The sequence below is a fragment of the Schistocerca serialis genome, chromosome 11, assembly GCF_023864345.2.
Source record: "Schistocerca serialis cubense isolate TAMUIC-IGC-003099 chromosome 11, iqSchSeri2.2, whole genome shotgun sequence".
In the NCBI taxonomy this organism is placed as follows: Eukaryota; Metazoa; Arthropoda; class Insecta; order Orthoptera; family Acrididae; genus Schistocerca; species Schistocerca serialis.
This window is the reverse complement of record NC_064648.1, coordinates 189,448,224-189,520,312: the sequence shown is the minus strand read 5'-3', so window position 1 is coordinate 189,520,312 and position 72,089 is coordinate 189,448,224. Positions and strand designations below refer to the sequence as shown.

The 72,089-nt window shown below is 40.4% G+C and overlaps 2 protein-coding genes across 2 annotated transcripts; both read left to right on the top strand.

The window, feature by feature from the left end:
- The first annotated feature begins 36,336 nt into the window (after window positions 1-36,336).
- Window positions 36,337-39,342, top strand: LOC126426632 (uncharacterized). The gene is made up of 5 exons (XM_050088520.1): window positions 36,337-36,513; window positions 37,713-37,799; window positions 38,218-38,338; window positions 38,934-39,277; window positions 39,331-39,342. Exons 1-5 carry the CDS (start codon window positions 36,337-36,339, stop codon window positions 39,340-39,342), a joined length of 741 nt encoding a protein of 246 aa, XP_049944477.1.
- Window positions 39,343-40,048: 706 nt separating this feature from the next.
- Window positions 40,049-42,430, top strand: LOC126427042 (uncharacterized). Its single transcript, XM_050089215.1, has 2 exons — window positions 40,049-40,531; window positions 40,646-42,430. The coding sequence occupies exons 1-2, from the start codon at window positions 40,151-40,153 to the stop codon at window positions 41,162-41,164; spliced, it is 900 nt and encodes a 299-aa protein (XP_049945172.1). The 5' UTR covers window positions 40,049-40,150; the 3' UTR covers window positions 41,165-42,430.
- Window positions 42,431-72,089: the final 29,659 nt, after the last annotated feature.

The window sequence follows — 72,089 nt, the reverse complement described above, 5'->3', positions numbered from 1 at the left end:
ACTGATTCGTACCACGAAATTAACTATGTATAAATCACTTATACGACCAGTGCTTACATATGCCTCTGAAGCCTGGACATTAACAGCTAAAGATATTGAAACACTGGATGCATTTGAAAGAAAGGTACTTAGACGAATTATGGGCCCAATCTGTGAAAGAGGAAGATGGAGGAGGAGATACAACCATGAGCTGTATACCATATACAAAGACCAGCCCATCAGAAGGGTAGTGAAATTGTCCAGACTGAGGTGGGCGGGACATGTGGCTCGCTTGAATGATACAGAAGTAGCAAAAAGAAGGAAAGCCAGGAGGGCAGAGAGGACGTGGTCGGCTAAGAGCCAGATGGGAAGTTGGAGTAATCGAAGATCTTAGGAAGATGGGCTATAGAAACTGGAGAGTATTGGCAAAGAGAGATGGAAGGAAATTGTAGAAGAAGCCAAGGCTCATCACGAGCTGTAGAGCCAAGAATGAAGAAAGACATGTCAAATTAGAAAAGAATTAACAATGCAGTGATCAGTAACATGTATTTTGTACATAGATTGGCTTGATTACAACACTCTGTCATCAATGAGGTGCAAATCAATCACAAAAGAAGTACCTAGAAGTAAAAACTTCTACTTTTGAGCACATATCAAGTTGTCAAATGGTGAAACATATAATCAGCTAATCTGATAATGTATTGCATTCACATTGCAAGTGGGCAGCTGAAAATAGTGATGCTGCAGATTTATCGACAGTCATTATATAGGTACATGTTCAAGGCATTAAGCATTCTAACAGCACCTTCACATTGTATACATTTACTAATGTGGCTTGATATAAATAAACCATCACAATTTCAAAAGAATAGAGACTACTTCTACTCATTCATCACATTCTGTACATCCCATAATGAAGGTGAACCTACAAGGCCAAGGAACATGGGAGGGTTCACAGTAAAAAAAGACAACCAAACATTGGTTAAACTGTACACTATATTAACAAGAAACTATCACAATACTGCTTACTATTAGTTCTGTTTTTGTGCCAGTTAAATGTTTTCTAGTGAATTAGAAAGAAAGCTGCTGCTACTTTAGTTATATTAGGAAGCTGCAGGCTGTCTTATCGCGAACTTAATATTTACTTCATTAATCAATTAATTTTTCAAAGAAAACAGTAACCTAAATAAGTAATTACACAGGACACTTTACAACACAGTACTTGCGACCCATCTAAAGAAGGAGTCAAATTCTTGCACTAAGATAATCAGTAGAAGCAGTCACTAATGAGATATGTTTTAAATTTTCCATTGAATTGGCTGAGATAATTAATTACTTACTGTATGTTAGATGTGAACTGCTCAAATATCTTCATACCATACTACATAACTTTGTTAAATCCTAGGTAAGGATGCAATGTTTACACAAAAGTTATTTTTGTGTCTTGTATTTATAGTGCAGATCACAGTTCAGCTTGAACTGATTTTTCACAGCCACACTACACCTTGACTAAAATAACTCTGTGATTGTGGCAGTGGCTGGGAGTCAGCCAACTGCAGTTCTTTCTTGACACCTATGTGCCTGCTATAATGACTAATTTTTTAGGCACCACACAGCTTTCCCTTGCACAGTACAATGCCTATCCACCTTCCCCACTGATGTACTTCCCACTGCTGCTGACAGCGACAACAATAAAAGTAATCTGAACATACGTTTTGTTCTATTTGCATTGCATGTGCAGCTCTTGCTCATTCTAAGTATGTGGAATGATGTATATAATAAACAACCCAGTGTCACCATAGCTGTCTGTCAACCAAGAGATTATTTTAACCAAACTTAGAAGAAAACATAATAATCGTTTATCACTAAGTGGGCCAAAGGTGCACGAAAACGTTCAACACCAAATTTTTCTATTATTTTCCCACTAATATGATCTGACTGGTGCCAAAAATTTTTTTAAACTTTTCAGAAATTACTGCTATCAGCCACCTTTTGTATTATTTTTCAATCTTTATTTGCCAAGACTAGTTTTGAATCACTATCAGCAGATGGTACATATTTATTGGATGTTTGCAGCATTGTTGGAATTGTGCAGCTGTGGCCAGGCATGAACTGTTATCTTGCCATATCTACATGAGCCACAAGAATGCTGCAGATATGCAATAAATATGTCCCATCTGATGACACATCACTTGTCAATTGAAAATCGGTTGTGGTAAATAGAAACTGAAGAATAAAACTGAAGGCAACTGGCTACTGTAAACCTTTACACAAACTTAAATCTGAACTCAAATTGCTTCTTCTGGCGGCAACTTCTGCTCTAAATGTGGATATTTAACAAAAAGCTTGTGGTGTAAAAGACTACAATTATTGCTTGTGCAATTTAGAAGTAGATCTAAACATTCTGTAACAGTAACATGAACAGTGACAGAGTCCAATGTGTTCATTATCATTACTTTTCAGGAAATAAGCTGGCTGGTAATCTGTAAATAGCCAGTATGTAGCCATAAACACAAAAAAGACAAAGAGTGTAAAACCAATGTAATCTACGTCATTTTGACAGCAGCAGACCGATGATCCTTGGAACATAGCATTATTTCTAATTAATCAAAATGCACACAAACTATATCTGAAGAACAAAATCAGTTTATATAAAGTAATCTACTTCTCTATTATAAAATGTAGAGTGGTGCAAAGTCATGACTCCACCTGGCTATTTTGACTAATAATGCCATCGACGTGGTGTACACTATTTCAAGCACATACAACATGGCGACCATGACATCAATCATTACACTGTGAACGTGAACATAATGAATCTAAACGGACAACCAAATGAAGAGGGAAAGCTTAGTAAATTGTAGTAAGAATAATGACATCACTGCAAAACAAATATTCATCTAAAAATCAAGCACATGAAATCCTCACAATTTAACACAAAAAAGGAAACTTTTGGTTTTGTAAATTTTGTGTGATGTTTATATCTGAAATGAAGTACTCAGTACCAGTAACCCATACAGAACTCAAAAACTCAACACAATTTTCACTTGACCTACATAGCTCCAACAAAGTCGTGAAATTTCATTTCACCCACATAGCTCAAGCAAAGCCCTAGATACCACACTTTCACTTTCTCTATCTAAACCAAAGTTCTCAGTACAATACACCAAACCATGTTCACATGACTAATATCAGAAATGTATCCTAACCAATGATGGTACGTCAGTAGCCATGATACCCGCCAATAACAATCCAACAATTGCCAAATCCTAACAAGGAAATCCCCAAAATTCAAGAAATCTTTCATCACCATTGATATCAATATACACAAACAACTTTGCCCATTGCAACAAGCAATGAGCTACTCATAAATACCTGTATCTTCTTCACAATTAAAGGAAAGAGAAAAATATTATATCTCCAACCACAAGAAACACACGTCACTAATATTTCCAAACATAAAAATGAATCCATTACCCAAAATATGCAAATTCAAAGTACCTCACCAGAAATCCAGCGCAAATTCTTTCATTAGCAACCTGAAACATTCAATTCATGTCAAACAACTCACTGCCAGAGATCCAGCACAAGACAGCGCCACAAAATACTACAACACACAATCTACAAATACAAAGACTCAAAAACATCAAGGCTCATGGGCCAAAGCAGATGGGTGTAACATCAGCACCTGACCTTGTGCGAATAACATCACGTTAGGTAGGAAATAGTGTTGAGACAATGACTGCCAGTTGGCAAGAAAACAGAACTAAATTGACAGAATGAAGCTTAATTACTGTAGGACATTTGTTCAGAGTTTGCATCTTTTCGGTACTACCCAAAAAGGCCAATACTGCCTGCTTTGCACTTAGGGGATCTTTCTCACTATACTGGCCCACAAACAGGACTGACAGCATATGTTTATTCCATCTGTCCTACAGCATTTTCTTTCTAAGCAGTGCAGCTAACATCTAAAAATAGTCCATTCTAACACTGAAGCTCTAATACTTACATCCAAAACCATTTACTCCCTAATGGTATATGTGTTTAATAATAAATTTACTAGTCACTGATTTGATTTACGAATTTTCTGAATGTCCGGCGAGACATTCATATAAATCCTTCTCTGCTATTTCTGCATCTTGTTTTGCAAATGCAAATTTTCCACAGTATCTCCAGTTTTGCTGCATTCTCTTCCTGTTTTTAGCGAGTTTCATTGCTATATACTTGAGAGACTAAAAATAAATTTCAACTCAATTTCTTAACGTCTCAAGATGTTTAAATGAGGGTTACTTTTGAAGAACCCTTCCAACAGCCACTACAACAGTACTAAGTTGCATACAACACAGCTATTAAACTAAGTCTGTCATTTATAACGTGCATGAGTACAACACTACATGTGCAGTTTGAGTACATACATCACAGCATTAAATAATGCCTATACATTTATATTCTATGGGAAAATACGTTACGCTAACTAAAATCATTTTAACTGATAAACTTACTTGCCTCCCAGAAATGCGAATGCATATTACGTTTCCTGTTTTCTCTCCAACAATTTTGCGTTCCATTTTTCATCTCTTACAACCCACAATAGCACAAAGCCTATTACTCAGTTATAACAACAATTCCATGCAGCATCTGCCACCTTGACGAAAACAATAACAAACACAGACCTTTCTGTCAAGTGTCAACCCAAAATTTTGTCTTCAAAGTTATTAGTCGCAACGACATTAACTGGATGTGGTAACTTCTGTTAACTATGTCAATTCCGGTGTTTTGCTGTCGCTAGAGTCTTCCAGTTGAAGGCGTTGCGAGTATTAAATTTGAAGACGAAATTTTTGGCGGACTGTTGGATCTGTGTTTGTTGTTGTTTTCGTCGAGGTGGTAAATGTTGCGTGGAACTGTTGTAGTAACTCAGGGAAATACGGAAGCGTCCGATCCCACCCATCTGCTTTGACCCATGACATCACAAATATGGTAGAAACGACCATATACTACGATTCCAATATGGCATATATAAATTCGTTACGTACACATTATAAAGACAAAAATACATCGAAAAACAAACACACACACACGTTCCAAAAAAAGCCTAGTGACACTAACGAAACACGCGCGTGAAATTGGGGGGGGGGGGAGGACAAACGTAATATAAAGAAAATTAGACACCCACCCCCATACAAAACCATGCAAAACGGCCAAAAAAACCGACATCACAAATCTCCCCAAATTCCAATAAACACGATATCAACTGGAATCAGCCACTACCCTTGACCTATATAGCTTAACAGCAGCTCCCGATACCATAAATTGGGATCAAACACTTCCCTTGACCCATATAGCTCAAAAATATCCCTCCACCCGCTCACAAACACTCTAACACGAAACAAACCACCCACCTCACCCTGAGCAGCAGCCACCCAACCACCCACCCAACCGCCCACCCAAACCACCCTCACTAACCACTTTCGGCCTATACATTTTACTAACAGCCCTTAAAAAAACGCAAAATACACAATAGCCCTCAGGGACACTCTTCCGCCAACAGTACTCATCTAAATGAGACTGAAGGTTGGAAGAGCGCCGCTTCCCCCTCCCAAGAACTGACTTAACAGCCCCACCCCCCCCACATCCCCTCTATTGTATTTGTACAAGCCCGTGTCTCATAATTTTTGAACTCTAAGCTATGGTTAATGACTAATTGATTAAATCCCCTCTCACCCAACCACCTATATGAAGAAAATGCATCTGAAACTACTGTGGACCCCGGTTCTATGTACTCCTCAATTATCCCCCCTAATTCCACCTTAGACCGCCCCTCCACAATCCTAAAAACACATTCAGAACACCCACTCCCTGGAACAACAGCCCCCCATACCCAGACACCAACCACAGACTTACCCCTCCCATACTTCCTTTTCCCAAACTGCAACTCGTCCACCTCCACAACAACCCCATGCCCCCCCCCCCCCCAACTTACCCCTGTACTTAATAAACTCAGAATACACTTCATGGCAAAAAGAAAACCAATCAAACACACTCCTCTCACGCACACCAGTCTAATGCACACAAAAACTGTGTGGGGATCTATAACAAAAATAATGTCACCAGTACAATCTTGTACATGCCCAACTTAGACTTCTCGAACCAGGAACTATGCCGTATGGAACGCCAAATGTCATCCTTTCGACAACACCACATATAACAACCGTCCCTGGTTCAAGATGCCAGAAATTTAGCCAACTTCATTTCTTCGCCGCAAATAGAGGACTTCACGATCTCGGCAATTACACCAAACAGCTGCAAAAACTTTATCAGTTCCAAAGCGGAGTTTCCCATCATTTCCCGCAGACGCGCACTATTAATTTTATCCTTCATATCCATTCTTGAACAAAAACAACAACCGATTAATTTACTAAAATTATCACACGACCTACAGTGAACAATACTAAATCGACCTTCACACAAAACCAGTAAATTGTTGACTCACTGAAACGAATTCCACTACAAACACAGCCAGCACTGGAACAATTCTGTATAATGAGCAAGATCAAACTGAGTCCATTACACCACACAAACAAAAGCCTTGAACATACCACCAAAGAGCACAACAAACCACAACACGCTGACATTTACAAACACGCCATACTCACAAACCAAACTCTGCGCCGTCATGACATCACATAACACAACACTCTTATGTCATGGGTCAAAGCCGACGCCTGGGATTGGATGCTTCTGTCGACCCTAACTCAGTAATAGGCTTTGTGCTATTGTGATTTCTAAGAGATGAAAAGTGGAGAGAAAACAGGAAATGTAATATACAATCGTATTCTGGGAGGCAAGTAAGTTTATCGGTTAAAATGATTGTGGTTAGCATTTCGTATTTTCCAGTAGAATATAAATGTACAGGATTTATTTGATACTGTGACGTATGTACTCAAACTGCACGTGTAGTGTTATACTCATGAACGTTATAAACGGCAGATTCAGTTTCAAAGCCGTGTTGTATGCAACTTAGTACTGTTGTGGCTGTTGGAAGGCTTCTTCAAACGTAACTCTCGTTTAAGCATATCGATATGTTAAGTAATGGAGTAGTTGAACTTTATTTTTACTCACTGAAGTATGTAGTGATGAAACTCGATAAAAACAGGAAGAGAAATGTAACAAAACTGCAATACTGTGGTAAATATGCATTTGCAAAACAAGGTGCACAAATAGCAGGTAACGATTCATATGAATGTGTCGCCAGACATTCAGAAAATTCATAAATCAAATCAGTGTCTAGTACATTCACTCTTTATTATTATTCATAAGTACTATTAGGGAGTAAATGGCTTAGGATTTAAGTATTAGAATTTCAGTGTTAGAATGGACTATTTTTAGATCTTAGCTGCGCTGGTTAGAAAGAAAATGCTGTAGGGCAGATGGAATAAAAGTATGCTGTCAGTCCTGTTTGTGAGGTAGTATGGTGAGAACGATCTAAGTGCAAAGCAGGCAGTACTGGCCTTTTTGGGTGGTACCAAAAAGATGCAAACTCTGAACAATTGGCAGCCATTGCCTCATCACTATTTCCTACCTGAGGCTAAGATGAGGCTATTCGCACAAGCTAAGGTGTTACACCCATCTGCTTTGACCCATAATGTCATGGTGAGCCTTGATGTTTTTGAGTCTTTGTATTTGTAGATTGTGTGTTGTAGTATTTGGTGGTGCTCTCTTGTGCTGGAGGTTTGTTAGTGAGTTGTTTAAAATGTATTGAATGTTTCAGGTTGCTATTAAAAGAATTTGTGCTGGCTTTCTGATGAATTACTTTGAATTTGCATATTTTGGCTGATGGATTCTTTTCTATGTTCGGAAATATTAGTGCTGTCTGTATCTTGTGGTCAGAGATTTTATATTTTTCTCTTTCCTTCAGTTGTGAAGAAGATACAGGTATTTATGAGTAGCTCATTGCTTGTTGCAATGGGAAAAGTTGTTTGTGTATGTTGACATCGATGGTGATGAAAGTTTTCACGAATTTTCGGGATTTCCTTGTTAGAGTTTTGTAATTGTTGGTTTGTTATTGGTAGGTATCATGGGTACTGTTGTATTCTCATTGATTAGGATATATTTCTGATATTAATCATGTGTAAGTGAAAGTGTGGTATCTTGGGCTTTGCTTGAGCTATGTGGGTGACGTGAAATTTGCAATACCATGTTTTAGAGTAGTTGGTTCCTGGTATTGAGAGCTACTAGTATTCCCAGTCTGAGATATGTAGGTCACACGAAAATTATGACACCAATAGTTTTCATTTTTGTAATTATTTGTTAAATTTTGAGGATTTTGTGTGCTTGATTTTGGGTGAATTTTTGTTTTGCAGTGAGTGTTAGAAATCGCTATTCTTTTGAAATTTTGATTGTTTATTTATGTCACACCACATTAGTAAATGTTTATATTGTGTAGGTGCTGTGATGAGAATGCTTAATGCCTTGAAGATGCATCTACAAAAATCACTGTTGTTAAACACCAGCGCCACTATCTCCAGCTTCCCATTTGCAGTGTGATGTAATATGTGATCAGATTAGCTGGATATGTTCTTCAGCATTTGAGAACTTAATATTTTTTCAAGTGCAGGAATTTTTACTCATAGGTACTTCATTTGAGGTTGTTTTGGATCACATTGGCAACAGAGTGTGTACTCTACATACAAAATTGATGTTACTAATCACAACATACATAATTTTTTTCTAATTTGACATGTAGTGATAATATTCTACTTATGTTTGTTCTTTTCATTACTGCCATGTTCCATCAAAAATATTCATTATTTCATTCAGTATAACTTTGATATATTTTCAGAAACATATCACAAATCCAGTACCACGCCAGAACTACAGGATTGTACAAACAAACGTTCTCTGACACCACCCTATATTTTCTAGGATGGTTACTAGGGATAGGCCATGGCGAATACCCAAGATCATTATTTTATATTTTACCACTTGTGAAAATTAATGAGTCTGGCATTATTTTAATGTTATGGGACCGTCAGTAGTAGTGTCATAGATACACATTAAGAAAATGAAATGGTTTACATTCCACTGTGAAAACCCACTGTCATAAAATGTTTATTGAAGTGGATGACACTTGTATCTCTTATATTGGAGTTACTGTTGCAATGAATGTGATTTTTTAGTATGAAATCTGAAAAACAACTGCAGTAAAATAAATTAGTTTATTGGAAAAGGAGTTATGTCTCTTACATATGTTATATTGGCCCATTTTATATGTGTGTTGTTCACAATCCCTGCTCCCATCCCTGACCAGAGAAAGCAATTACAGAATCATTGCATAATGTTACATCATGTGTGTGTGTGAGTGTGTCTTGGAAGGGTGGAGTAGTGCACGCACTTTTGGGAAGAGTTTATTGGTCGATCCACTAATGATTATAGGTCCAAGGATAATATTTTTTGATGGAGTAGCTTACATTTCTTCATAACATTGTCATTATTACATAATGGATATTTGCGTGAAGATTAGTGTTTAATGTCCCATTAACCACAGTAATAAGGACAGACTATCAGGTTTCTAACAACAGACAGTACATGCAATGGATATCTTGCCAAGAGTGGTGCTTACCTCTTACTCTGTGGTCTCCATGAAGATGGACATAATCTCCCTCAAGGCTTTTTGCTTCAGATCTGTGGCCGACTTTCAGCCAACTGAATGTTGCCTCAAATCGAATTAGTGATAAGTAAAAATAAATAAACAGAAAGGAAATTTGTTCAGGGCATAAACTTGAAACTGATATTAAATTGACAGATTCTTTGACCAAAAGTTGACTTACACTGCACAAAGCATTTTTGCAGTAGAAGTTTTCTTCATAACTGAACTTCATAACAGTTTCTCTTCATAAGTATTTTTGGGAATCATTTCCATACTAAAAATATATATAAAAAGATTTTAGTGCCAACTGAAATATAGTAAGTTTGATTTCTTGGCTATTATTTATTTCCGTTTATCTGCTTTCCTTTCCTGATTTTCTTCAGCTGGCATACGTGGCACAGCTGTTTGTGCCAGAATGATGGATTTTCATTTCCTTAAAATGCAACTGAAGGTGGAAAAAAATACTGTTGTCGCCAAACAAGGTAAAAAGTAGGAAATTCCATGTAACTGCAAAAGAATTGTAGTGTCGCAGAATAGTAAAGAGGCGGAAACGTGGAATATTGTCAAAGTTTTGTTGTCTATGCCGAGAGCCAGAAGCAGTAGGTTAGCCAAGAGGTAAGAGAATTGCACACATATTGGAATGTGTCGGCACACAGGGGCAGTGACCCGGTTACACACAACAGGCGAGAGAGAATTGCTTAGCATGTGAGTTTGTGTTAGGCGGAGACTTTCGTAGAGTGTAAGACAGAGGTATAGCGTCAGCTGTACTGTATTTAACAACTTCACGTAAGTCTGCTGTAACAACATGTAACTCTATCACAAGAACACCTAAGGGGCGAGTACGACAGATAAACCAGGAGTATAAGTGGAATGAATGCATTCATTACAAACGAGCATGACGTCAGGACGTCGCTCGTGCTTCCTTTAAATACGCCAGCTTTGACAGCAACAAGGCACTCACAGTTAGACTTGCAGTTAGATGTGTACTGGGTCACTGCGTAGCACTCAGCTAGGTGATCGACATGTTAATCTTTATTAAGGAGATGTTGCAGAAAGGACGGTCCATCCAGCAGCAGACGTGAGGGGACAGTACCAGCTCTCTTCTGCTGCCGCTGTCAATCGTCGACCCAGGATTAGCAGACATCACACAACAGACTCACTCACCGCCAATGCTGATCACATCAGTGAGCTGTCGTCGAGATCGTGCAAGGCCTAGGCCCTGTGCATCCGCCGACACGACCGGGTGAGCCGGCGACGCTGGGGGACTGCAGCCTGTTCCGCCCTTCCACCATGGACGAGCCACCAGGAGGATCAGGGAAGAAGATGGGGTGGGATAGAGTACACTCTGCACTACGAGAATGCCTCTCGTGCCGACAGTGCCGGGACTCCAACCCGGAGCCTCTTACATGCAGCGGCTTGCTGTCCGCAGCCAAGCCAGCTGGCCAGTTGGGTGGCACCAGCTACGCACAGCTGAAGTACGATGTAAGGACATTTCGCCGCTACGTCAGAGTGCGCGGCACTGCGCTAGCAAGACTGGTGCGGTCCGGAGCTGGTGTCATCACTACGAGTCAGCGAGGACTCGGGAAAGGTCGTTGATATCACACAAACTCAGCCAGCCTGTGTTAAGCGGGCCACATTGTACTCGGCAGGAATAAAGGGGTTATGAATTAATAATGTTTCTTTAGCGTTTCTGACGCGTCCACAGTCATTTCCTAGCATCCTGACAACTGGAGAGGTCACCACTCGGCTTCCAGTCCACCATTGGCGACCGGGACCACCAGAGCGCCTACAGAATGAGATACTGCGTAATTGGAGCTTCAGTAGTTACATGAGTCTATTTATTTGTATGGAGACTGAGAAGCTGGAAGACTGCAGCAAAGTGCACTAAGGCTTGCAGAGAATCAACAATTGGTGGAGCAGCTGCCACTGTGAATAACTGTCAAGACAGATCTCCACATTGCTGCACCACATCCTCGTGAGCAACAGTTTGACATTGAAGAGATCACTCCAGTTTCTGTCAGCTGAAGTTTTGGTACAAGAACTGCCGTCCACAGAACGATGACCTGTGCTTGTGCACATTTTTGCATTTGTGCAAAAGCACAGTCAGTTACGTTGCATTTGTTTCTTCAGTGGCTGCACGTCTGTAGGTAATAAGCTTCCAGTAACATTACAGTGAGAGAGATACAGAAGATGAAATGGGTTGTGGCCAAGACTGTGAATTCGTTTGTTTTTCAGGTGCATAGTACGATCATGTAAATTCTTTATCAGTGGTCATCAACTTATTTGGACATAAACCTACAAGAATGAAGTCACTTCTTTTGTATTGGATGATTACAGTTTTAAATAATATAACATATCATACGGCTATGTTACTTACCTGGTTTATGCTTCAGGATCAAAGGTTGTGAGAATTTCAGGTCTTCTGATGCAATAACTCCATCATTTTAGGATGATCTGGGCAATAATTCACTTATTTCTGCAAACATGTTTGGGAAAAATAACTTCTTAATAGAGACTCTGCTTCTGTGTATTTAACAAGATAATATTAATGACAAGATTTCTGTGATTGAAATGGAAATGTCTAGTTGGAGGCATTGATTTGATTGTGTAACTTAAGCCATAGCTATTGTAAATGTAAATGATGTGGTTGAGAGATGGTTATGACAATTCATTTCATGATGTATGGTTTGTGAGTGCCATGTCTAGACATTTGTGAGGGAGGGGGGGGGGGGGGGAGGAGGTTGTGTGAAAGTTTACACTGTCATTTCATATCTGTAACTGAGTAAGCTGATGACCAAACAAAAAGATGTAGTTTCTTTGTCACGGTAAACATGATGGTGCTACAGTTTCGATGTCTGTCTGATGTCTTTCCTGCTGTGCAATGCTGTGATGGGAAACCTTAGCAACGTCTTTTGACATGCATCTGGCTGGTGTTAGGCACTTTTCCAGATGACTGAACCCCACTCACAAGACTTTCACTAAGATATTGATGGCAATGATACAATTAACTCTGAAACACACACTGCCTGAGAAAGCAGAGAAATGTGCTTATGATTTTTGCAGAAAAGTTGCTGAAAATATCAACAATGTTTTCTGTTCAGTAGCTGCAGAAGACTGTTATCATCAAGACTGCTATGCTAAAGTAGTGTCAAACCCCTCAACTGTTTGAAATGGGGGGTGGGGGCACAGTATTGGTACCAAGTTTGATACTGCTTTGCAGGAAGTGTGCAATTTTCTAGGTTCCTCAGAGAAATCCCAATTTTCACTGTAGGATTTATTGCAGGATGTCAATGAATGACTCTTAGACTGAGATACAATTACTATGAGAATGCTTAGAATGCAAACTGACCAAACATTACAGTCATGGAGTCATTCCCCAATTATTCAATGATCCATCTCCCAACCCCCCAGTCTTGTTAAGGTTTGTTGATGGTACATCTTAACAATCTGGACTCAGGGCCAAGGCAACCTATCCACATTCCTTCAGAACCTCAACATCCTTTCTCCTATGTGCTTCACCTGGTACTCCTCTACACAATGTGCCACCTTCCTGGAAGTTGACCTCCACCTCTCTGATGGCTCCATCCACAAATCAATCAACATCAAACTCACTAACCACCAACATTTTGACAGCTGCCATCCCTTCCACACAAAAAAAAAATCCCTCCACCTACAGCTTAGCCACCTGTGGAGGACATATCTGCTCTGAGAACTCTCTTGCCCCGTACGCTGAAGGGCTCACAACGGCCTTCGCAGACAGCAACATTCCCCCAGTCTAGTCCACAAATAAATTTCCAATGCCGTATCCTCACACACCCCCAATCCTTCCACCATCCCCAAGAAGCATCTAAAAGGAGTGTCCCCTCATCACCCAATATCACTCTGGAGTGGAACAGGTGAACCATATTGTTCACCAGGGCTTCATTTCTCTTCCCGCCCTGAAAAGGGGCATCCTACCCAAGAACCTTTGCACCCCTCCTGAAGTGGTGTTTCGCTGGACACCCAACCTACACATCATCCTAGTGTATCTCTGTGCCACGCCCACACTCATCTGCTTATCACAAAGATCTTATACATGGGGCAGACCAAAGTACAAGATCTGCCTAACCCACACACTCAGCACCTACTACACTAGTTGTGTCACTGGCTTATCCTACCCCATTAGAGGCTGGGCCACCTGCGAAAGCAGAAATCATATACCAGCTCTGTTGCAATCACTGCACAGCCTTCTGTTTTGTATGACTACCAACCAGCTGTCTACCAGGATGAATGGGCACCCCCAAACTGTGGCCAAAAACAAAGTAGACCATTCTTGTGGCACAACTTGCAGCTGAATATAAAATGAATGATTTTAATGGCTGGTTCACAACCCAGATTATATAGATCCTCCCCTCCACCATTAGCTTTTCTGAACCACACAGACCAGAGTTACCCTTAAAGCATTTTCTCTGTTTCTGAAATTATCCCGGCCTCAACCTACATTAACCTGCTGTCCCTAAATCCTCAACCTAATTTCTGTCCTCTCTGTCCTGTCACCCCTCCCAAGTTAAGTTGCTTTCGGCATGTGCCCCTTCCCACTGGCCACTACAATTGTGCCAGCCCATATATCAGCCACCCCTCCTTCCCACATTCCTAGCAGGCAAACTGGCCCTCTATGTCCAAGCTGCTAGCTACCCATTACCAGCTCATCTCGCTGCCTCCCACCTCCTTTCCCTTGAGCCACCCCACTTGACACTACCCCGCCACAATCAGCCCACCTGCCACAAAATCAAAATATCACCGACATGTCAGTCTAGCTGGCAGCATGGAGACAGAGATAGAGAGAGAGAGAGAGAGAGAGAGAGAGAGAGAGAGAGAGAGAGAGAGTAAGTTTGTTTTTGTTAGTCTAGCTTGTCAAAGGATAAGTCTTAAAGCTAGCAAGTTTTTTTTCTTTTGTTTGTGTCTATCAGCAACTCAATACTTCTGTTTTCCAGTGAGTGGTCTCCTGTAATCCTCAACTTGTTTGTCTTGTTTAAAACATGCATATGAACTTCTTTGAGCAGAATTTCACTAGAAATATTTTTCATTGTAATAGACGTCTTTGAATGATGAACTGTTTTACACAAAAACAGAAAAATAAAGTTCAAAAAATTGAATTAAAGGGCAGTGGAGGCAGACGCTCACCCACAAGGAGAGGGAACTTTTCTGTTTCTCATTACTAAATCCAGTATGAGTATTTTCCTAAAGTTTCAAAAGCTCATAAATTATTTCGCCTATTTCTCTTAATTTGGCAGGGGGCATGAGAAAGGCGACTAGCTGCAGGTTGTCCATTGATTAGCCTAAACTTTTTTTTTTAAGTTACCTGAAAGAAATAACACAGATAAATAACTATCAGCTATATTCCCTGAGTAACACATATTTAGAACCATGGGTATGGCATGTCATTAACAACATGACTTAACACTGTATCTTATTTTTATTAATGTTAGCTGATGCAAACTGCTCCATTGGTATCCAAGCCTGCCCTCCATCCCCCACCCCCACCCCCAAAAAAATTAAAGGTAAGGTTATCATCCTCCCCCCTCCCCCCTCCCCTGCCCCTAGTCTCCTCCATCAGGGGAAGAGCAGGCTGTTTGAGTGCATGCTAACTACCCTTTCCAGCCATAGGTATTAACAACTTTTATTGCATTTATACCCCCTTTTCTTGCAAAAAGCAGATAATTTCTTTTGTTCGATCTTACCATTTTAAACTATTTCTTTAAACTGCTGTTACAAATTTGACACAGAAATAATACACATAGCTAAAGAAAAGACAAGAACTTTCAATTTATATGTGGTACTCGTATAGCTAAGGGATATATTATAAGAAAATGACAAGTAAATAATGTTATGCATTGGGGTTTTTTTCCTCAAGTTCCAGCTTTAGCTGGGACTAATCTTTTCCTTTCCAATATGGTAGCCAAAATGGTCTGCCATGGTGTCTCATAGACGACTCAGTCTTCGGTGTCTTTAATCTTCTTCAATGTTGCTGATATTATGATTCAGTTCTTCCTGCTGTGCCAGCCACCCTTTGTAGTGTCTTACTCCATCAGCTATCGTTGTTTGGGCAATCTTCACTGTTCGAGTTGATCTGACACTATCCTCTCAGGTAGCCTCTGTCATTCGTGTTGCGCAGTTGGCCAACATCACCTTTTTGCCTTTCATCTCAGGGTGATCACTGTGGATGTCCATCAGGGGTGTCAGTGTCTTTCGTGTTGTTGAGAGTGATCTTTAATTTGGGAGGCTGTTATACACCCATTTGCGCACTGACCTGCATCAATCACAGCTCAGCTTGTGCTCGCCTGTGGTGGGCTGCTCAGTAGGTGGTAGGCTTCCTTCAGTAGGGGTCAGGCTGCTTCCAACTGAACAGATTGTATGCTCCTTGCAACGAAATTATAAAGGATTACCAATGAAGTACGTCAATGATTGTGACGATTCTCGTTGTAAATAGGTCAAATCCATGTTCACCTATAGTAAATTCTTTAACGAACTAGAAATGTGCAATTTAAAGAGGTGTCTTATTGTAACTATGATTCGACAGAACTTTATAAAATCAACACAAGACCATTCCCACATCAAAACATGGGAAGTAACATTGTTCACAGAAGATACAGCATCCGCTTGAACTACTGTGTATTGTCTTAACGCTCTCAGACTACGCCCAAATACTGATGCTGCATGCTTGAGGAATGTGCATGAAGTACAGCACCGTTAAGTGCTTCAAGAATGACTACAGGTTTTTGGCTTATTTCTACATTAGTCATAAACATGCTAATGAACAATGATTAATGTATTGTCTATTCTTGTTAGCAAATAACAGTACTCACTCTAATCGGTACAGTATTGATAGTATATTTAAACGCTGTACTGTGATTTTTGCAATTACATTTTTACAGATTTATTATTCAGTTGTGGCAAAGGAAATGCACTGAAAGTAAAAATGAGCAAAATGTGTAATTGTAACTGTATTAAACATTACAGTATTCATTGAGGTTTTATTACACGGGTATTCATTGTCTAATATTCCAGGTTCAACTTGGTTTTCAGGGAACAAGGGCATAAGTTATATTGCATTATTAACACCACTGACAAAGTATTACCAACAGACATGAATTTTACCTTGAGGGAGTATCCTGTAAGCTTGCTTCCTGTGTTGAAATACGTATCTAATACTCTTTATTTGTGGGGAAGCAATTTGCAAGTAGCCATTAATATCGCAAACATACAAATCTCCTAGGGGTGAAAATATTACACAGAATACCTAAATATTTGGTGCCCATAATGATTAAAAATTATTTTGTATTTAATGTTTTTTGTGTAAACATGCTGAAGTTTGTGTGTTACATATTACACCAAGGAACATGCGCAAGTCAATTGCACCTTAGTTTCCTGTGGTCACAACACAATAAAAAAGGAAACCAATATTTTTCTTGGCCAATGGTCTTGCCACAGTGGTAACATCAGTTCCCGTCAGATCACCGATACTAAGAGCCATTGGGATCGGCTAGCACTCGGATGGGTCACCATCGGGGTCTGCGCAGTGCTGTTGGCAAGCGAGGTGCACTCAGTTCTTGTGAGGCCTATTGAGAGCTGCTTAACTGAGAAGTAGCGACACTGGTCACGAAAGCTGACAGCGGCTGGGAGAGTTGTGTGCTGACCACACGCCCCTCTGCATCCACACCCGGTGATGACTAAGGCTGAGGATGACACAGCAGCCAGTCAGTACCGTTGGTCCTTCAAGGGCTGTTCAGATGGAGTTTTTTCTTGTAAACTTTCTTCAACATGCTGGATCATATTATAAATGCATTATAAATACATCTACATTCACTGACTATTATATCAAATGTTTGTTGATAGTAAGTATTTGAAATGAGAATAGTTAATTGAAAATAAAAGTGATACAGACTTGTATTTGATACCCCTGACAATTTGTACTGATGCACAAATCCATGAGGATATCACACTTAAAAGCATGGGCTGTAACTGTAATTAATTTATTCAGGTAACTTGGATACATTTTGTTATAAGGCACAGCTTACATTACATTTTATTATAAAGAAAAACTTACATCCATTTGAACCTGCATACCATAGTCAGACCTAGGTGCACCTCTGTAATTTTTACCCCACCCACTTCCCTTTAGTACCAAATTTACTTGACTATTCCTTCATGTCTCAAGATGTGTCCTAACAGGCAGTCCCATTTTTCAGTTGTGCCATTAAATTATCACCTTATAATAATATAAGTAATACATTATTTGGTCATCTTTTCATATTTACTGTTGATGCTACAAATGCATAGACAAATCCATGAAAAAGGAAACAATTACTTTCCTTTCATTGGACAGTATTACAAATGTTCAATTATATTAGTACGACACTGCATAAAACAAATACACAGAATTTTGTATGAAAAGAAAGAAGTCATTGTATGAGAGACTGCCAGAACAAGAAAGGAACTGTGATTTTTATGTGGGTGGTTCTGAGCAAATTACTTTGCCGGGGGCATCTGCATTCAATGCAATCAAGGAGCTATCTGCTGTTGTGTGTATGCAATCTCCTCTTAACAGAAGACTGTGTATAAAGTGAAGACAATGACGTGCTACTGCCTAAGAATCCACATTTACCATTTTGTGGTGATGACTCATGATTATTCTTATACATAAATGTCAGGTCATTAAAAAATAAAATTGGTAATCTTAGTAGTCTATTAGGTGTAAACAAGAAGACTACATTGTGTGTTAATAAACACTGGCTCAGTGAAGATAAGCTACAACTGAACATATCACAGGGGATGGTCATGGCATACTGTGGCAGATCAAGCTGGCATCCGTCACCTGCTGTAATTATACCGCAACTACTACCAATAATTTTTTCTCTCTTTTCTATCTCTGGCTGTTTTGGTTCTGATTTTCAGTAATATTTGTGTGTGATGTAGGCATAAATCTGCTCATTGGTTATTTAGGTCAGATTTCATTGTTACTGTTGTGACAGTGCCACGACATTTAACAGTGCCGCCACAACAGTACGTGCAAACGGCAATAGAGGCGCTCCGTAACTCAGCTGAGCGCGGGAGCGCCACCTAGCTACGAACGGCGCCAACCGCATGCCACGGCACGGCAGTCGAATAAGAGATACTGAGTCGTTATCATGTAACCAGCTATTGTTTCTAAGTGAGTGTGTTTGAATATCCACGCAATTATTGGTGATTAAAGGTTATAACACTTTTTGGTGACGAGGTCGGATATTTTCACTGCGTTGTGGATTTGTGTGTTCGTGACGGAGCAGACATGGAACAGCTTATGCAAGCGCTCATTGAACAACAAACACAGTTGACGGCTGCTATTCAGGCGTTGTCTACATCGCTTACTCATCGTCTGTCTTCCTCTTCTCCGCCTCCATTCCCTCCTTTCGACGAGGCCGCTGAAGACTGGGAGGATTATGAGAAGCGTTTGCGGCAACGCTTCTTGGCTTTCGGCATTGTCGACGCTCCTATGTGTAAGTCGTTATTTCTATCTTGGATTTCCCCACGGATCTATCAGCTGCTATGTCAGTTAGCCCCTCTGCGGGAACCTGCCTCTCTGTCCTTCCAAGAAATGGGTGACTTATTGTCTAACTATTACCGAAAAAACACCCACGTCATTGCCGCCCGCGTGGCATTCTACCAGTGTCGTAAACAGCCCCATCAATCTTACCGGGCTTGGGCGGCAGAACTACACGGTCTGAGTAGGAAATATGAGTTTGTCACAGACACTCATCATGAGTCTTATGCTGATTCAATGGTTAGGGATGCTATTCTATGGCTTGCTCCTGATAAAGAAGTTCGGCAACGTGCCCTACAACAGCCAAACCCGTCGTTGTCGGAAGTTCTAAGCATCGCTCAATCCTTTGAAGTGTCTTACGCTGCTGGCGCGCAAATAGACGCGTGTTGTGATGTAGGCGCTGTACAGTCAACTTTCGACACGGACAATTTGCCTGTTTCACAGGAGAACGAAGCTGTGGCGGCGGTTCACTCACGTACACAACGTCGCGGTGGACCGCAACGCTTGCAGCGACAACAGCACCCACAGAAGCAAGTTCGTTCTGCACTTCCTTCTTGTCCACGTTGTTTTTTACAGCATGACAGGCCGCGTGTCCAAAACGTTGGGCCACGTGTAATTCATGTAGGAAAAAAGGCCACATTGCTTCTGTGTGTCAGTCCTCTAAAGTTCCTGTCGACGAGGACGAGGCATCGGACATGGATGTTAACTGTGTGCTTTCTCAAACAAATAAGTTGTTTGTTACTGTTCGTGTTCTGGATAAAGACATTCACATGGAAGTGGACACTGGCCCTGCAGTAACTCCCATTAATTCTCGCACGTATTTGGAGTTGGGCTCGCCTCCCTTGTCTCCAGTTACGCGAAATCTGAGAACTTATAACAAACAGAAAATTCCTATCATTGTCCAGTGTGATGCTTCCACTGCCTACAAGTCTGTTGTTAGGCCCCTCACGTTTTATGTGGTGGATCATGCGGGCACTGAAAACCTGTTCGGTTATGATGCTTTCCAGTTGTTCGGGTTCTCCATTGATGATGATGTGCACCTCATATCTGAGGACATTCCGTATCAACAGCTGGATGGCTTGTGTTCTGAATTTTCGTCCGTGTTCTATGCTGGTCTGGGTCGTGCCAAGGATTTTGAAGCCCACATTACTCTTAAACCTACAGCTCGCCCTAAGTTTTTCCTGGCACGCCCCATTCCGGTAGCGTTGCGTGCACCTGTCAAGGCTGAGATAGACAGGTTAACAGCTTCAGGGATTCTCCTTCCTGTTACCTCCAGCGAATGGGCATCGCCAATCGTAGTGGTTTCTAAACCAAACGGGAGTCTGCGATTGTGTGGTGATTTTAAAGCCACTGTGAACACTCAGAGCCTCATTGACACTTGTCCTCTTCCCCGTCCTGAGGAGTTATTTACCAACCTCGCTAGGGGCCAGTTCTTTTCCATACTTGACTTATCGGAGGCGTACCATCAATTGCCGTTGGATGCTTCTTCCAAGGAATTTCTCATCTTCAACACTCCTTGTGGGTTGTAGCAGTACCAGCGGTTACCATTTGGCGTCGCTAGCGCGCCGGCCATTTTTCAGCGGTTTTTGGAACAGCTCACGGCTTCCTTTCCCGGCTGCCCCCGTGACATTGTTGTCACGGGGGCCTCCACTGAGTAGCACCTTCGCAATTTGCGTTCACTGTTTCGGGTTTTGCATTCGGCTGGGTTAAGGTGCAATCTGGACAACTCATAGTTCTTCGAACCCTCCATTGTATCTTGGTTTCCACTTGTCCCGTGAGGGTATACGTCCTCTACGTCAGCACGTTGCGGCCATTAACGCTCTACCCCAGCCGTCTACGGTCAAAGAACTTCAGGTGTTTCTAGGCAAGATTGCTTATTATCACAAATTCATTCCATCCGCGGCGGCGGTAGCTCATCCTCTGCGTCAGCTGTTACGAAAAAACGTCCCTTTCTGTTGGTCCGACGAGTGTGAGCAGGCTTTTGTCCGCCTGAAGGCTCAATTGCAGTCGGCGCCTTGTCTTGCCACATTCCGTCCGGGTCAGCAGTTGGTTCTGGCGACTGACGCGTCACAGTATGGCCCAGGGGCTATTCTCGCCCATCAGTATGAGGATGGGTCGGAACGACCCATCGCCTATGCTTCCAAGACCCTCAACGATGCGCAACGGCGTTACTCTCAAATCGAAAAGGAGGCGCTCTCTATCATTTATGCTCTAATAAAGTTCAGAATTTTTTTGCATTGTTCTAAGTTTCGCCTCATCACCGACCACAAGCCACTGGTCTCTCTGTTCAGCCCATCGGCGTCACTTCCGGATAAGGCAGCTCACCGCCTGCAACGTTGGGCCTTATACTTGTCTCGTTTTCACTATGATATTCACTATCGCCCAACGGCATGAAGGCCATTGGGGGATTTCTCAAACTAAGTCCCTGGCCCGCAGGCACGTTTATTGGCCTGGTATTGATTTGGACATCGCCCACATGGTTGCTGCGTGTGGTCAGTGTGCTCAACAACTGGCTGCACCTCGTCCAATGCCCTCTCCGTGGCCTGATCAGGCGCAGCCATGGGAATGGGTGCATGCTGACTTTGCCGGCCCCTTCCTCGGTACTTATTTGCTAGTTGATTGACTCCTTCTCGAAGTTTCCGTTTGTTGTTCGATGTCCGTCGCCCACCACTGCGGCGACGACGCTGGCTTTGTCCAAAATCTTTGCGCTAGAAGGCCTTCCATCCACGATCGTCACGGACAATGGCCCTCAGTTCTCTTCGCAGGCCTTCCGTAATTTTTGTACTGGACAAGGGATTCATCATGTTACAGCACCGCCCTTCCATCCGCAATCAAATGGGGAGGTCGAGCGCCTCGTCCGCACTTTCAAAAGCCAGATGAAAAAATTCCTTAGTTATTTTTCCACAGATGACGCTCTGCTGCAACTTCTGAGTTCTTATCGCTTCACGCCTCTGGGTGATCGCAGCCCTGCTGAACTCTTGCATGGCCGCCAACCGCGCACTCCACTGCACCTGCTTCACTCTGTCAGGCCTTGTGCTGTGTCCCCTAGTGCAGGAAAATACTCGGTGGGCGCCGACGTGTGGTCACGAGGGTATGGATCTCGCCCTAAATGGATTTCAGGGGTGGTCAAGCCTCTTCGCAGCCGCCGACTTTGTGAAATACGTACGGACGACGGCACGGTTGTTCGCTATTACGACCAGATGCGCCCACGAGTGGTGGCCACGCCGGTGCCACCGCCCCCTCCTTCGCCTCCACCAGCCCGAGAAGCCAGTCCTGTCGCTGCTGTCGATCTACCGTACGTGTTGATGCAGCCGACGTCGCTACCACTTCCGAGTACGCCGGAACCGGCCCCAGTCGAACGCCGCCTTCCCCGGAACCCATCTCGCTGGAGAACACCCCCAGGTCCACGACACCTATGGATGCTCCTCCGGAGTTTTCACCCATCATCTCGTCCAGGAGGCACGTTCCACGCACGAGCTTCCGTCCTGGACGTTTTCGACCATACTCTCGTGTCTCTCTGCGGGATCTTCTCAGTGCCTCACAAGAGGCCACGAATGTCTCCACACTGTCCGTGTCTCCAAGGAAGTGAGGGGAAAGGATGGGGAAAGTGTTGTGACAGTGCCACGAGATTTAACAGTGCCGCCACGACAGTACGCGCAAACGACAATAGAGGCGCTCTGCAACTCGGCTGAGCGCGGGAGCGCCACCTAGCTACGAACGGCGCCGGCCGCATGTCACGGCACGGCAGTCGAATGAGAGGTACTGAGTTGTTATCATGTAACCAGCTATTGTTTCTAAGTGAGTGTGTTTGAATATCCATGCAATTATTGGTGATTAAAGGTTATAACAGGTGTACTGTCCAGTTTGTAAGATATTGAATGCCTTGGCCAGGCTGCTATTGGGAGCATTAGTTTCAGCATCTTATTCGTGAGGTCAGGGTCATCTGCCTTCCTTGCATTGAGGTGGTTGGAGTCATCACTCTTTCTGCAGTGATTTCTTCAGTGTGGCAGTTTTTGTCCTGTCTCGCCATGAATATTTGTAGCTGTCCCACTGCTTCTGGAACGTGGTCTCGGTTGGTAGGTTCATTGATGCGGATAAAGTCATTGGTGAAGACTTCTACGAGAGTGTCTGCCTTTGCGTCTGGGTCAATTCTGCATTTTTTTTTTTTCAGTAGGTGAGGAGTACAGTAGGCACTTGCAGCTCACATGCCCACCTGCGGGCTACCTGATGCCCACAGACTCTGTATGAGTGAAGGCAACCTGCCTGTAGCATACGTGACCATGCTGCCGGGTGTCCAGGTGCTAACCCATATTTCGAATTCGTGCCTATAGTAACTGCACTTATCTCAGAGTGAGCTGACAGGTTCCCATGTAGCACCAGGAATCTCCAGCAGGAGGACTGCGCAGACTAAACTGCGGAAGTTAAGAAGAGAGAAACAGAATTAACTGTAGAGGATATGCAGATACAGTTTGTGATGAAAAGTATCCGGACACCCCAAACGTTTTTCATCTTAGGTGCACTGTGCTGCACCTACTGCCAGGTACTCCATATCAGCGTCCTCAGTAGTCATTAGACATCGTCAGAGAGCAGAATTGGGCGCTCCACACAACTCAAGGACCTCGAATGTGGCCAGGTGATTGGGTGTCACTTGCGTCATACATCTCAATGCGAGATTTCCACGCTCCTAAACATCACTAGGTCCACTGTTTTCGATGTGATAGTGAAGTGGAAACGTGGAGGGACATGTACAGTGCAAAAGCGTAGAGGTTGACCTCGACTGTTGACTGACAGAGACCGCAGACAGCTGAAGAGGGTCGTAATGTGTAATAGGCAGACATCTATCCAGAACATCACACTGGAATTCCAAACTGCATCAGGATCCACTGCAAGTTCTATGACAGTTGGGTGAGAGGTGAGTGAACATGGATTTCATGGTCGAGCGACTGCTCGTAAGCCACACATCACGCCGGTAAATGCCAAACGATGCATCACTTGGTGTAAGGAGCGTAAACATTGGACGATCGAACAGTGGTAAAACATTGTGTGGAGTGACGAAACATGGTACACACTGTGGCGATTCAATGGCAGGGTGTGGGTATGGCAAATGCCCGGTGAACGTCATCTGACAGCGTGTGTAGTGCCAATAGTGAAACTCAGAGGCGGTGGAGTTAGGGTGTGCTATGGTCGCAGGTTCGAATCCTGCCTCGGGCATGGATGTGTGTGATGTCCGTAGGTTAGTTAGGTTTAAGTAGTTCTAAGTTCTAGGGGACTGATGACCACAGATGTTAAGTCCCATAGTGCTCAGAGCCATTTGAACCATTTTTTGTTAGGGTGTGGTCGTCTTTTCAATGGAGGAAGCTTCCAGCCTTTGTTGTTTTGCGTGGCACTATCACAGCACAACCCTACATTGATGTTTTATGCACCTTCTTGCTTCCCACTGTTGGAGAGCCATTTGGGGATAGCGGTTGCATCTTTCAACACGATGGAGCACCTGTTCACAATTCACGGCCTGTGGCGGAGTGGTTACACGACAATAACATCCCTGTAATGGACTGACCTGCACAGAGTCCTGACCTGAATCCTATGGAACACATTTGGGATGTTTTGGAATGCCGAGTTTGTGCCAGGCCTCACCAACCAGCGTCAATACCACTCCTCAGTGCATCACTCCGTGAAGAATGGGCTGCCATTCCCCAAGAAACCTCCAAGCACGTGATTGAACGTATGCTTGCGAGAGTGGAAGCTGCCATCAAGGCTAAGGGTGGGCCAACACCATATCGAATTGCAGCATTACCGATGGAGGGCGCCACGAACTTGTAAGTCATTTTCAGCCAGGTGTCCGGATACTTTTGATCGCATAGTGTATGTAAATACTGTAAAGTAAGAAGCAAGGGGGAATTACCGCTGTATAATTAGCTGGTACTTCTTCCTGAAGCCCTTATCTAATACAACATACTATCTGCTCACCATTTGGTCTGACTTCTGGTGTTTGAGACTCCAGATGAGAAATAGGCAGAGTAGATGCCATTTTTATTGATGACACGGGTGTTAGAAGTCGTTTCAGATCACAAAGGTTTAAACTGCATTTAAATTACAGCTACACTTACGAGATACTTGGTCATAGACTTAACAAGAGACGTTGGACCAGCAACATATTAAACATGTTGGCGTTTGTCACATACTTTTAATTTTGTATGAAACATGTTAGAAAAGCTACATTAATAAACAGAACTTTGTCTAACCTCATGTTATTGCGGAATTTTCACACTTTTGGTGAATCTGTCGTAACATGAGGTGCTTCTGAAAAGTTCGCTGAATGGTCTCTGAAAATAAAGGAAACAAAAGTTGCTAGCAAAGTTCCTTTACTGGCCTGCAGAGCAATCACCATTAAATACAAGAAACTTCTGACACTGGTTGTAAAACTATTCGAACCTATCAACAAGTGCTTCTTGTGAAATCTGTACGTACAGTGGTCTCACGTTGTTGGATATTTACGAAGTTTGCGAATATTTGTGAATAAAGTACACACATCAAAAAATGTTTTGCATCTCCTTAGTTCCGAGAGTTCGGGAACCTGTACAGAAAATTGAAATAGGGATGAACATAAACATTATTTCCGCCCTTTTTATTGCTCATGGAAACCACAAATTGCATGTTGTATCACCAACATAGCGAGACCTTCAGAGGTGGTGGTCCAGATTGTTGTACACACTGGTACCTCTAATACGCCCTCTTGCATTGATGCATATCTGTATTCGTCGTGGCATACTGTCCACAAGTTCATCAAGGCACTGGTGGTCCAGATTGACAAACTCCGCAATGGAGATTCGGCCTAGATCCCTCAGAGTGGTCGTCCATAAACAGCCCTTTTCAATCTATCCCAGGCATTTTTGATAGGGTCCATGTCTAGAGAACATGCTGGCCACTCGAATCGACCGATGGTGTTATCCTGAAGGAAGTCGTTCACAAGATGCCCACGATGGGGGCGCGAATTGTCGCCCACGAACACGAATGCCTCGCCAGTATGCTACCAATATGCTTGCACTATCAGTTGGACGATGGCATTCACGTATCGTACATCTGTTACAGCGCCTTCTCTGACTACCAGCGGCGTACGTCGGCAGCACATAATTCCACCCCGAAACAGCAGGGAACCTCCGCCTTGCTGCACTCACTGGACAGTGTGTCTAAGGCGTTCAGCCTGACAGGGATTCCTCCATGCACGTCTCCGACGATTGTCTGGTTGAAGGCATATGCGGCACTCGTCAGTGAATAATGGTCCATTCAGCATGTTGTTGGGCCTATCTGTACCGCCCAGCATATTGACATGGTTGTAAAGATGGACCTTGCCATAGACGTCCGTGGTGAAGTTACCCATCGTGCAGCCTATTGCGCACAGTTTGTCGTCACAGGACGTCCTGTCTACTCGAAAAGCATTATTCGACATGGTGGCGTTGCGCCAGGGTTGGCCCGAGCCAAAATTCATAGATAGCGGTCATCCACTGCAGTAGTAGCCCTTGGGCCGGCTGAGCGAGATATGTCATCGACTGTTGCAGTCACTCTGTATCTCCTCATGTCCAAACACAATCGGTTTAGTTCTCTCCAAGACACCTGGACACTTTCCTTGTTGAGAGCTCTTCCTGGCCCAAAGTAACAATGTGGATGCAATCAAACCGCGGTACTGACCGTCTATGCACAGTTGAACTACAGACGACACGAGCCATGTACCTCCTTCCTGGTGGAATGACTGGAACTGATCGGCTGTCCGACCCCCTCCATCTAATATGTGCTGCTCATGCGTGGTTGTTTACATCTTTCGGCAGGTTTAGTGACATCTCTGAACAGCCAAAGCGACTGTGTCTGTGGCACAATATTCAGCCATCATCTATCTTCAGGAGTTCTGGGAACTGGGGTGATACAGAATTTTTTTTTGATGTGTGTGTTTACTGTCTTAGCTTATTTTCAACTCCTCTGTTCTCATTGTTAAAGTTCGTTGCATAATGAATTCCCTTGAGACAGAAGTTGCTGTCCATGCATCAGCACGGCTGTAGAAAGCATCGCTCCTGCGAAACGCAACTCGCCCTTCTTTCACATAATGTCTTGCGAACCATGGATGAAGGGTATCAGACGGATGCCATATTTCTCGACTTCTGGAAAGTGTTTGATTCGGTGCCCCACTGCAGACTCCTAACTAAGGTACGGGCATATGGGATTGGTTCCCAAGTGTGTCAGTGGCTCGAAGACTTCTTAAGTAATAGAACCCAGTACGTTGTCCTCGATGGTGAGTGTTCATCGGAGGTGAGGGTATCATCTGGAGTGCCCCAGGGAAGTGTGGTAGGTCCGTTGTTGTTTTCTATCTACATAAATTATCTTTTGGATAGGGTGGATAGCAATGTGCAGCTGTTTGCTGATGATGCTGTGATGTACGGGACGGTGTCGTCGTTGAGTGACTGTAGGAGGATACGAGATGACTTGGACAGGATTTGTGATTGGTGTAAAGAATGGCAGCTAACTCTAAATATAGATGAATATAAATTAATACAGATGAATAGGAAACAGAATCCCGTAATGTTTGATTACTCCATTAGTAGTGTAGCGCTTGACACAGTCACGTCGATTAAATAGTTGAGCGTAACATTGCAGAGCGATATGAAGTGGGACAAGCATGTAATGGCAGTTGTGGGGAAGGCGGATAGTCGTCTTTGGTTCATTGTTAGAATTTGGGGAAGATGTGGTTCATCTGTAAAGGAGACCGCTTATAAAACACTAATACGACCTATTCTCGAGTACTGCTCGAGCGTTTGGGATCCCTATCAGGACGGACTGAGGGAGGACGTAGAAGCAATTCAGAGGCGGGCTGCTAGATTTGATCATAACGCGAGTGTTACAGAAATGCTTCAGGAACTCGGGTGGGAGTCTCTAGAGGAAAGGAGGCGTTCTTTTCGTGAATCGCTACTGAGGAAATTTAGAGAACCAGCATATGAGGCTGACTGCAGGACAATTTATTGCCGCCAACTTATATTTCGCGGAAAGACCACAAAGATGAGAGATATTAGGGCTCGTACAGAGACATATAGGTAATCATTTTTCCCTCGTTCTGTTTGGGAGTGGAACAGGAAGAGAAGATGCTAGTTGTGGTGCGAGGTACCCTCTGCCACGCACCGTATGGTGGATTGCGGAGTATGCATGTAGATGTAGATGTAGATATAGACGTACAGTCGTGGACAAAACGAGCGAGACCCCTCGCCTTTTCGTTACGCTGATCCGCACAGCTTTAAAGTCTGCTACACAGCATAACAGACAAGGCGACGAAGTGCTACCAACATAATAGGCACAGGCGTGAAATTGAAAAACTATCCGAAATTTGTCAGACGGTTTTCAATCATGTGTAAGACTATATTAATACTGATTAGTGTGTTAACCACAACACCTAAATATAAGATATAAATGAAAGAATAAACGCTAATTAGCACGAACTGTACTAACAAATATGAATTTCAGCTTACCGAGATAACATAACTGTTCTAGTAAGACTAAGTACCCCAGATCGTTACGAATTAGCAAAATATTATGCGCATTCTTTCCCAAAATGATCCGTGTCAACGTTCAGACCAGTCATACTGGTTTACCGTTGCTGACCTACCATGAAAGTGTGCAAATTTAGCAATGCGTGAAGATTCATAACGAAATTCAGTTAAAAATCATTCAGTTATTGACAGAAGCGGAAAAAGTAGGCAGTAACAAGTATGAAATTCTACAAGAATTTCACATCGATATCCACAGGGCGCCAGTACAGAATAAAGGTAGCAATAAAACCTATTGGGGGCGGGAGAATTTCTTAAAATTCCTTTACTGATAGTCTATCTGCCTCCATCGAATAGAAAACAAACCAGACCTCCCTTGCAGTAGCAAACACCTTTCACTACGCTAGCAGACAACCCAGGCAAACAGCCCTCTATTATTACCCTAGACATGAATAAGCCAGCAATTTCGCAATGAAAATGGCAAAATGATCTGCATTTCGTGTTAGATGAAGTTTTCTGGACTCAAAAACATGAATCGTCTACCTGTATGTCACCGCTTATGTGACAATCATTCGGGATGTTTATCGAAATAACAAAAAATTGTTATTAGCGAGTAAATTTAGTAAGATAATTCTGCACCCCCTCCCCCCCCCCCCCAGCAAATAAACGGCGACGCAGCTGCCAAACGTATTCTAAAATGTTTCGAATTCTCCATTCTGTCACAGCCAGAAAACGTTTATTAGCCGACGTGTTCCTTAAGGTAGCTAGTAATGGGAATGCTCGCACATTTAAAACGCGGTTGCATTAATAGTGGGATCTGAACTACCACGTGTATAGGCAAACTGATTTTATTTGCATTCCTTTATACGTGATTTGGATCCTAAGCGTAGCTACGATTAGTATGCTGACTGCAACAGAAACATTTCGAATAAAGAGTAGCGGAAATTCTTATGCGGCCCTCATATTCAGTAACTGTGGTAATTATTTTCGATGTTAGGATTTTGTCACGTAAATCGGTAAAAACTCGTATCACTTTTTTGACCGTCTGTCTGTCTACCTAACCCTTAAAACACGTTTACCTCGAGTAGGGGTGGACATAATAAGTGGAAATGTATCGCACTTTCTGCGGTATACGGTCCCTTGGTGGTGTAAAAAAGTGAGCTATGTCGACGCAATCTAAAAATACGGCCGTTTATGTAAAGAAAATTTACGCGAATGGTCAAAAGATGGCTCTAAGAACTAAGCCAACAAACTGCTTAGGTCATCAGTCCCCTGGATCTAGAACTACTTCAACCTACCTAACCTAACACCGAAACAAGGCCCCCAGAGTAGACAACATTCCATTAGAACTAGTGACAGCCTTGGGAGAGCCAGTCCTGACAAAACTCTACCATCTGGTGAGCAAGATGTATGAAACAGACGAAATACCCTCAGACTTCAAGAAGAATATTATAATCCCAATCCCAAAGTAAACAGGTGTTGACAGATGTGAAAATTACCGAACTATCAGTTTAATAAGTCACGGCTGCAAAATACTAACGCAAATTCTGTACAGACGAATGGAAAAACTGATAGAAGCCGACCTCGGGGAAGATCAGTTTGGATTCCGTATAAATGTTGGAACACGTGAGGCAATACTGACCCTACGACTTATCTTCGAAGAAAGATTAAGGAAAGGCAAAAATTCTGAAGGTGGCAGGAGTAAAATACAGGGAAAGAAAGGTTATTTACAATTTGTACAGAAACAAGACGGCAGTTATAAGAGTCGAGGGGTATGAAAGGGAAGCAGTGGTTGGGAAGGGAGTGAGACAGGGTTGTAGTCTGTCCCCGATGCTATTCAATCTGTATATTGAGCAAGCAGTAAAGGAAACAAAAGAAAAGTTCGTAGTAGGTATTAAAATCCTTGGAGAAGAAATAAAAACTTTGAGGTTCGCTGATGACATTGTAATTCTGTCAGAGACAGCAAAGGACTTGGAAGAGCGGTTGAACGGAATGGATAGTGTCTTGAAAGGAGGATATATGATGAACATCAACAAAAGCAAAACGAGGATTATGGAATGTAGTCGAATTAAGTCGGGTGATGCTGAGGGAATTAGATTAGGAAATGAGGCACTTAGAAACAGGAGTTTTGCTATTTGGGGAGCAAAATAACTGATGATGGTCGCAGTAGGGAGGATATAAAATGTAGACTGGCAATGGCAAGGAAAGCATTTCTGAAGAAGAAAAATTTGTTAACATCGAGTATAGATTTAAATGTCAGGAAGTCGTTTCTGAAAATATTTGTATGGAGTGTAGCCATGTATGGAAGTGAAACATGGATGATAAATAGCTTAGACAAGAAGAGAATAGAAGCTTTCGAAATGTGGTGCTACAGAAGAATGCTGAAGATTAGATGGGTAGATCACATAACTAATGAGGAGTTATTGAATACAATTGGGGAGGAGTTTGTGGCACAACTTGACTAGAAGAAGGGATCGGTTATAGGACATGTTCTGAGACATCGAGGGATCACCAATTTAGTATAGGAGGGCAGCGTGGAAGGTAAAAATCGTAGAGGGAGACCAAGAGATCAATACACTAAGCAGATTCAGAAGGATGTAGGCTGCGGTAGGTACTGGGAGATGAAGCAGCTTGCACAGGATAGAGTAGCATGGAGAGCTGCATCAAACCAGTCTGAGGACTGAAGGCAACAACAACAACAACAACAACAACAACAACCTAACAGATATCAATGCCCAGGGAAGGATTCGAACTGACGGTACAAGGAGCAAGTCGGGCTGCAATATGACGCCGTTGAGCGCACGGCTAACCCGCGCCGGCAAGCTGTTAATATCATCTCGTGTTACTAAAAAGTTACTCACTTCTGGTGAATTATTTTCTGCGCAGTTCATTTAAAAAAGAATAACTAAAATATATTTGATGTTACAGAAGAGGTTGGACGCTTAATTCATTTCCCCTTGTCTTTATTCATGATGTTAGATTCGCAATCTGAGCATACGTACTATCCATAACCACACTTTAGATACAAGTCATAGTCACATATATGCAAATACAACACGTTGGCTTGTACTTGAGGTATTTCGTTTCCCACGAAGTGGTGGCAGAGGATGCTGTTTCTCCAGTGCTAGCTATCTCAGCAATCAGCTGACAAGGAGACGGCACGACCGTGGGGTCGGGGATTTGTCTGAAATTTTGTGTGGTGAAAGAGGACCCCTAACACCTCGTGTGGTTAAAATATTTGGACGCACTACCCGGAAAATCCCGTGAAAAATCGATCTAAAGTTTCTTAGGTGCCTTACGAACATAAAATGTTAGCCCACTGACCAGCCACCGTGTGGCCTGGATGTTTAGGGCGCGGAGTGTTATGCCAGAGGTCTAGGGTTCGATTCCTCCTCCAGCACAATATTTTCTGTTCTGTTTCATTTTCTTTGGTTATTCCACCAATTATTCAGAAAGCTTCCCAAACCTACATTATCTTTAACAAATTAGTTACATTATTGAATAAAAAGTATTTTCTTTTTGTCCAACAACACAATTCATGGCGGTGGGTTTTCCATTTTTCATTGTAAAGTAGATGAGGAGCAACATTGAGTTTTTAATCAGAATAACAAAGTCGATTGAGAAACATTCAATTATTTTTATGCATATAATAATTATAAACAAGAATCGCAGTGGTAATTATCGTAAAAACAAACAAAGCAATAATTTTTGCAACATCTTGCGCAGCACATAAAAGCGGATTTTTTACAATCACAGGGCGTTTGCAATAAATCGGTACAAAAACATGCCCCATTAACATTTACGAAAATGTTTTGAGTTTCTGATAATTTTGAGGCAAACTGGGCTTATTTAATCATGTCTCGGGATATTGGTGACGATAATTGAGGGTGAATTATAGATCTTCCCAGGAATTAATTTCACGATTCTCCTGTAACAATGCGCTGTAATTTTGCAAGCAACAGAAGAAAAAAAAGTACCAGAGGAGGAATCGAAGCCGAGACCTCTGGCGTAAGAGTCCGAGCTCTAACCATGTAGGTTAGACAGCAGTTTGGCAATGGACTAATATTTTATACTCATAAGGCATCTAAGAAACTTTGGATCGATTTTTCTCAGGATTTTCCGAGTAGTGGGTCCTACTATTTTAACCACGTGAGATGTTAGGGGTCGTGTTTCACCACACAATTTCGGACAAATCCCCGACCCCACGGTCGTGCCATCTCCTTGTGAGTAAACTTGCATATTATGATGGTAGCACTTCGTCGCCTTCTCTGTTATGCTGTGTAGCACACATTAAAACTGTGCGGATCAGCATAACGAAAAGGCGAGGGGTCTCGCTCGTATGGTCCAGGACCATACGTCTATATCTACATCTACATACACACTCCGCAATCCACCATACGGTGCGTGGCGGAGGTACCTCGTACCACAACTACCATCTTATCTCCCTGTTCCACTCCCAAACAGAACGAGGGAAAAATGACTGCCTATATGCCTCTGTACGAGCCCTAATCTCTCTTATCTTATCTTTGTGGTCTTTCGGCGAAATGTAAGTTGGCGGCAGTAAAATTGTACTGCAGTCAGCCTCAAATGCTGGTTCTCTAAATTTCCTCAGTAGCGATTCACGAAAAGAACGCCTCCTTTCCTCTAGAGACTCCCACCAGAGTTCCTGAAGCATTTCCGTAACACTCGTGTGATGATCAAACCTACCAGTAACAAATCTAGCAGCCCGCCTCTGAATTGCTTCTATGTCCTCCCTCAATCCGACCTGATAGGGATCCCAAACGCTCGAGCAGTACTCGAGAATATTTTGTATTAGTGTTTTATAAGCGGTCTCCTTTACAAATGAACCACATCTTCCCCAAATTCTACCAATGAACCGAAGACGACTATCTGCCTTCCCCACGACTGCCATTACATGCTTGTCCCACCTCATATCGCTAAATGATTTTTAACTGAATTTCGTTATGAATCTTAACGCATTGCTAAATTTGCACACTTTCATGGTAGGTCAGCAACGGTAAACCAGTATGACTGGGCTGAACGTTGACACAGATCATTTCGGGAAAGAATGCGCATAATATTTTGCTAATTTGTAACTATCTGGGGTACTTAGTCTTACTAAAACAGTTATGTTATCTCGATAAGCTGAAATTCATTTTCATTAGTTACAATTCATGCTAATTCATCTACATCTACATCCATACTCCGCAAACCACCCGAGTGTGTGTGGTGGAGGGTACCTTGAGTACCTCTACCGGTTCTCCCTTCTATTCCATTCTCGTATTGTTCGTGGAAAGAAGGATTGTCGGTATGCTTCTGTGTGGGCTCTAATCTCTCTGATTTTATCCTCATGGTCTCTTCACGAGATATACGTAGGAGGGAGCAATATACTGCTTGACTCTTCGGTGAAGGTATGTTCTCGAAACTTTAACAAAAGCCCGTACCGAGCTACTGAGAGTCTCTCCTGCAGAGTCTTCCACTGGAGATTATCTATCATTTCCGTAACGCTTTCGCGATTACTAAATTATCCTGTAACGAAGTGCGCTGCTCTCCGTTGGGTCTTCTCTCTCTCTTCTATCGACCCTATCTGGTACGGATCCCACACTGCTGAGCAGTACTCAAGCAGTGGGCGAACAAGCATACTGTAACCTACTTCCTTTGTTTTCGGATTGCATTTCGTTAGGATTCTTCCAATGAATCTCAGTCTGGCATATGCTTTACCAACGATTAACGTTATATGATCATTCCATTATAAATCACACCTAATGCGACCTCCCAGATAATTTATGGAATTAACTGCTTCCAGTTGCCGATCTGCTATTTTGTAGGTAAATGATAAGGGATCTATCTTTCTATGCATTCGCAGCACATTACACTTGTCTACATTGAGATTCAGTGGCCATTCCCTGCACCATGTGTCAATTCGCTGCAGATCCTCCTACATTTCAGTACAATTTTCCATTGTTACATCATCTCGATAGACCACAGCATCATCTGCAAAAATCCTCAGTGAACTTCCGATGTCATCCACAAGGTCATTCATGTATATTGTGAATAGCAACGGTCCTACGACACTCCCCTGCGGCACACCAGAAATCGCTCTTACTTCGGAAGACTTCTCTCCATTGAGAATGACATGCTGCATTCTGTTATCTAGGAACTCTTCAATCCCATCACACAATTGGTCTGATGGTCCATATGCTCTTACTTTGTTCGGTAAACGACTGTGGGGGAACTGTATCGAACGCCTTGCGGAAGTCAAGAAACACGGCATCTACCTGGGAACCCGTGTCTATGGCCCTCTGAGTCTCGTGGACGAATAGCGCGAACTGGGTTTCACACCATCGTCTTTTCGAAACCCATGCTGATTCCTACAGAGTAGATTTCTAGTCTCCAGAAAAGTCATTATACTCGAACATAATACGTGTTCCAAAATTCTACAACTCATCGACGTTAGAGATATAGGTCTATAGTTGTGCACATCTGTTCGACGTCCCTTCTTGAAGACGGGGATGACCTGTGCCCTTTCCCAATCCTTTGGAACGCTACGCTCTTCTAGAGACCTACCTAGCGTTTATTCTTTCATTTCTACCTTATATTTAGGTGTTGTGGTTAACACACTAATAAGTATTAACATAGAATGAGATTTTCACTCTGCAGCGGAGTGTGCGCTGTAATGAAACTTCCTGGCAAATTAAAACTGTGTGCCCAACCGAGACTCGAACTCGGGACCTTCGCCTTTCGCCGGCAAGTGCTCTACCATCTGAGCAACCGAAGCACGACTCACGCCCACTACTCACAGCCTTACTTCTGTCAGTATCTCGTCTCCTACCTTCCAAACTTTACAATAGCTCTCCTGCAAACCTTGCAGAACTAGCACTCCTGAAAGAAAAGATATTGCGGAGACACGGCTTAGCCACAGCCTGGGGGATGTTTCCAGAATGAGATTTTCACTATGCAGCGGAGTGTGCGCTGATATGAAACTTCCTGGCAGATTAAAACTGTGTGCCCGACCGAGACTCGAACTCGGGATCTTTGCCTTTGGCGGGGAAGTGCTCTACCATCTGAGCTACCGAAGCACGACTCACGCCCGGTACTCACAGCTTTACTTCTGCCAAGTTTGGAAGGTAGGAGACGAGATACTGGCAGAAGTAAAGCTGTGAGTACCGGGCGTGAGTCGTGATTCGGTAGCTCAGATAGTAGAGCACTTGCCGGCGAGAGGCAAAGGTCCCGAGTTCGAGTCTCGGTCGGGCACACAGTTTTAATCTGCCAGGAAGTTTCAGTATTAATATAGTCTTACACATGATTGAAAACAGTCTGACAAATTTCGGATAGTTTTTCAATTTCACGCCTGTGAATAGTAAGTTGGTAGCACTTCGTCACCTTGCCTGTTAAGCTGTGTAGCAGACTTTAAAGCTGTGCGTATCAGCATAACGAAAAGGCGAGGGGTCTCGCTCGTTTTGCCCACGACTGTACATTTTACCCCCTGCTTCGATACTGCAGCCCTGCATTGGTATTCGATGAATTTCGGTCGCTTCATTCCCTAATTTGAAGCACAACTTCATGTTAATGCGTGGCTCCATTTTGTGCTTTTGACCGCGTATGCCTTTGTCGGCTGTGGTGTGCGTATGAGCACGAGCATATTGACAGCCGTGGCCGGTGCACGGCTTTTGCAGTACCTGGAGATGCGCTTCGGCGTGGCGGCCCAGCTGTGCGCCGGCATTGCCTTCTCGCTGCAGATGGTGCTCTACATGGGCATAGTGCTGTACGCGCCCGTGCTAGCCATCCGCGCCACCACAGGACTTGTAGTGTTTCCTTTTCCTTCGGGGTTCTGCCGTGAAAATATAAAATAGAAAATCTGATTGGGTTTTGAATTTTGGTAGTTTCAGTTACGGATAAGGCGGACTTCGTATTATTGATGAGATCGTGCTGTAATTTGACCGTGCATGGCAGACCGGGTCGGCAACACTACCAAAAAGCGACTGTACGGAAATAGCATCAGAAACTAATTGAAATTTACCTTATAATCTTGTTAAATACGCAGTATTAATTACAATATAGTCTTCATGGCTGTCCTCCTAATTTCTCTTGTAGGACGACCTGTCTTTCACTTTTCTCCGTTTGTTGAAAACTTCTTCAAGTTGTCACTGTCATGATCAATTTACAAATTTGGCGATAACCACCTCGAATCACTATTGAAACAACCTCGCTTTGTAATATAATTTTAATTTCCACCCAAAAGCGCATTCAACACATCGCCGAAAAATACACGTCTATCGTGTAAGACAAGAGAGAGAGTGTCATCAATTAGTTGTTAAAAACAAAAACCTACGTAAAAAGTAAAGAGACGAACAAAATTATTTATAAAAATCGGTCGCTGGTGCAGCGCTCTTCTGCGTGCGCGATCGTAAATTATATCTTTGTATTGGCGGAGGCGCGGTAGTCAAAGTACCATTACAATGCCTCCTCTACTGACACGCTCCGCAAGCGAGCGTGGCAGTATAGAAAATTTACATAGATACATATATATATATGAGAAAATAAGAAATTTACATATTACAAAAAATATTTCTGAGCACAATGCTCTATGCTTATCAGTCTTTATATACAGTCCTTTCGGTGTGTATCTCCTTTAGCAGTCGTAACATTAATGTCTTTGAATTGCAGCGTATTATCATTGCTTAGCACAGCGACAGGCGTCGAAAGCACGAGGCATTATACGTAGCTATTTCAACTGGCACCGATATCTCATTGGTTGGCGGTAAGAGCCAATGAGACGTACCTGCTTGTAGGTAGATCTTTGAACGCTTCGTATGATTTTCGCGAGACCCATCTTGGTGTGTGGTGCTTTTATGAATTCATCGTCGCAAGGTACACTATGGATAATGTTGAACGGACTCGTGGTGTGGCAGGCTTGTGTGAAGTGCGTGGAACAAATTTTAATACAAGAAAAAGCTTGTACCGACATATGAGGATGAAGCATCGCAAGAATATTTATGTACAGCCTAGGAAAGAAATATGTAATATCTGCGACAAGTTGGTAACAGACGTAAACAAACACATGAAGAGACACAATTTCGCGTCTGGAAAGGTAGGAGGCAAGTTGGTTACCTCTCTGTCACCATATGAGTGCTGCGTGAATCTTAATGCAACTGCAAGCAAATGGCTGGTTCATAGTGAAGCGTGCTATATTGGCGAAGTGTGCTATATTGGCGAAAACGTTATGGAGATATCACCAGTGTGATATCGGGGATGCGGCCTTTCCTCTAAATTTTTAAAGTAGTTTCATGAAGCAAAAAAAACTTATTTTAGATATTTAAGTAATGCAGGGCCTAGTTTCTCACCGCGGCTTCACTGTGTTGTTCCACATCCCTGAAGATTCTCCTTCATAATTGGCAGTATGAAACATGATGGACAAATAAGTGCATTAATTGTGCTTACACGTTCTTTTTCCGTTGCAGTACGCTATTAAGATATTAAGCAAAAACCTGTTTTTTTTTTTTATTTAGATGACATGTACCGAGTGCAATACATTTAGATGCTCTCGGAGGCAAGAACTGATACACCATTTGGAGTGTGTTCACCAACAGAAAATGGAGTGCAAGGAAATGACATTTAATTCTGTGGAAGGTGAGGAAACAAAAGTATAGTTTATTATTTGTATTTGCCAGATAACTGATGTTGTACATTGTTTGTATATGTAGGACTTTCCAGTGAGTTTATGATATGATTTAGTATTTATTAGTGTTGATGTTGGGTGTCATTTATGTAAATATAGGTAACAAAGTATCATAGGGTAATCAATGATTGGCAATATATCTTCAGTGTATAACTTAAAACTACTCTAAACTGTTGGACTTGTTAAGTTGTTAATCTGGATTTGCCCCAGCATGCTACATGTTTCTAAATCTTGGTGGTGGTGACAGGCTGATCTGTAGTGTAGCCCTAGGCTTAGTTTGGAATGTTGGCATAAAGCAGTCTGACATTGATTGTATGTACATACCACAACCATTTTTAGATTCTTATGACACATGAGTAGGAGAGACTGTCTCCATTACCATTATTTCACAGGCACCTTGCTTATAATAATTATTAGAGAGCTGCTAATATGTTTTGATCTTACTCAGTGTTATCTTGTGTATTTCAACTAAATTATTTCCTCAGAATAACACACAAATGCTGTACTTAAGTTTGTATTACTTATGCATTGTAATTTTATTTTCAGAGTTCTTTCTGTGGAAGGAACAGATGGAAGCTGAAGAGAAGGTTTCCTTCATAAGACCAAGGGGAAAACAGAAATGTGATTATTTTGTTTGCCACCGTTCTGGATATGTTGACAAAACAGCTTCAGGCAGAAGGTTAAGGGAACCTTCAATCAAAATTGGCAGCACGTGCCCTGCCTGTTTGGTAGTAAAAAATGTGTCATCTAACATGGTTAATGTCAAGTTCTACAGGACACACACAGGACACAGTCTCTCTGTGGGTAGCCTACATCTGACCACAGCTGACAGGGCAATGGTTGCTGAATTAATTGCACAAGGTGTTCCTGATACTACAATTTTGAAGAAAGTGAGAGAGAGCATTCAAGTTGGACTCTTCAGAAGAGTTCATCTTTTAAGCAGACAAGATATTAGAAATATTAGGAAAGAATACAAGCTGGACGATAGTAGTGCACACCAAGATGATGCAACCAGTGTTGATCTGTGGGTGAGACAACAAGAGCGCCTAGGGAAAGATTCCCCGGTGATTTATTACAAAGCCCAAGGCACTGAGGATAATGGAAACAAATTATCAGAAAGTGACTTTATGATAGTCCTTATGACTGAGTATCAGCAGAAAATGGCAAAAAAATTCTGTGCGGAAAAAGTTTTGATAGACAGCACACATGGCACTAATAAGTATAAATTTTATCTGACCACACTGTTGACTGTGGATGAATTTGGTGCTGGATGTCCAGTTTCTTATTGCCTCAGTACACATACTGACACAAGGTCCATGCAAGTTTTCTTTGAGCAGATTAAAAAATGTATTGGAAACATCAAAACAAAGGTAAGAAGACAGTTTCGTTAGAGAATGTTTGATCCACTGCTTGCTGAAAATAACTATAGCATTAACATGTGTGTTTGATTTTTATAGGTATTCATGTCTGATGACTGTGACTGCTACTACAGTGCCTGGAGTGTAGTTATGGGCCATAGTGAACATAGGTTGTTATGTACCTGGCACGTTGATCGGGCATGGAGATGGAATATATGTGCAAAAGTAAATGGGAATGCAATGCTGAAAAGTACTGTATACAAAGCTCTGAAAACTTTGCACTTACAGACAGATAGAGAGAAATTCTCAGAGCTGCTGGATGGCTTTCTTACTTGGTGTGCAGAGGAGGAAGGAACTGAGGAGTTTGGCAAGTACTTTAAAGATAGATATTCATGGAGGGCACATATGTGGGCATACAGCTACAGAATTGGACTTGGCCTTAATACAAATATGTTCTTAGAAGCAAACCATAAAACTCTTAAATACTCATACTTACTGAAGAAAATAAATAACAGAGTAGATAAATGTATCCAGGCCCTGTTGCACAGAACGAGGGACTCACTTTTTCAAAGATTAATAAGGCTTTGTAAGGGGACAGAGAGAACTGCACGCAGTGCTGAAATAAGTAAGAGTCACAGAAGAGGTTGTGGTATCAATAAGGAACTGATACACTGTGTTGAAGATGGCACATGGCATGTATACACCGTTTCTGATCGGCCCCCATATACTGTCACCTATACAGAGAACTCTTGCACTGCATGCCCATTGTCCTGTACTGAGTGCAAGGTATGTACACTTATTTTCAACAGTTAAATTCCTAGGTGTAACAACCATTTGTGCCAATTTAAGAGATGTTAATCCACATGTGTGTATTATGTATTATTTTGTATTTCTTTTCAGATCTGTGTGCACAGTTGTGTGTGTTCTTGCACAGACAATTTGATCAAGGGTAACCTCTGTGAACACATTCATGCAGTGGAAATCAGCAAAGGAACTGTAAAGCTCCCTATGCAAGACAGGTTCTGCAGAGAGTCATCTGTGCAGGAGTTAACACAAATAGTTGCTCAGCAGACTTCAGGTGCTGGCAGCACTGTTGACTACCGAGCTGCTTTGGAAGACAGGCTGACTATTGTGCAACAATTAGCAAGAAGTGCTAACAGTGAAACTGCTGGCTCTCTCCTTGTGTCATTTGATAAATTAATTAAAGAAATGAGGGCAGGCATTGCATCGCAAAAAGAACTCGTTGGTCCACATTTTCCAGTAACTTCAGCTCCACCAAATGAGACATGCAGGATTCAGAGACAGTTCCAATCAGTAAGGAAGACATGTGAAAAGAAGGAACATTCATTTGCAACACCATCCTGTGCAGAAATTGAGACGACTATACAAGACCTCTTGGGAAGTGGAAACAGTAGCTGAGACCATGTATATGCAAAAGACAAGTAAGGAAACCATCCAGTAGCTCTGAGATTTTTTTTTTGTGCGCTTGGATGTGCAGGTTTTTCAGCACAGTGTACACAGTACTCTTCAACATTGAATTGCCATTTATGTTTTGCGCATGTCCTCTGACTCCACTTCTGGCCAGCATGCAAGGCACACAACCTGTGGTCAGTATAAACCACAACTACACTCTCCTGGAATTGTAGTAGCTGTCACAATCACCAAACTGTATTGATAAAAGCTTTGATGATGAGACTGTCGTCTTGTGTTTGGTGTTTCTAGTAAACTTTTGTATCTGATCTAAGAGAAACCTGCATAGACGACGCTTAGTGTGTGTGTAGTGAGGCAGTAAATAACGGGATCTTGCACCTGATTCATCCACAGTCAACAGTGGTGTTACACAGCACATTTGCACTAATAGGTATAATTTCTTCTCAAGATTGTAGCATTAGAACACCATATGCAATTAACTCGGGAACATTTGCTCTTTCAGCTGTAGGCTACCAAGAGAGAGATTGTGCTTTGTGCATGCTATATAGAACTTTACACTAACCATGCCATATTACATCCTGTAAAACTATGAAAGAGGCACCACAGCTGTGACCATATTCCGAATGGGATTGCCCTTTACCTTTTGACTGAGCTGCTCATTACATTACATTAAATTAATACTTATTCCATAGTTCATGAATACTACATTTAATAGTGGAATGTTATTGTTACACAGTATTTTTTACAATTACTACTTCATATGCAAAAATCATAACTAAAAATTCAAATGTTGTTTGGCTATCAGACTTTTAATGCTATTAGGTAAATGAACAAAGATTTTTGTGGCAGTGTAATTCACCCCTTTTCATCCCAAAGTCAGATATAACCCACAATAGTGAAGATCATACTTTATTTTACTGTTATAGCTATGCACTTTGCTGTTATTTTTGAATTGGGATGACTTATTAACAACAAAAAAGTTCATAAGTGAATATTTGTTTAGTGAAGGTTCTGTAAATATCCTGAGTTCCTTAAATAAAGGTCTGCAAGCTGATCTTAGATGGATTGCAGGCATTATTCTGATTTGCACTTATGTGCGATGAATACTTTCTCTCTTAATGATGAATTACCGCAAAATGTGACAGCATATGAAAGCAGTGAATGAAAATAGGCATAGTAAGCTAATTTACTGGTATGCTTACCACCAAAATTTGCAATAACCCTAATAGCATAAGTTCGTAGCCTAAAAACGAGTTACCCCCCGCAAGTTTGTGCCTGCCCCCCCCCCCCCCCCCTCAAGATTTTGCTTTTCACCCCTTTGCTATTCAGATGCTGGCCATGCCTTGTAAAGTCCCACCTACCAATGCATCAACAGGAACGAAACCTATGCCTGACTAAGTAGTTGCCTGAAGCAGATGATCTAGCTGTGTATTGACCCTCCTGACGGAGCTGTTCAGTTGGGCCATCATACTGCATATAAGCAGGAACCAAGTCAACATTAGTATCATTCATTGCAGATGGTATTGGTACCTGTCATCTAATTTTTCCACAAGGTCTGGCCCATGCCTCTCCCATAGCTGCTAGTTAGCAGGACTTTCCTCCTATGTTCTACTATTTTTATTTATTTATTTTTGAAACAGTTGGTTTCCTGGTGAAAGTGTTGATATCTCCTCTGTCCAGATTTATTTGTAAGGATTTCTGTTAACTATGTAATTTTATTATGAAATATAAAAAAAACAGTTTCTTAACTGATTATTCTTGTTGTATTGGGATTGGCTGACAGTAAAGCTTTTGTTTTTCATAATGAGTTACAGAGAAAGAATGATGATGTATAGCATCTCATAAGATAAATCACTAAGTAATCCTGTCACATAAGTAGAATAGTGTTTAACTTAAGGAATGTAAATGTCACCTAGAAGCATTGTCATATCCTTTATTTCCAGTTGAGTACAAAGATAAATTACCCACTATTTCCAAATGTTACACATCTTTTTGTTGAATTGTACATATGTCCTTGTCTTGTTGTATATGTCTGTTCAAGGTTTTTCCTTTAGCTGGTGTCTGTCTATAATAATGTGGGTTCATGTACAACATGATGGTTGTCATATATTTATACTCTTTTTGATTTTTGGTAATGACTGGTGTAATGTTTCCCTCTGTTTCTTAAGATATGTTTTCTTATGTTTATGAAAGATTTCAAGCATTTTTGTTACTTCTGTATGTAATGGAAATGTGTCCTGAAGAGACTTAATAATCAAATAAAATATTTTTTATATCATTTAATGTGTTTTATTGATACTTGGATGATAAGATTGTTACCTTAGTGATAGCAGCATAGTTGCAGATCGGTGATGTGAACCAAGTAGACTATAATCTCAATGTTGGTATGGACTATCTTTGGTGCCAGTAAGTAAATTCTTTCAGAACTTAGTTTAATACAGGTGCTAAGTGTTCAACTTCTACTCCTGTGTTTCAAACCTTAACTAACTGTGTCAATGTTTATTTCATTCACCTGCACATGAACACAAAATGGAAGATAAACTGTTAAGAACTGAGCAACTGAAATGTAACGGAGTTTTGTTAAGTGGTGATTTACAGCTATTCAGAACTTTCTGAACAACATTTCTTGCACACAGCTGTATCGATTTTGGTCACTTCAGACCACCTTCAAGATTATGTACATCTGATCATGTTATTCAGATGCATCTGTAACATTCACTGACAGGAAATGGAATCAGTTGTAATTAGTTATACATGGAGATTAATTGGACATTACAGTTGCTTTTGAATACATTCTGAATAACATGGTGTACATCTAATGTGTTATAACCTTAACAATCGTCTGTAGCAAGCAAAATTGGTTGTAATGAATAAATTCATATAGCTGTGGGCAAGAAATGTTATTTCAATGTAATGTAACAGTTAATGTCCGTCACAAACCCAGGCTAACGCTACTGCAATTGTAAATCTCAAATGCATGTAGTAATCAATTTGAATTAGTTACATGGTTGAATTCTTGGGGTGGTGGTCCGTAGTAATTTGCTGACACTGCAATTCTACTACAGAATGTTCAGAACAATGTTGGGAAGATAATTTTTCCCCGCAGAGCATTTGACAAATCTTGTCTTAAGTTCTTGTTATCTCCTTCTTATTGAAAGAAAAATTTATTGTATCTTGAAAATAACTACAATTATAAAGGTCTGCAATGTTTGAGGCATAAAGGACAATGAATGGTAACAACGTAGGTTGAAAGATCATATTGTAAGAGTAGTTCACCAAAGTAAAGAATACGTTAGCTCGAAAAATGTCTTGATCATTACGTACTCTTTGAAAGAATCTACGACCTAGTTCTCTGAACATGTGCCCTCTTGCAGCTACAGCATGCACAATTCATTTCAACAAGTGATTATCCAAAGAAGCTAATTGCTTTGAAAAGTACCAAAATGTGACATGAGCGTTACTTAAAAATATTCCTGCACCTGTTTCATTACAGGTAAAAGCATTTTGTGAACTTCAAGGTTGTATGTAACTCCGCCTGTCACTACCAATTCATCTTCACTCAAAGTTACAATGGTTACGGAGAAAATGCATTTTTTTTTTTGTAGAAACTCTAATGTTCACTCCATGAATATCGAAGCTGTGCAGTTTCAACAAACTGATAACTGTATATATCATAACTACAATCAAATTTCAAAAGCAGTGCATTGTAGGTGTGAACTATAATGAAATGTCCCACAGGTTATAACAAACACTTGACCTGCAGCCTTCCTTTCATTTTGTAGTATGAGTGATGCCTATAAAACTGTATTAACTATGAATTTCCAGACTGTACTAATTGTAAGATCATAGTGAGCAGCAGGAAATTCTTTGGTGTTAGCTGTTTCCAAAAATTGTACAAGTATGCTGCAATACTGATCTCACTGTTACTATATAGGGCATCCAACTTTGCTTTTAACAGCTTACTTTGTGCAGTAAGAAATGCAGGTGGATGCACTGTATAAAGGTCTTACTTGTACGGACTGAAAACAATGTAACATTCGCCTTCCTTGTTCAGACCCAAAAATTGTTTTTGCGACAAGAGAAAAGTGATACAGTGATTAATTCAAGGAGGAGAGCCTTTCAAAATATTTCTGCTGTCACATCCTAACTTACTTGGTATGACAAGCACGAGTACATACTTTCGCACTGTGCACATAATGAATATCAGATCATCCTGCTTCCACAATGGGTTACTTTGTTCTCAGATGCTGACATGTTGATTAGATTGAAAATTAATATCACATCTCTAGTATGTATTGATACGACTTAAGCAAGCAGTGGAAAATTTTAATACTGTCAAGAAATGTCCTATCACTTACTGCACCGCTCTTTCCAATTACTTCCAGGGATCAGGTTGGCAGATGTAATGTATCCAAACTAGTTTGTTATGTATGCAGCATTCTTAAAAATTTTCATTGAAATCAGCTTTTATCTTTTTTCCACATGGCAAAGTGTATTTGAGGACATTGCTGTTAACACTTTTTTCACTATCAGTTGGAAGGGAATAGAAAGTGTCCACCTCCTGCACAAATTTTCATACCTCTATAGGCTAATGTGCTCATCATGAAACAGAGCTCTTGTTTCAGAACAGAGACTGAGCAAATGGTCTATCACTCTAAATGTACAGTTTTGTTACAAAGTGGCAAAACCCATTAGCAGTCATAGTGAGAGAAAATATATGTTTGCAGATGAAATACGTGAAGTGAGTAACATGTAAATATTATTTTCTAAACATCCACAATTATCATCTTAGCAGAAAGCAACCCTTTTCAGTTAATTTGAAAACTGTAGACACCAGCTGTGGCTCTGTCACTGATGACAAAGTTATCATATCACTAATTTTTAGAGCCTTTAGATATTGGGAATACACAGTCCTGGAAAGGTGAGTACTCTCAATACAAAATTTTCAACAAATTTCAGTTTGTTGACTCACTGCTTGGCAAGTTCGAGACCTCTAATATGTAACACTGGCTAGCAGGTGAGATAACATGGTATCCTGAGACACTATTATGGCGGAGTAGCCTATATCACCTTTGTGTTTTGTGGAATTCACCTCAAAATTGCAGTTTTTTGCCTAAAGTTTACAGTGGGCCGCCCATGTGCAGATGTTGGCAACACACATGCATGTATGATGAAGAGCGAATGTGTTCTTACTTTTGACAAAATCTGATCACTTATCTTCCCCCACTCATGTTTTAATTTGAGGGAAAAAAAAAATCATATGAAACGTTGATTCACAAATCAGCTGTTCCGCAGTCTTAAATTTCCCCAAAAGCCCTTTGTAAAGTTTTACCATTTTTTTCGTATCCCTCTGCACACCATTAATGTCTCTAACTTTCAAATGACAGTCTCTCAGTGAAAAAACACATATTGCTTTTCAATTTTGCACTTCTGGAGGAAGAGTGTCACCAGTTTTATGTGAAGGCCTAATTTAGAAAACATATACGGATCTGAATTTTATGGAGTATGAGGAACCCCTATGCAGAAAAATGTCAAAATCCTGTATGGATTTAAAGTTGTGGAGAAGTAAATGTGCTAAATTACTGTTGACAGTTTCAATGTAAAGCTTGCTGGATGGCAACACACAATTTGTGTTCGCAAACAAATAGCAGATGATTGTTTGCCACTGAAGAAAGCAGTCTAAAACTCATTAACAGCCTGCAAATTAATCATTAGGTCTACCCTGATTAACTCTCAACGAACAGAAATTCCAAATTGCATCACCTACTTGACAAGCACGCAATACATGCTAGCCTATATACTTTTCCACACTTCACTGTTCAGGATAACAGCCTACTCTGCAGTTGGCCAATAACACAAGACAACCACTTTTGATTGACCAATGCTGGCAGTATCACCTACAGCAACTACTGTTCTAGGAACTTCTGTCTTATTATGATTCTACGAAACCAATCACTGATCATTTAAAACAATGCTTATCTGTGATTCGATCATGTAACGCTGCTTTTGAAGCGATAAAACAGGTTGAGACGGGCAGCTGCTTAGGGAAGAAAATGCTTAACGCTACGTATTAAGACTTCCGAAACAGCAACTGATAGTTCCCTGAACGTTGAAATACGTTTTGTCAAGAATGTTGCCCCAGGTAAATTTAAACCACAAAATTGACCTAATCTTTCCCCAGGTGCTAAAAAATATTCTTCAGCATTTCAAAATGAATGAATTATTCTAAGGTCATTATCCATGTAAAGCATTCACAAAAACTGCACATCGGAAACAACTGCTATAAACTTAAAAGGCCATGACATAGATCAGTTAGGAAATGACACGACACTGAAATCAGATGATCCAAAATTAGTATACACAACATTTTTATTTCATTCCACATGTTAATATCGTAAAAAATGCAAAACACAAAATGTGACATTTTTCGACATTAAAGATGGGAGGGATATTAACTGACCCATGATTTCAAATCAAATATCTTCACTTCGTAAATTTTCGATATACGTCCATTTAATGCTCTCAGTTACGAAAGGCACAACAAATACACACTTCAAGATGGCTCCCCCCTTCCCCTCAGAAATCATAAATAAAGTAGATGTTCAAAGATCTACCTACAAGCAGGTACGTCTCATTGGCCCTTACCGCCAACCAATGAGATATCGGTGCCAGTTGCAATAGCTATGTATAATGCCTCGTGTCGAAAGCTAGCGAAATGAGGGATGCTCAACTACCGGACCTAACGATAGATGGCTCTACCAGCTGATTACTATCGTCTGTATTGCCCGCCATATTTGAATTTGCCAAGAAGTTTCTCTCGGTCTGTATGGTGTATAAGGAATTAAGGATTATCGAAATGGTGATTTCTTGTTCCGCTTTCAATTGTACAAAGCGATGAAGTAAGGAAAGTGACTTACCATTTCACAGGTAATAGAACAACCGATACAATATGACAACAATACAGACTTAGTGCGTTTGCTAATTCGATGTTTTTGAACAGGTTTCCTCTAAAGTACTCAGAGCTGCTAAAGAAGTGGATTACTTCCGTGAAGCGGAAAGATTTTAAACCTACATCTTGCAGTTTTCTTTGCGGAAACCTTTTCCGACAAGATGATTACGTAGTGAGCCCTGGAACGTGGAAGAAACGTCTCAGACCCGAAGCAGTGCCATCAGTTTTTGACTTTCCGACACATTTGATGCCACCAAATAAACAGCCACGACGACATGTTAGGATTTTGAGTGACAACGATGCTTCTCCATTTGAGGTAGCTAATTAATTCCCTTGCTATGTGTGTGGTTTTGACTTTTGTGAATTTATTTCGTACGGACACAAATGGGCTGCATAGGTCTAAGCAATGTTGTAATACAGTTCCATATTTTTGTTTTTAGCGTTCTGTCCTGGAATCCGTGCTTGATTTGCCCTCTGCAGAAGCTACTGATTGTGTAGAGAATGTTGTCAATGAGAATTTTTCCGTGGAAAGCATGTCCCATTTATCCAATGCAGAAGCTGCGAATTGTGTCGAAAGCGTTAGTATAAGGATGCTTTCACACCCCCAAAGTTTTCTTGTAATATTTTTTCATCAAGCCTTGAGTTATTTCAAGCATATATAACGAAATTATTTCTTTATTTCAGAGTGCAGTTGGTTCTCAAGTAATTGATTGTGGTATACAGTCGAAAGTAGAAACGGAAGACAAGGCGGCGGAAACTTGCAATTTTTTGGCAAAAAAAATGGTTCAAATGGCTCTGAGCACTATGGGACTCAACTGCTGTGGTCATCAGTCCCCTAGAACTTAGAACTACTTAAACCTAACTAACCTCAGGACATCACACAACACCCAGTCAACACGTTGGTATTTTCAGACACTGAAAATTATATCAAAAGCTTAAAAATCATTGGTGTTCCATTGCTGCTCCATGCAAGAAATACTTTTGCTTTAGGGATAATTTTCAATATGGAATCAGTAAGGCACATAGCTCTGACAAGTATGCTTCGTGTTGAATCTCCTTTGAAGTATTTGCTAACATATAAACTGTCACAAGACCACATAGAGCTTTTTTTTCCCCTGCATTCGGTCCAGATGTGGTTGGAACAACAATCCAAATGCATACCAGTTCAAATGTGCCATGAGAAAGTTGCTCTTGGGTAACAGTGTCACTGCAATGAATGGGAATTGCTCAAATTTTAATGTGTGTTGTTTGCCACCTGTTTATGATTTTCGTGCAAGAAAGCATGTAGTAGAAAGTGATGAAAGTGCTGCAGAAAATGAAGTAGAGGAGTGGTGTGCACTTCTTGATGATCAGATTAAGTTCTCATTTCACAAGTAAAACATACTCTATTCTATTGCAGGGTATGTGTCATTGCACCTTTCAAGGCAGATCACATGCAAAGACTGTCTTCACATACTGAAGCCACCAGTAGTTAAATTTGCATTAGAATGTGATTCTCTCTATGCTTTTCCCAATATGGCCAATAAAAATGCATTTGTAAATTTTGTTAACCGGGGAAAACTGGTTAAAACAAGTGACTGCGTGTACTCTGTTGTTGAATACTCAGAAACTGTTTCAGATGTTTGTGATTGCTGGGGATATGAGACAGAAATATATACAGGCCAAGATTTTGCTTTGTGTTAAAAATAAATTTGTAGATTACCCATTTCCTGCTCTTGGTCATGATTACCATTATGAAATTAGGATTGAGGACTTACATCAGACTCAACTTGTTTGTAAGATTGCATCCCTATACTGCTGCATACGCTTAAAAACATGTGGAAAAAAAGCCTGCTAAGAAAATTTTAAACAACAAATCAAGTATAAGGCAGAAGTTAAATAAACTCATATTGTTTAATCATTTATAGTGCTCAAATTCGAAAAATTATGTAATGGGACATTCCATGCAGATGGGTGTGACATTTTGACAGATTTTTTAAAACTATTTTGTCCATAGATTTGTTGTTGTATAATGATGAACTTCAAAAGATGAATCACATTGAAGTAAAATTAAGTCTTTACATCCTGTGTAGATATTGTAACAAAATTATAATTGTTTATTATATAAGCTTATTTTAAGATGTTTGGTGTTACAAAATATGCACTTTCATTAAAAACGGGTGATTTGTGTGAAATTAATGGAAAAAAATGTTCTGAGACTTATTTGACAGATGGCTTTCAGTGTGAGAAAATATTTCCCTCAATAACTATGTTAACTTGAATTTTTCACTTTAAGAAAACAGTTTAATCACAGGATGGGTGTGATCTAATGAAGTATGCAGTGGCCCTATGTTTCAAACAGTAATGTTTGTGGATATTCTGCAACATAAGAGCAATAAAATTGTTACTCTGTTAATTCTTGTTTTAATACTTCCTATAATGAACACAATGTTCCAGTTGATCATAAGCATTCTTATTACTTTATAACCATTCTAGAATAAGGGGACTTGAGTCAGGCAAAACCTAATTTTCTGAATTTTGTCTTTATTTTGCTAGGATGTCTTTCTATTATATTTTCCTGTGTTCAGGGGGGGGGGGGGGGGAGAATGCAAATAATCATATAGAATTATCTTTCTAGCACTACAAAGTACAGTGATACATGCCTAATTTTCAACAACATTTACCTTAATTATACGGTTACACTTTTTGCTGACTTGAACTGTGTACTACATGTTAAAAAGATTTTGTTTGGCCATAGTAATAAAAGCATTTCATTTTATTAGTTCATATGTCCATACAGAACTGAAATTATCGAGTTATGATGACAAAGGAAGGAAATAACATTAAGGAATCTTACTTCACAGAAATTATGTAACAATGGTTACACTTTTTGCTAGTTAACTTTAACATGAACCATTTAGTTTTCCATTAAGAGTGAAAGCAGTTGCACGAGTCACGTAAAGAACAAAGTTTCCCATAGGGAACTAAAGTATTTTACGTTTGAGTTATTGCAGACCCAAAGTATTGTGATCTTCATATTTCTATTTAAAAAAGTTTGTAACTCAAATTCACAGACATTTTGGAATCTGTACATACATGTGTGTAGCAAGGTACTTTTCATGTGCCATGTGGAACCTTTAATTTTCCGGTTTAAATATAGTTTATTTCATGAATTACCTTTAATACCAGCACTGTCTGAATGCATTATTTACCATTTAGAAGAAGAAATATTAGTGTACAGAATAACAAACCTCATGAAAAATGCGAGAGATTGTTCTGTACAGAACTTGGAATGTCTCTTTATCAATAGCAGGTAAAAAAGAAGGCTTCTATTAAATGTTCAAAGAAACCAGTCAGTACCTCTTAATTCACCATAGAGGTGATACAGTAATAAAACAATTTACTTTTTTCAGAATTTCTGCTAAGTATTAAAAGTGTGAAGACCTATTCAATTAGTATTTGCTTTACCAATAACCTGTAGTACAAGCACACGTATAAGTATATAATTACGGGAGTCAAGAGTTATGTTTAAATTAAAGATACTGACTGTTATTACTTGCTCACAAAGCATTGTAGTTGCTGTACAGTTTATGCTGTATGTGGTGTACCCAATGTGATTCCTGGAGGACATAATATTCTGTTATCCTATGGGAGTGCACTGGTACCACACCTACTGAAAGTACGTTTTGTTGTGGAATAGTTGTATCAGATGTCTGTACTAGAAAACAAATCTCCACTGTGACACCCTCATGTTCTTGGTATGCTATTAGCTATTATTACAGGAATACTCTTCACATGGAGGAGGAAGCATAGTGAGATTTTCTTTTCCATCATTTCCAACATTGTACTCAACTTTCTTGCACTTTTATGTTATCAAATTTTTCCCTTGACAATCGAAAAGAGAGAGGGGGGAAAAAAAATTAAGCGAGCTTTCATAACTGAAAACTCTACTTGCGTCATTTGATATTTTCAAAATGTTTCTCTCTTTCCAAATACTGTCCTATTTCTTCAAACCAATTTTGAATTTCTCAGGTTATTACATATTATTTACTGTACATTGTCCACCAATACTTCTGTTGTTACTAGATAGTTTGTAATGTGGCACTACCTTTGTGCCACTGGTATTGGCTAGTGTACTTTTGCAGATAAGAAAATCGACTGGACTAGATTGTCCTGTCAGTATAGGACAAATTCAGACAATATGGAGCTTTTTACACTAAATTTGCAATATAATGTCACCCTTGTCTCACACAGATTGTAGCAACCATTGGGGTGCCTGTCTGGCCAGCTTCTGCAGCTTTCACTCTCAGGTTTGTTTATTGCTTGGGCCGTATACTGACAACCAGTCATTCCAGTGATTGACACCATGTCAAAGACTGGAACCAAGATTCACAGAAATAGAATTCTATGATTGTAATTCAAAGTGTAATTAATTTTGCTCACTGGCGTGTTTTGAATTCAATTTTAAAATTGTTTGGGTGTTAGACTGGAAAATTACAGTTTTAAGACACCCCAACCTTAAAATTAACAGCTGTGTTCGAGGTTATTTTCGACAAGTTCCTTCACTTCCTACATCATCATGGATTAGTCCAATATAATATTATTACTAGACTTAACTTCCAAATGATACAAGTCATGCATTTAAGAGAAGCCTTAACGTTGGGCTTTGTGTTTGTCTCATTTAAATGTATTTCTTGTCTCGTATCAAAGACTGAAGCACTGTTAAAAACTGGTGCTTCTACCATATCACTCAGTTTAAATACACCGTGTCATGTATAGGCGTTAATAAAATCATGGCATTTAAATTACTGATCAAAGAGAGAGCCAAATTCGTAAGTGCATGTTGCAATTACAGTGTCAGCATATATGCAGATCGGTAATGCATCACTTCAGATAAAGAAAAAATAACGATTTTTTCCGTTTATACGTAAGTAATACTTTAATAGTTCAGTTGTAATTTCTGTTGTCAGTAAAGATACCCCTAAGCAAACGATGTCAACTTTTTTTCAAGAGACGTCTTCACTGTTGTCCACACTTGATTTTCCGAATTATACCAGTAGTTAAAAGCTTCGGCAAGTAAGGTAATTTGTTGACCTCCATTGCATCTTAAATAGTGTTTAAAACGGGCAAATACGTAAAGCACTCATAAAATAGTAAACAATTTATGGGTCAGCTTGTCAAGCTATCAAAACACACTCGAATTTAGGAATTTCATAGCAGAACCGTCACTGTTTTTTCTCACTAGATTAGAAACACTTCATTATGTTGATGTGTAGGTATCTAGAACATCCAATATAAAATACCTATGAGGGTGCAGAATGAAAAACATTTTCATCCGTGTTTCGACACTTCGTTTTTTGCCAAATTCAGATATGGCAGACACTCAATGATATAATCTCTTGCCGGCACGCGCTAGAGCCATCTATCGGTAGGTCCGGTAGTTGAGCATCCCTCATTTCGCTAGCTTTAGACGCCTGTAGCACAGCGTTTGAATTCAGTTCACATGATTCGTGTTTACAATGGATTTAATTCAAACAATAAATGTTTCTATTATATTGCTCCAATGTCTTTAAACGTAGTATCGGATTCTGAGTGTTTGTGTACTGCCTGGATCTCTTGCGTGTGACTTGAAGAAAATCCAAAGTTTGTTCAATGTGTCAACACGAAATTGTGATCTCCAGCAGTCGGAATTTGGTGGCGTCTACCGGGGTATAAATGGTCAATTAGGCACAGGAAACACCTCACTGCCTACGACAGGTGATGAGCTTGTCTTTTACACCAACCTGAAGACTTGCCGGCTTCCACTACACCATACACTTCAAGACATATTGGCACTACGTAAATATTTCTTGACCAGTGTCCCATCACGTTGGTTTCTTCTTTGCATTTTCAGTTCCATATATATGAATCATGTGCTATATGCTCAAGTCCTTTGCAGTTCATTAACATCTCCTTAAAATACATTTCTTGATATAGTAAGTACATAAATATACAAATATTTACAATTATACATTACATGAGATAGTTACATTGTTGTCATATAGTACATATACAGAATTAAATGATAAATATAGTAAATTTTTACGTTACATTCAATATCATTGTGCTGACATGTGAATTACATTACATTCAGATTGAAATATACATTTTATTTGTTAGCTCATTCTTTTTTCTTTCGTTCCTTCCTTTTTTTCCGTTACGCTTGCAAGATATGAAGATAATTATGGAAACTCGCTAGAATATTCAATTTAAAATTCATCTTACCTCCTGGAATAAAACTTACACATATTTCAAGCTTCAAGACAGCCCTCTGTAGGAGGATAGGTTCATGGGATGGATGCTAACTACTTCGTAAATACTAATAAAGTCATCTCCTACAGTGGACTACACAAAATAAAATATGATAAATAAAATACATGTTATCTTAATATAATGTACAAGTTTCTATACCTAATACCGTTTCTAAGTGTGGTGTCCCCACTATTGCTGTTTCTAAGAGAGGTACCCGTCTATTACCTTTTCTAAGAGCGGTGCCCCTCTAAATATGTTAGGATCCTACAAGTATGTACATCAGTATGGTAAGTGTGTGTATATATATATATGTGTGTGTGTGTATACATATATATGTGTGTGTATATATATATATATATATATATATATATATATATATATATATATATATATATATATATATATATATATATATATATATATATATATAAAACAGAGGGAAACATTCCACGTGGAAAAAATATATGTAAAAAGAAAGATGATGAGACTTACCAAACAAAAGCGCTGGCAGGTCGATAGACACACAAACAAACACAAACATACACACAAAATTCTAGCTTTCGCAACAAACGGTTGCTTCGTCAGGAAAGAGGGAAGGAGAGGGAAAGATGAAAGGAAGTGGGTTTTAAGGGAGAGGGTAAGGAGTCATTCCAATCCCGGGAGCAGAAAGACTTACCTTAGGGGGAAAAAAGGATGGGTATACACTCGCACACACACACATATCCATCCGCATATACACAGACACAAGCAGACATTTGTAAAGGCAAAGAGTTTGGGCAGAGATGTCAGTCGAGGCGGAAGTACAGAGGCAAAGGTGATGTTGAAAGACAGGTGAGGTACGAGCGGCGGCAAATAGAAATTAGAAATTAGCGGAGATTGAGGCCTGGCGGGTAGCGAGAAGAGAGGATATGCTGAAGGGCAAGTTCCCACCTCCGGAGTTCTGACAGGTTGGTGTTACTGGGGGGAGTATCCAGATAACCCGGACGGTGTAACACTGTGCCAAGATGTGCTGGCCTTGCACCAAGGCATGTTTAGCCACAGGGTGATCCTCATTACCAACAAACACTGTCTGCCTGTGTCCATTCATGCGAATGGACAGTTTGTTGCTGGTCATTCCCACATAGAAGGCTTCACAGTGTAGGCAGGTCAGTTGGTAAATCACGTGGGTGCTTCCACATGTGGCTCTGCCTTTGATCGTGTACACCTTCCGGGTTACAGGACTGGAGTAGGTGGTGGTGGGAGGGTGCATGGGACAGGTTTTAGACCGGGGGCGGTTACAAGGGTAGGAGCCAGAGGGTAGGGAAGGTGGTTTGGGGATTTCATAGGGATGAACTAAGAGGTTACGAAGGTTAGGTGGATGGCGGAAAGACACTCTAGGTGGAGTGGGGAGGATTTCATGAAGGATGGATCTCATTTCAGGGCAGGATTTGAGGAAGTCCTATCCCTGCTGGAGAGCCACATTCAGAATCTGATCCAGTCCCGGAAAGTATCCTGTCACAAGTGGGGCACTTTCGGGGTTCTTCTGTGGAAGGTTCCGGGTTTGAGGAGATGAGGAAGTGGCTCTGGTTATTTGCTTCTGTACCAGGTCGGGAGGGTAGTTACGGGATGCGAAAGCTGTTTTCATGTTGTTGGCATAATGGTTCAAGGATTCCGGACTGGAGCAGATTCGTTTGCCACGAAGACCTAGGCTGTAGGGAAGGGACCATTTGATGTGGAATGGGTGGCAGCTGTCATAATGGAAGTACTGTTGCTTGTTGGTGGGTTTGATGTGGACAGATGTGTGAAGCTGGCCATTGGACAGGTGGAGGTCAACGTCTAGGAAAGTGGCATGGGATTTAGAGTAGGACCAGGTGAATCTGATGGAACCAAAGGAGTTGAGGTTGGAGAGGAAATTCTGGAGTTCTTATTCACTGTGAGTCCAGATCATGAAAATGTCATCAATAAATCTGTACCAAACTTTGGGTTGGCAGGCCTGGGTAACCAAGAAGGCTTCCTCTAAGCGACCCATGAATAGGTTGGCGTATGAGGGGGCCATCCTGGTACCCATGGCTGTTCCCTTTAATTGTTGGTAAGTCTGGCCTTCAAAAGTGAAGAAGTTGTGGGTCAGGATGAAGCTTGCTAAGGTGATGAGGAAAGAGGTTTTAGGTAGGGTGGCAGGTGATTGGCGTGAAAGGAAGTGCTCCATCGCAGCGAGGCCCTGGACATGCGGAATATTTGTGTATAAGGAAGTGGCATCAATGGTTACAAGGATGGTTTCCGGGGGTAACAGACTGGGTAGGGATTCCAGGCGTTCGAGAAAGTGTTTGGTGTCTTTGATGAAGGATGGGAGACTGCATGTAATGGGTTGAAGGTGTTGATCTACATAGGCAGAGATGCGTTCTGTGGGGGTTTGGTAACCAGCTGCAATGGGACGGCCGGGATGATTGGGTTTGTGAATTTTAGGAAGAAGGTAGAAGGTAGGGGTGCGGGGTGTTGGTGGGGTCAGGAGGTTGATGGAGTCAGGTGAAAGGTTTTGTAGGGGGCCTGAAAACATGAAAACAGCTTTCGCATCCCGTAACTACCCTCCCGACCTGGTACAGAAGCAAATAACCAGAGCCACTTCCTCATCTCCTCAAACCCGGAACCTTCCACAGAAGAACCCCGAAAGTGCCCCACTTGTGACAGGATACTTTCCGGGACTGGATCAGATTCTGAATGTGGCTCTCCAGCAGGGATAGGACTTCCTCAAATCCTGCCCTGAAATGAAATCCATCCTTCATGAAATCCTCCCCACTCCAACTAGAGTGTCTTTCCGCCGTCCACCTAACCTTCGTAACCTCTTAGTTCATCCCTATGAAATCCCCAAACCACCTTCCCTACCCTCTGGCTCCTACCCTTGTAACCGCCCCCGGTGTAAAACCTGTCCCATGCACCCTCCCACCACCACCTACTCCAGTCCTGTAACCCGGAAGGTGTACACGATCAAAGGCAGAGCCACATGTGGAAGCACCCACGTGATTTACCAACTGACCTGCCTACACTGTGAAGCCTTCTATGTGGGAATGACCAGCAACAAACTGTCCATTCGCATGAATGGACACAGGCAGACAGTGTTTGTTGGTAATGAGGATCACCCTGTGGCTAAACATGCCTTGGTGCAAGGCCAGCACATCTTGGCACAGTGTTACACCGTCTGGGTTATCTGGATACTTCCCACTAACACCAACCTGTCAGAACTCCAGAGGTGGGAACATGCCCTTCAGCATATCCTCTCTTCTCGCTAGCCGCCAGGCCTCAATCTCCGCTAATTTCTAATTTCTATTTGCCGCCGCTCGTGCCTCACCTGTCTTTCAACATCACCTTTGCCTCTGTACTTCCGCCTCAACTGACATCTCTGCCCAAACTCTTTGCCTTTACAAATGTCTGCTTGTGTCTATGTATATGCGGATGGATATGTGTGTGTGTGCGAGTGTATACCCATCCTTTTTTCCCCCTAAGGTAAGTCTTTCTGCTCCCGGGATTGGAATGACTCCTTACCCTCTCCCTTAAAACCCACTTCCTTTCATCTTTCCCTCTCCTTCCCTCTTTCCTGACGAAGCAACTGTTTGTTGCGAAATCTAGAATTTTGTGTGTATGTTTGTGTTTGTTTGTGTGTCTATCGACCTGCCAGCGCTTTTGTTTGGTAAGTCTCATCATCTTTCTTTTTAGATACGTATATATATATATATATATATACACACACACAAACACACACACATCTAGTTCAAGTCAGTCATGTTCTTATAAAGTTTGTTTAGTTCATCTCCTTCCTTTCCTGCGTATCAAGCAATATAAATAAATGTTTTACTTAATAAATAAATAAATCTTCTTAGATAATTGCTGCTGTGTTCCATGCTGTATATCCATTCTGTATTTACCTTGTGGTACCTGTAAAATTCTATTCATAAATAAATATGTGTGTATATCTCTCCATACTGTCAGATAATCACGAATTATATAATGTGAAATATTTCATCATCATGTATATATTTTTCTAAGGGAGGCATGAGAGCATGACCCACAACAGAGGACTGATGTTTTGTTTACTCCTTTCTATTTAATGGTGCATTAGTTCAGTACAGTAGATGAGCTTTAATTATGTCATTAGATGACTGCTAAATATGTTCTCTAAAATAATTCTTCCAATCTGAAGTGTCAACCCTACATAACTCCAAAGATTTCATTACAAATTCCCATTAGTTTAGTGTTAAAGTGTTATAGATTTAAATCTTCTGGTATACACTCCTGGAAATGGAACAAAGAACACATTGACACCGGTGTGTCAGACCCACCATACTTGCTCCGGACACTGCGAGAGGGCTGTACAAGCAATGATCACACGCACGGCACAGCGGACACACCAGGAACCGCGGTGTTGGCCGTCGAATGGCGCTAGCTGCGCAGCATTTGTGCACCGCCACCGTCAGTGTCAGCCAGTTTGCCGTGGCATACGGAGCTCCATCGCAGTCTTTAACACTGGTAGCATGCCGCGGCAGCGTGGACGTGAACCGTATGTGCAGTTGACGGACTTTGAGCGAGGGCGTATAGTGGGCATGCGGGAGGCTGGGTGGACGTACCTCCGAATTGCTCAACACGTGGGGCGTGAGGTCTCCACAGTACATCGATGTTGTCGCCAGTGGTCGGCGGAAGGTGCACGTGCCCGTCGACCTGGGACCGGACCGCAGCGACACACGGATGCACGCCAAGACCGTAGGATCCTACGCAGTGCCGTAGGGGACCGCACCGCCACTTCCCAGCAAATTAGGGACACTGTTGCTCCTGGGGTATCGGCGAGGACCATTCGCAACCGTCTCCATGAAGCTGGGCTACGGTCCCGCACACCGTTAGGCCGTCTTCCGCTCACGCCACAACATCGTGCAGCCCGCCTCCAGTGGTGTCGCGACAGGCGTGAATGGAGGGACGAATGGAGACGTGTCGTCTTCAGCGATGAGAGTCGCTTCTGCCTTGGTGCCAATGATGGTCGTATGCGTGTTTGGCGCCGTGCAGGTGAGCGCCACAATCAGGACTGCACACGACCGAGGCACACAGGGCCAACACCCAGCATCATGGTGTGGGGAGCGATCTCCTACACTGGCCGTACACCACTGGTGATTGTCGAGGGGACACTGAATAGCGCACGGTACATCCAAACCGTCATCGAACCCATCGTTCTACCATTCCTAGACCGGCAAGGGAACTTGCTGTTCCAACAGGACAATGCAAGTCCGCATGTATCCTGTGCCACCCAACGTGCTCTAGAAGGTGTAAGTCAACTACCCTGGCCAGCAAGATCTCCGGATCTGTCCCCCATTGAGCATGTTTGGGACTGGATGAAGCGTCGTCTCATGCGGTCTGCACGTCCAGCACGAACGCTGGTCCAACTGAGGCGCCAGGTGGAAATGGCATGGCAAGCCGTTCCACAGGACTACATCCAGCATCTCTACGATCGTCTCCATGGGAGAATAGCAGCCTGCATTGCTGCGAAAGGTGGATATACACTGTACTAGTGCCGACATTGTGCATGCTCTGTTGCCTGTGTCTATGTGCCCGTGGTTCTGTCAGTGTGATCATGTGATGTATCTGACCCCAGGAATGTGTCAATAAAGTTTCCCCTTCCTGGGACAATGAATTCACGGTGTTCTTATTTCAATTTCCAGGAGTGTATTTCCAACAGTGGCTGCCGTAAATAATTCTTTCCACATAAATCTATACTTTCACCTGTAGTTATAAGAATATATAAGACATCACATATGTTATTATCTCAGGCATACCAATCTTTCAATAAATAATATTCTTTCCACTACTTTCATTCTGTATTCCACGAGTACATGTGATATAGCGTTCAAATCTAGTTTCTCTCCTCTCAACATATTCTCAGTTACTCATCCATTATTCATTCTTCACGAAGTAACATACTTATTCCTCAGCATGTTATATATATATATATATATATATATATATATATATATATATATAGACACACACACACACTCTCCTGGAAATTGAAATAAGAACACCGTGAATTCATTGTCCCAGGAAGGGGAAACTCTATTGACACATTCCTGGGGTCAGATACATCACATGATCACACTGACAGAACCACAGGCACATAGACACAGGCAACAGAGCATGCACAATGTCGGCACTAGTACAGTGTATATACACCTCTTGCAGCAATGCAGGCTGCTATTCTCCCATGGAGACGATTGTAGAGATGCTGGATGTGGTCCTGTGGAACGGCTTGCCATGCCATTTCCACCTGGCGCCTCAGTTGGACCAGCGTTCGTGCTGGACGTGCAGACCGCGTGAGACGACGCTTCATCCAGTCCCAAACATGCTCAATGGGGGACAGATCCGGAGATCTTGCTGGCCAGGGTAGTTGACTTACACCTTCTAGAGCACGTTGGGTGGCACGGGATACATGCGGACGTGCATTGTCCTGTTGGAACAGCAAGTTCCCTTGCCGGTCTAGGAATGGTAGAACGATGGGTTCGATGACGGTTTGGATGTACCGTGCACTATTCAGTGTCCCCTCGACGATCACCAGTGGTGTACGGCCAGTGTAGGAGATCGCTCCCCACACCATGATGCCGGGTGTTGGCCCTGTGTGCCTCGGTCGTATGCAGTCCTGATTGTGGCGCTCACCTGCACGGCGCCAAACACGCATACGACCATCATTGGCACCAAGGCAGAAGCGACTCTCATCGCTGAAGACGACACGTCTCCATTCATCCCTCCATTCACGCCTGTCGCGACACCACTGGAGGCGGGCTGTACGATGTTGGGGCATGAGTGGAAGACGGCCTAACGGTGTGCGGGACCATAGCCCAGCTTCATGGAGACGGTTGCGAATGGTCCTCGCCGATACCCCAGGAGCAACAGTGTCCCTAATTTGCTGGGAAGTGGTGGTGCGGTCCCCTACGGCACTGCGTAGGATCCTACGGTCTTGGCGTGCATCCGTGCATCACTGCGGTCCGGTCCCAGGTCGACGGGCACATGCACCTCCCGCCGACCACTGGCGACAACATCGATGTACTGTGGAGACCTCACACCCCACGTGTTGAGCAATTCGGCGGTACGTCCACCCAGCCTCCCGCATGCCCACTATACGCCCTCACTCAAAGTCCATCAACTGCACATACGGTTCACGTCCACGCTGTCACGGCATGCTACCAGTGTTAGAGACTGCGATGGAGCTCCGTATGCCACGGCAAACTGGCTAACACTGACGGCGGCGGTGCACAAATGCTGCACAGCTAGCGCCATTCGACGGCCAACACCGCGGTTCCTGGTGTGTCCGCTGTGCCGTGCGTGTGATCATTGCTTGTACAGCCCTCTCGCAGTGTCCGGAGCAAGTATGGTGGGTCTGACACACCGGTGTCAATGTGTTCTTTTTTCCATTTCCAGTAATACAAATTTGGCCGTCAAAGATTTATATATATATATATATATATATATATATATATATATGCTACGGTATATATATATATATATATATATATATATATATATATATATATATATATATATATATATATATATATAATACAAATTTGGCCGTTAAAGACCGTGAAAACAGTTATTTCTTGCGCTTCTGGGAAGTCTTCTTCCTCTCAGTCCACACTTCTTTCATTCTTGCGCTGAAGGCGGCTTTTCTCTCTTCAGACCATTTAGTTCCACAAGTCTTCTTAATTTTCACACCGAAACCCATGAATAAATTCAGTTTTTTTTCTAAAAAGGTTTCTGTTAAATATTGTTTCCTGACTATGTCCATTTCTTTTAGATCTCTTTCTGTGTTGATAAACCATAAATTTTAATTTTTTAGATTTGCGATGTACGAAAATATTTGTTTTGTAAGCCTATTTGGGTTCATCCTCATGATGTGAGCATAAAAGGAGCATCTTCTTTTTCTAATTTCGTCTGTAATTTTGCTGCACTTCGTATACACTTCTTTGTTGCTTTTTAGTCTGTATACAGGCTTGCCTTGATCATCTGTTATTTTCCTGTGTCCAAGAATTGTCCTCACAGTTCTTCTTTCACGATTTTCTATCTGTTCTGCGTATGTAAAATTTGCCAGTGTTTCTGATGCATATAGTATCTACGGTCTAATGACAGTCTGGTAGTGTCTGAGTTTAATGTTTTTGGATATACATTTTTTGAATACATTTGTCTGCAGTAGTGAGTTGCTGTCTCTAGTTTTTGTATTCTAGCCCTACAGGCTGGATGACCTTTTGCCATGGGGTCATTCCATATCAAATCACCCAATAAAAAATAAATTTTACACCCACCTCCTTAGATTTTCATGAAATTTGGCTCAAATGGTTCTAATACCATCCTGACAACACCTGCAATTTTTTTTGCTGTATCTCTTAGTTTTTATTTATAAATTTTTAAAGTTTTTATGTTTTGCGTTTTCTGACCCTTCGGAAATGGTCAATTTAATTTGTATTCATACCTTTAAATTTGCTTATCTTAAAAACTTTTAGATAACATCATGAATTTTTGCAGCAAGTTCTTTTATTACCCGTATTTGAAGATAAAAATGATGCTATTAAAATATATTAGTATTTTCTGTGAAAAAAATATATTTTTTTCTTTTATTTTAACGGATGTTTCGATTTATAAGAATTGCAATATCTAGAGTCTCAGACCTAATAGAGTGCTCAAATTTGTTTTAATTTACTCTTAAACATATAGGCTACTTGATAAAACAAAAATAATGATGGCTTTTTAACATGTTTATTAATTATAGTAGATTACATTAGAATTATGTACGAAGATAGTTTACTTACGGCACTTATGTATAACCCAACTGATTGCTTGAAACATTGAATTTTTTGAGTAATTTTGTCTTTTTAATAAACATTGACGCTGATTCAAACTGTTTTTCCACTTCATCCAAGAGCTTTCAGTTCTTTTGATACAGTCTTTTTTGAAGTAATACATTCTCCCAGTGCCGCTTGATTGAGGTGCGTCTACTACACAGACTATGTGCTCCAAAGGCACTATGCAGGAATCTTCTCTTTCAGGCCAATAAAATGATGCAGCTGGTCCTGAAGGATGTAGAAATAGAATTTCTGCATCTTCTTCATAATTGAATATTGTTTTTACCAGTCCAAAGTACCAGTTACCATCATAATTTGCAGCCACATAGCTATTTACGGATGATTCAACACGAACCCAATCAGAAGAAGAATGGAAAGAAAAGACTAAGGAGGGTTTTACACTATCTGTAGTCCTTCTAATTTCAAGGTTGTTTGTTGGAAGTGGTTTGAAGTTATGAAAACTTCTAGTTCCAGGAATGGTTCGGGTTGCTGAAAAACGTTTATCTAGTTTTAACCGTAGCAAATCAGGTTCTTTTCTGTCAACAAAGTGAAAATGAATGTTTGCAATATTTTTTTCACAAAACTTGTACACATCGATTGCTGTCATTATTTGATCTTCGTCTGAAAGCTCTAGACTGGCTTTCCTTAAAATTCTTTTAATAGTTCCTCCTAGGCCATCACAAATTGACTTCCCATGACTTGTTGCAAAAAAAGAGTGTTGGGCCTTCAAATTAAAGTCTCTCAAGTGTTCAGTCAAATTTTTAAAACTGTTTCTATTTTTGTACTGCCCAGCACAACCATCTGTAAAGTAGTGAACTGAGTCAATGTCAGTATGATGTAATGACAGCCACTTTGTAATTTCTTTTTGTACAAAGTTAACAAAACCAGTGTCATGTTCTTGGTCGTCACGAATAAAACAGTGGTGGGAAACGAAAACATTGTTTTCCTCATTTCTTAGAAAAACTCCAACTGGGTGTAGAGTACAGCCACATCTATTCCAGTGGTAACTTTGGATCTCATTTTGTATAACAAAGGAATAATTTTCACTGAAATCCATCACAATAATTCCTGTTTTGGGTCGTGGGTCTTCTTTCAATCTTTTAAAGGCTGCTGATTGGGATTTTGCTATAAACGAGTGTGGGGTGAGCTTTTCCAATGACCTAACTAATAAAGAAATGTAGTCTTCAACACTGATAGACTGTTTGATCATTTCTGCCCTGTCTGTGTTAACCCACTGACTGATTACAATTTCTTCTTCTAAATCATAATCTTCACTTAGTTTTTCAGTTAAGTACTCAGTTAGTGCAGCATTTGCAGGACAGCTGTCGCAATGATGTAGCATGCAGTTTTGGTTTTCCGTGTTGCACACAAGCATCTTAATTAGGTCTTTATAAGATTCTTCAATTTTCACAGCATCCAGTAATAGTTTAACATTCTGGTGGATACTGCATACACATACAGTGTGTGCGCCTGCAGCACCAGCAAGGATACACCATTTAGGTCTCAAGAAACAAAATTTTGAAAATCCTACTTCTACCTCGGGATTCTCCCATTTGAAAGAATAATAGAGTTCTCTCAAGTTACACAAAATGAGTCTTTTTTGCATGTACACATTTTTTTGAACACTTACGTTGTCTTTTGTTCCAGGTAGCACTCTGGAACTTTCATCCTTTTCATAAAAATCTGTTACAAGTCTTACTGTATTTTCAGAAAGAGTTTTACCTTTTTTTGGACCAGGAGTTTCCAAAATACCCTTTTCAGATTTTAACTTTCTAGCTTGTCGCACCATGTACTCACTTACATTAAATTCTTTCATCACTTTATTTCGAGTCCAAGAATCTGGAGCCAAGGTCAGAATCTGGAGCCAAGGTCAGAATCTGGATTTTTCTAGACCTCCCAACAGATGAAATCTTCTCTTTCATAAGAGAAATCATTACATCAAAATCCTTTGCTTTCTCAACCACACTTTTATCTTCTTCATCATCATCAGAACTTGGTGCATCATATTTTAATGCTTTTTAAACCACCTTTTTTGCAGTCTTTTCAATACTGCTAACCTTCCTTTTAAAATAGGACCCTTTACTTTGTTCTGACAAGCCATGAAGCTTTATCGGTGTTAAACCTAAATAATCAAGAGCAATGTTTGTTTGTACGAGGGATTCATTTCTGGATTCCAATGATTCTAATTCAACCATGACTTCATCATCTGTTTCACTTTCATTGACTTCAACTCTTAATTTTTCCTCACAAAAGTTACGGCATGTTGAGCAAAGCTTTTGTCCAGGTTTTATGCTACTATTTTTTGTCAGTAATTGTTTAGAAAGATCCAAGCCTACACTTCTCAACGATTTTTTGATGGGCTTTTTGTGTTGTTTTAGCGGGTCTACACATGTTGTTTGATACTTTTCAAAAACATTTATAAAGTAGTAGCTGTGGTGTGAACATATATTCTTAAATTCACACAGATTAATTCCAGATCGTAAGTGGATCAAATCTTTTTCTTCCTCACTCAATTCAGGTACCGGTTGTAACTTTTTTGAAGGTGTGTAGGTTGTTTGGAAACAGTCAGATTTTTTAAATAACCCTATACTACAGGTTTGAATATCTGACATACTGATTTCACTTTTGGTCTGATTACTCTTCTGGTTACTTTTATTGGATATTGGAAAAGAATCTCTGTAAACTAAGTAACAGTACTTAATGAGAGTTCGAATAAACTTAATAATATACTATCCAATAACTATTTAACACTGTAATAGTTTTTTTACTTCAAAACACAGGAGTAACATACAAAATCCAAGTGTACATTGTTACTCCAAGAAGACAAAAACTTATTTTCGGTGTCTAAGTCACTTGGTATTTTTTATTTTTAAAGTATAATTAATATTATTTTAAAAATTAGATAACTATTAAACGGGTTAAAGAGCCAACATAATTTTTCTTTTATCTAATAGCCTATACAATTAAGAGTATTTTAAAGCAAATTTGAGCTTTCTATCAGGTCTGAGACTCTAGATATTGCAGTTTTTGTAAAACTAAACATCCGTTAGCTAAAAAAAAAAATAAAAAACTTTAAATTTTTTTTCATTTGCAACAATTTAATATATCCTTATGGTAATTTTTTTTAACATTTAGATATAATACACAAACATATTCCAAAATTTCGTACTGATATCTTGACTATTCTTTAATATACAAATTTTTTTAGTTGTGAGGTCACGTTTAAGTTTCAGTTTCCGACTGCTGAAACAACACCAAATCTAAAAACTTTAAAATTTATGAAAAAAACTATAAGAGATAGAGCAAAAAATTTTACAAGTGCTTTCATGATGATAAAAGAAGTAATTGTACCAAGTTTCATCAAAATATGACATGGTTGGTGTCAAGGCCTGAGTGACTTGACATGGAATGACCCGACTGGCTTTCCTTAAAATTTTTTTAATAGTTCCTCCTAGGCCATCACAAATTGACTTCCCATGACTTGTTGCAAAAAAAGAGTGTTGGGCCTTCAAATTAAAGTCTCTCAAGTGTTCAGTCAAATTTTTAAAACTGTTTCTATTTTTGTACTGCCCAGCACAACCATCTGTAAAGTAGTGAACTGAGTCAATGTCAGTATGATGTAATGACAGCCACTTTGTAATTTCTTTTTGTACAAAGTTAACAAAACCAGTGTCATGTTCTTGGTTGTCACGAATAAAACAGTGGTTGGAAATGAAAACATTGTTTTCCTCATTTCTTAGAAAAACTCCAACTGGGTGTAGAGTACAGCCACCTCTATTCCAGTGGTAACTTTGGATCTCATTTTGTATAACAAAGGAATAATTTTCACTGAAATCCATCACAATAATTCCTGTTTTGGGTGGTGGGTCTTCTTTCAATCTTTTAAAGGCTGCTGATTGGGATTTTGCTATAAACGAGTGTGGGGTGAGCTTTTCCAATGACCTAACTAATAAAGAAATGTAGTCTTCAACACTGATAGAGTGTTTGATCATTTCTGCCCTGTCTGTGTTAACCCACTGACTGATTACAATTTTTTCTTCTAAATCATAATCTTCACTTAGTTTTTCAGTTAAGTACTCAGTTAGAGCAGCATTTGCAGGACAGCTGTCGCAATGATGTAGCATGCAGTTTTGGTTTTCCGTGTTGCACACAAGCATCTTAATTAGGTCTTTATAAGATTCTTCAATTTTCACAGCATCCAGTAATAGTTTAACATTCTGGTGGATACTGCATACACATACAGTGTGTGCGCCTGCAGCACCAGCAAGGATACACCATTTAGGTCTCAAGAAACAAAATTTTGAAAATCCTACTTCTACCTCGGGATTCTCCCATTTGAAAGAATAATAGAGTTCTCTCAAGTTACACAAAATGAGTCTTTTTTGCATGTACACATTTTTTTGAACACTTACGTTGTCTTTTGTTCCAGGTAGCACTCTGGAACTTTCATCCTTTTCATAAAAATCTGTTACAAGTCTTACTGTATTTTCAGAAAGAGTTTTACCTTTTTTTGGACCAGGAGTTTCCAAAATACCCTTTTCAGATTTTAACGTTCTAGCTTGTCGCACCATGTACTCACTTACATTAAATTCTTTCATCACTTTATTTCGAGTCCAAGAATCTGGAGCCAAGGTCAGAATCTGGAGCCAAGGTCAGAATCTGGATTTTTCTAGACCTCCCAACAGATGAAATCTTCTCTTTCATAAGAGAAATCATTACATCAAAATCCTTTGCTTTCTCAACCACACTTTTATCTTCTTCATCATCATCAGAACTTGGTGCATCATATTTTAATGCTTTTTAAACCACCTTTTTTGCAGTCTTTTCAATACTGCTAACCTTCCTTTTAAAATAGGACCCTTTACTTTGTTCTGACAAGCCATGAAGCTTTATCGGTGTTAAACCTAAATAATCAAGAGCAATGTTTGTTTGTACGAGGGATTCATTTCTGGATTCCAATGATTCTAATTCAACCATGACTTCATCATCTGTTTCACTTTCATTGACTTCAACTCTTAATTTTTCCTCACAAAAGTTACGGCATGTTGAGCAAAGCTTTTGTCCAGGTTTTATGCTACTATTTTTTGTCAGTAATTGTTTAGAAAGATCCAAGCCTACACTTCTCAACGATTTTTTGATGGGCTTTTTGTGTTGTTTTAGCGGGTCTACACATGTTGTTTGATACTTTTCAAAAACATTTATAAAGTAGTAGCTGTGGTGTGAACATATATTCTTAAATTCACACAGATTAATTCCAGATCGTAAGTGGATCAAATCTTTTTCTTCCTCACTCAATTCAGGTACCGGTTGTAACTTTTTTGAAGGTGTGTAGGTTGTTTGGAAACAGTCAGATTTTTTAAATAACCCTATACTACAGGTTTGAATATCTGACATACTGATTTCACTTTTGGTCTGATTACTCTTCTGGTTACTTTTATTGGATATTGGAAAAGAATCTCTGTAAACTAAGTAACAGTACTTAATGAGAGTTCGAATAAACTTAATAATATACTATCCAATAACTATTTAACACTGTAATAGTTTTTTTACTTCAAAACACAGGAGTAACATACAAAATCCAAGTGTACATTGTTACTCCAAGAAGACAAAAACTTATTTTCGGTGTCTAAGTCACTTGGTATTTTTTATTTTTAAAGTATAATTAATATTATTTTAAAAATTAGATAACTATTAAACGGGTTAAAGAGCCAACATAATTTTTCTTTTATCTAATAGCCTATACAATTAAGAGTATTTTAAAGCAAATTTGAGCTTTCTATCAGGTCTGAGACTCTAGATATTGCAGTTTTTGTAAAACTAAACATCCGTTAGCTAAAAAAAAAATAAAAAACTTTAAATTTTTTTTCATTTGCAACAATTTAATATATCCTTATGGTAATTTTTTTTAACATTTAGATATAATACACAAACATATTCCAAAATTTCGTACTGATATCTTGACTATTCTTTAATATACAAATTTTTTTAGTTGTGAGGTCACATTTAAGTTTCAGTTTCCGACTGCTGAAACAACACCAAATCTAAAAACTTTAAAATTTATGAAAAAAACTATAAGAGATAGAGCAAAAAATTTTACAAGTGCTTTCATGATGATAAAAGAAGTAATTGTACCAAGTTTCATCAAAATATGACATGGTTGGTGTCAAGGCCTGAGTGACTTGACATGGAATGACCCGACTGGCTTTCCTTAAAATTTTTTTAATAGTTCCTCCTAGGCCATCACAAATTGACTTCCCATGACTTGTTGCAAAAAAAGAGTGTTGGGCCTTCAAATTAAAGTCTCTCAAGTGTTCAGTCAAATTTTTAAAACTGTTTCTATTTTTGTACTGCCCAGCACAACCATCTGTAAAGTAGTGAACTGAGTCAATGTCAGTATGATGTAATGACAGCCACTTTGTAATTTCTTTTTGTACAAAGTTAACAAAACCAGTGTCATGTTCTTGGTTGTCACGAATAAAACAGTGGTTGGAAATGAAAACATTGTTTTCCTCATTTCTTAGAAAAACTCCAACTGGGTGTAGAGTACAGCCACCTCTATTCCAGTGGTAACTTTGGATCTCATTTTGTATAACAAAGGAATAATTTTCACTGAAATCCATCACAATAATTCCTGTTTTGGGTCGTGGGTCTTCTTTCAATCTTTTAAAGGCTGCTGATTGGGATTTTGCTATAAACGAGTGTGGGGTGAGCTTTTCCAATGACCTAACTAATAAAGAAATGTAGTCTTCAACACTGATAGAGTGTTTGATCATTTCTGCCCTGTCTGTGTTAACCCACTGACTGATTACAATTTTTTCTTCTAAATCATAATCTTCACTTAGTTTTTCAGTTAAGTACTCAGTTAGTGCAGCATTTGCAGGACAGCTGTCGCAATGATGTAGCATGCAGTTTTGGTTTTCCGTGTTGCACACAAGCATCTTAATTAGGTCTTTATAAGATTCTTCAATTTTCACAGCATCCAGTAATAGTTTAACATTCTGGTGGATACTGCATACACATACAGTGTGTGCGCCTGCAGCACCAGCAAGGATACACCATTTAGGTCTCAAGAAACAAAATTTTGAAAATCCTACTTCTACCTCGGGATTCTCCCATTTGAAAGAATAATAGAGTTCTCTCAAGTTACACAAAATGAGTCTTTTTTGCATGTACACATTTTTTTGAACACTTACGTTGTCTTTTGTTCCAGGTAGCACTCTGGAACTTTCATCCTTTTCATAAAAATCTGTTACAAGTCTTACTGTATTTTCAGAAAGAGTTTTACCTTTTTTTGGACCAGGAGTTTCCAAAATACCCTTTTCAGATTTTAACTTTCTAGCTTGTCGCACCATGTACTCACTTACATTAAATTCTTTCATCACTTTATTTCGAGTCCAAGAATCTGGAGCCAAGGTCAGAATCTGGAGCCAAGGTCAGAATCTGGATTTTTCTAGACCTCCCAACAGATGAAATCTTCTCTTTCATAAGAGAAATCATTACATCAAAATCCTTTGCTTTCTCAAACACACTTTTATCTTCTTCATCATCATCAGAACTTGGTGCATCATATTTTAATGCTTTTTAAACCACCTTTTTTGCAGTCTTTTCAATACTGCTAACCTTCCTTTTAAAATAGGACCCTTTACTTTGTTCTGACAAGCCATGAAGCTTTATCGGTGTTAAACCTAAATAATCAAGAGCAATGTTTGTTTGTACGAGGGATTCATTTCTGGATTCCAATGATTCTAATTCAACCATGACTTCATCATCTGTTTCACTTTCATTGACTTCAACTCTTAATTTTTCCTCACAAAAGTTATGGCATGTTGAGCAAAGCTTTTGTCCAGGTTTTATGCTACTATTTTTTGTCAGTAATTGTTTAGAAAGATCCAAGCCTACACTTCTCAACGATTTTTTGATGGGCTTTTTGTGTTGTTTTAGCGGGTCTACACATGTTGTTTGATACTTTTCAAAAACATTTATAAAGTAGTAGCTGTGGTGTGAACATATATTCTTAAATTCACACAGATTAATTCCAGATCGTAAGTGGATCAAATCTTTTTCTTCCTCACTCAATTCAGGTACCGGTTGTAACTTTTTTGAAGGTGTGTAGGTTGTTTGGAAACAGTCAGATTTTTTAAATAACCCTATACTACAGGTTTGAATATCTGACATACTGATTTCACTTTTGGTCTGATTACTGTTCTGGTTACTTTTATTGGATATTGGAAAAGAATCTCTGTAAACTAAGTAACAGTACTTAATGAGAGTTCAAATAAACTTAATAATATACTATCCAATAACTATTTAACACTGTAATAGTTTTTTTACTTCAAAACACAGGAGTAACATACAAAATCCAAGTGTACATTGTTACTCCAAGAAGACAAAAACTTATTTTCGGTGTCTAAGTCACTTGGTATTTTTTATTTTTAAAGTATAATTAATATTATTTTAAAAATTAGATAACTATTAAACGGGTTAAAGAGCCAACATAATTTTTCTTTTATCTAATAGCCTATACAATTAAGAGTATTTTAAAGCGAATTTGAGCTTTCTATCAGGTCTGAGACTCTAGATATTGCAGTTTTTGTAAAACTAAACATCCGTTAGCTAAAAAAAAAAATAAAAAACTTTAAATTTTTTTTCATTTGCAACAATTTAATATATCCTTATGGTAATTTTTTTTAACATTTAGATATAATACACAAACATATTCCAAAATTTCGTACTGATATCTTGACTATTCTTTAATATACAAATTTTTTTAGTTGTGAGGTCACGTTTAAGTTTCAGTTTCCGACTGCTGAAACAACACCAAATCTAAAAACTTTAAAATTTATGAAAAAAA

Bases quoted from the DNA above. Each gene is read 5' to 3' on its own strand.
- LOC126427042 (XM_050089215.1), top strand. From the start codon at position 40,151: ATGTGGGCATACAGCTACAGAATTGGACTTGGCCTTAATACAAATATG. The intron at 40,532-40,645 runs GTATGTACACTT...ATTTCTTTTCAG, and splicing joins TGTCCTGTACTGAGTGCAAG to ATCTGTGTGCACAGTTGTGT.
- LOC126426632 (XM_050088520.1), top strand. From the start codon at position 36,337: ATGAGCACGAGCATATTGACAGCCGTGGCCGGTGCACGGCTTTTGCAG. The intron at 37,800-38,217 runs GTAGGAGGCAAG...TTTTTTATTTAG, and splicing joins ACAATTTCGCGTCTGGAAAG to ATGACATGTACCGAGTGCAA. The intron at 38,339-38,933 runs GTGAGGAAACAA...TTTTATTTTCAG, and splicing joins GACATTTAATTCTGTGGAAG to AGTTCTTTCTGTGGAAGGAA.